The 72,089-nt window shown below is 31.2% G+C and overlaps 3 protein-coding genes and 1 pseudogene across 4 annotated transcripts; 3 read left to right on the top strand and 1 right to left on the bottom strand.

Annotated features, from left to right (window-relative positions):
- Positions 1 to 650: 650 nt before the first annotated feature.
- LOC112803762 (heat stress transcription factor A-8-like) lies at positions 651 to 1,376 on the bottom strand (annotated as a pseudogene).
- Positions 1,377 to 28,490: 27,114 nt separating this feature from the next.
- LOC112801968 (serine/threonine-protein kinase BLUS1) lies at positions 28,491 to 40,697 on the top strand. 2 transcript variants are annotated; one of them, XM_025844936.3, is made up of 22 exons: positions 28,494 to 28,824; positions 29,142 to 29,268; positions 33,387 to 33,949; positions 34,553 to 34,807; positions 35,114 to 35,238; positions 35,342 to 35,386; positions 35,550 to 35,631; positions 35,727 to 35,795; positions 35,881 to 36,051; positions 36,130 to 36,195; positions 36,398 to 36,466; positions 36,564 to 36,710; positions 36,882 to 36,955; positions 37,857 to 38,060; positions 38,476 to 38,567; positions 38,734 to 38,810; positions 39,051 to 39,176; positions 39,266 to 39,308; positions 39,396 to 39,436; positions 39,903 to 39,964; positions 40,051 to 40,102; positions 40,430 to 40,697. In XM_025844936.3, exons 3-22 carry the CDS (start codon positions 33,782 to 33,784, stop codon positions 40,472 to 40,474), a joined length of 2,013 nt encoding a protein of 670 aa, XP_025700721.1. In that variant the 5' UTR covers positions 28,494 to 28,824; positions 29,142 to 29,268; positions 33,387 to 33,781; the 3' UTR covers positions 40,475 to 40,697. The 2 variants fall into 2 exon arrangements, with proteins under 2 accessions (XP_025700720.1, XP_025700721.1); XM_025844935.3 differs by lacking the exon at positions 29,142 to 29,268 and having other exon boundaries at positions 28,491 to 28,824.
- Positions 40,698 to 43,175: 2,478 nt separating this feature from the next.
- Positions 43,176 to 45,489, top strand: LOC112803761 (protein FAR1-RELATED SEQUENCE 5-like). The gene is made up of 5 exons (XM_025847232.2): positions 43,176 to 43,352; positions 43,579 to 44,315; positions 44,399 to 44,749; positions 44,943 to 45,025; positions 45,137 to 45,489. Exons 1-5 carry the CDS (start codon positions 43,176 to 43,178, stop codon positions 45,487 to 45,489), a joined length of 1,701 nt encoding a protein of 566 aa, XP_025703017.2.
- Positions 45,179 to 46,695, top strand: LOC112799767 (uncharacterized). Its single transcript, XM_025841798.2, has 4 exons — positions 45,179 to 45,906; positions 46,004 to 46,081; positions 46,164 to 46,316; positions 46,403 to 46,695. The coding sequence occupies exons 1-4, from the start codon at positions 45,601 to 45,603 to the stop codon at positions 46,427 to 46,429; spliced, it is 564 nt and encodes a 187-aa protein (XP_025697583.1). The 5' UTR covers positions 45,179 to 45,600; the 3' UTR covers positions 46,430 to 46,695.
- Positions 46,696 to 72,089: the final 25,394 nt, after the last annotated feature.

Below are 72,089 nucleotides of genomic sequence, written 5' to 3'. Positions count from 1 at the left end.
AGTGTCAAAATTCTCGTTTTAATGAGCTCTATTATAATTTAATGTAATATTTATATTTTTATTTTTTTATTAAAATTTAATTTATTGACTAATTATTTACTAATTTAAAGGGGTTTACATTTATAATAGGAGAATGAATTCTCTTCTTTTTTTTAATTAGAAATTTCTTTATAATAGATTTATTTTGTAAATTAGTGGAATACATTTTTTCATTATATTACTCACACACTTATACATTCATATTTTGAAAATTTTTAAATTTCATCTCAGTCTTAATTTAAATTTAAACCTAGTGCAACTTATTTAAAAGATAATCTTATTTGTCACTTAATTTATATCTTTGCTGCACGATTTTAATTTTTTATGCATAATTTTTGCTAGGTGATGGTGTGACCCTAGCCTATATAATAAAAGTCGACTAGATTCGATCCGTACACTAATTTAATCATTGAAATTCTAATTACACTAATTTGAACCTTGAGATTAAACTCCGAGTCACACACTAGTCCCTCAGCCTATTTTCGACGTGAGTTAAAAGTCGGACTATTGATGTGGCACCATTACTGCCACGTGGCATCATCACTCACCCCACATCATTATGATCTTCTTTCTCATCCCTATCTCCATCCCTCTTCTTCTCCCACCCTCCGTCACATCTCCCTTTCCTTCTCCTTTCTTTCTCCTTCCCACCCTCCACCACCTCCTGCTGTAAGTCTTTCTGCCACCATCCTATCTCCTCCAATCTCCTCATCTCTTTTTCCACTTCTACTGCTACAACACCTACCGCCACTCCCATTCCTTCCAACAATGTTTTCGTTAGGCTGAAGGAGTTGAACCATGAAGCCAGGACTTTGAGCAACCATGACCAAAAATGATAACATCTGCTGTTGATGCTTCTCCATTCCTTAAAGACGATCGGTGAGGAGTAGTAGCTTATTCTCGATAAATTTTTTATGCTGCTTGAGTTTAATCAACTCCTGCATGAGGACATTTTTGTTAGATTTTAGATTCTCTACTTCCTTCCAAAGGCCATCATTTGCTGGTGCTTCATCATAATTGTCTTTTATGATCAGTGGCTTTTGATGATCTACATTGTGCGGATGTTTCTTTCTCTGAATATTGACGAACAAATATTTTTTATCCTTGACAAAGTTATCATTGGCAAATTTCTAACGGTCCATATCAATTTTTCTAAACCCCTGATACATATTTGATAGTTATCAATTATCGACTAAAATGGAAAAGACAAATGTAAATTGAAAGCAAATTATAGAGATACATACATAGATGTTGAGCTGACGAATGAAGCTGGAGAAGTTGTTGTACTTGAAGTAATTAGGGAGAAGAGTGTCGAAGAAATAGGTGATATCGGAGATCAGATGAAGAAGGTGTGGCCATGTGGGATATAAGAGACGATGGAGTCAGTGGAAGGTGAGGAGATTGGAGAGGATAGTATGATGGCAGAGAGACTTGCAACAGGAGGTGGTGGAGGTAAGAAGGAGAAAGAAAAGGAAGGAGAGGGAGAAGTAATGGAGGGTGGGGGAAGAAGAGGGAGAGAGGGATGCAGATGGAAATGAGAAAGAGGATGATGGTGATGTGGGGTGAATGATGATGCCATGTGGTAGTAGTGGTGTCACATTAGCAGTCTGGCTGTTGACTCATGTTGAAAATAGACTGAGAGACTAGTATGTCGTCTGGAATTCAATCTTGAGGTTTAAATTAGTGCAATTGAAATTTCAGGGGGTTAAATTGGTGCATAAGCCGAATCTAAGGTAGCGTTTGGTTTGAGGTATTGGGACGAAGACTGAGAGATTGAGACTCAGTATCATGTTTGTTGAATTGTTGGTCCAGAGATTTATACTAAAATTTCAATCTCTATCTCCAAAATTTCAATATTTTAGTACTTCAAAAAAGTGGAGACATAGGGAACTGAAATTTTTGAGGACGGAGATTGAAACTTTAATAACATTTTATACCTAAAATACCATCATTTCAATCAATTAATTCTAAATTTACTCGTTGTGCAAATTAAATTGGAATTTCATTCTTATTTCGGTCTTTGTCTTTCACTTTATACTAAACACAATACTGAGACTTATTTCAATCTCAATCTATCAGTCTCTATCTCTCTTCCAAACGCTACCTAAGAAACCACTTTAAGAATTTGGTCAATAAAAATTTCTCCTTTTTAGTTATTTAATTAAACTGAAAAATTTTATTGGATTTTAACTATAATATTAACTATATAAGATCTAATAGTCTTTTTTATTGTTGTAATCTTACATATTATTACTTTGTTATAAAATATATCAACTTCAACAACAATAATAAGGTTTAATTACTTTATCCATTTCTATAATTTTATCAAATTTTTAAATAGATCTTTATATATATATTTTTTAAATAGATTCATATACTATATCAAATTCTCTATCCTAGCAAAAATATTAGATTTAACAAAATATTTTAATAAATAAAATAAAATATTCAATCAATTTAGTATATTTATTTTATTTATTTGAATATTCAATTAATTCTAATATTTTTGTCATAGTAAAAATTTAATTACAAAATATAATGTAATATAAAAATTTAATTAACAAAAAATATAAAAACTTAACTGAAATTTTAGTAAAATTAACGACCGATATTATAATTAAACTTAATAATAAACTCATCAAACCGATTAGATGAAATATGTTTATTAGTTATTACATACATAATCGATGGGTGATGATGTTGGAAAAGGAATGTGGATATGCAGGGTGGGTATAAGAGGGAAGTTCGTTTAGGTTTGGATGGAATCAAACATTAGACTTAGAAAAGTCACTTTCATAGTGGTGCTTCTAACTCTTCCCACATTCATTGCTGGTAGATATCTTTTGCTCTTATTGTCCACACTGTCGCCTTCATCACTTCTCTAATTTCTCTAATTTCTTCAATCAAAAGCACCTTTTCTTTTCTTAGGGCATACTTAGGGCCCCTTTGAGTTGCATCTAAATAAATGACAATTATCTCTAAATGTGAAAACGTGTGGTCATCAACATTTGCTACGGAAATTAATGAATGGATCACAGGCCATAACAATATTATTAGTTAACTACTCAGTGCATTAGTGTATTTTAAAATTTGAAAATAAATCACACATTTAAAATCTATGTTTTTTATATTTATTTAAAAACAAATTAACAACATTAAATAATGTACGTAGTATTTAAAAACATTGCACTTAGATTACTAACTAAAGAGTAGTAGTAGTGTAAATTCAATCAGAGAAATGAAATGTAAGACACTAGTATTTATGCTATATTTATCCATTAAATAAGGTATAGATAGTGTAGTCCATAGTACTATGGTGGATATATGATGAGATGATGTTATTGATTGCTAAGAAACAATACAGTAACATTTTTTGGTTATTGGTTGGAGCCATGGAATTCATCATTCAATGACGATGATGGTACAATACAACGTACAGTGTGGTCCAAGTGGAGCCACGTGTCGCTGTGGGTCCCAATGCAGATGGGCCACGTCAGCATAGGAAAAACACAACATGTGTCCAAGCGGCGACGTTTACTAGAGACATTGACGCGCACTAACAATATAGTGGTCAAGTCACGCGCCTTTTCTATCAACCTATAGAGTATAGACTACGCTTTGATCGGATTGAATATAACCTATAATTTTATTCAAACTGTATTATATTTATTGAGTTAGATCGGATATAATATTTGTATTTTTTTAAGTTAGATTCGATTCAATTCGGGTATATTCACATAATTTAAAAAAATTGTTTTAAGGTCCTTTCGTGTTTTAGAAAATTTATATTTTCACGTGTTTAAGTCTATTTATTTCTAAAATTGTATTAATAAAAGTTCTTTTGAATAACAAAAGAAAAATAATAACAGAAGATCTAAATTTAATTATTTTAAATTAATGTACAATATTCACCAAAAAAAAAATTTAAAGTACAATATAAAAAATTAAAAATAAGATATCATAAAATTCATAAAATAACTCACTAAAATTTATATCACATTAAAATTTACTTTCTTAAACTATGCTATTTATATGAGATGTGCGGATATACGGATCTGCAGATCGGATCCGCAGAAATTATTGCTAAATCCACAATCCGATCTTACTATATATAGTGTGGATTGGATCTGCAGATTGGATAATATCCTTAAAATTCGAATCGCATACGAATAATTATCGCGGATATGCGAGTATTATCCGATCCATGTGCAGTCCTATAAACCTATTCTTTTTTATTTTTTTAATAATTAAAAATTATATTATTTGATAATTAAAATTATTAAATTATAATTTAATCAAATCTATTAAATTATTTAATAATTTTAATAATTAACTTTATATAAAAATAATTATACATAAATTTTTATTTACTTTTTTATATTTAATTACTTTTCTCATATATATATATATATATATATATATATATATATATATGTATATGTATGTATATATATATAATATACAAGTGAATTTTCTCTGAGTACTGATGACGCGAAGGAATGGAATAATGGTCGTAATAATTATATTTAGTTTTGGTATAGTTTTTTTATAACGAAAATTATAAATATATTAAATTGAGTAATATTATACATTTAAACTTTTTATAAATTAAATTAAATTAAATTAAATAATAAAATTTAAAATATATTAGGTATAATTAATTTTTATTATTATAAATTAATTTAATTAAATTTGATTAATAAAAAAATTTAAATATATAATATTATTTTATTAAATTATATATTATATAAATAAAAATAATTATTTTTTATATTTATAATTATATAAAAAATAAAAATATAATTAAATTATTGTGTAAAATATCTTACATTCAGTAATGGCAGATTTATAGGGGCAGGTGCCTATAATTTTCTCTAATTTTTTAAAACAATTTAGTAGTAGACTAGTAGTAGTAGTATTATATATAATGTGTATTTTGGATTATATATATATGTCAGTAACTTAGTATATTAGACAAAAAGAAAATTATTTGCGAATAACTTAATGTGTATTATAATATAAAACCAACATAAATAAAAGAGTATAAATATATGAATAATTGAATATGTACTAAATTTTAATTTATATGGGTTGGACTAAATAAAAATAGAAAATTTTTTTTGTGAGATGTTAAAATGACTTTTTTATTTATAAAATGTATATTTCTTGTTTTTTATAATTTTTTAGAAAATCTCTTTTTTAATCTATTTTAAATTTTTGTGTTACCTAATGTTAACTTTATCTATTTTTCAAAAAAAATTATTTTTTACAAAAATACTTTTTAACAAAAATTTTACTTTTTTATCATTAAATTTTGCTTACCAAAATACCATTTAATAAATTATTTTTTATTGATTAAATTGTATTTTTATCAAAATATTTTTTAAAAAAATTAATAATTAAATTATTCTTTTCTAAAATACTTTTCAATAATTTTTTAATTATTAAATTATGATTTTACCAAAATTTTTGTTAATAATTTTTTTTATATTTTGCTATTAATTTTTCGATATCAATATATATTATTTTAACATTAAATAAAAAAATCTTACCATTATTAATATGTATAACAATTAATATATATTGATATTAAAAATAATTTTACTAAGAGGTTTTTTAATATTAAAAAAAATATATATTAAAAAATAATTTTACTAAGAGTTTTTCTTACTTGGAAGAGGTTGAACTTACATTCGTTCAACCAAAAGAAAAAAAATAAAGAAAAAAAAGAAGAAGAAAAAAATGCAACATTAAAGAAAATATTTTTCTGCATTTACAGCAAATTTGGGTGTAACACAAATATATTTGGACGTATTATTCATAGTAAATCGAATTAGGTAGTTTCGATTTACACAATGCTAAATCTAACCAACCTAATTTGATTTATATTTTCAAATTTAAGATTTAGAATTTAATTTTTAGAGTATATACCTATTTTGATCCTCAAAAAATTTTAAACTGGATACTTTAGTCTCCAACTAAAATTAATTACTCGATTGGTCTTTAACAATTAACTCCGTCAGTCACTTAGGTCCTTTACTCCGTTAATTCTAACGGAGGACAAAATAGTCCCTGACAACTCTAACAAGGGACAAAATGGTCCCTGATCTCCTCTGTTTGGAAACGACAATGTTCTCTTCCAATTTCCATCATACCTCGCATTACACTAACAGTCTAACACGGTAATTTCAAACTACACAATGCACGCACACTCTATAAATTTTAATGTTCACAAGAAAAAAATCCTCAACTTGTTCTCAACCAATTTATAATTAGGAAACTAATGCCTATATCTCTCAACTAATTATCGTCTTCGATGGATCCCATGAATCTAGACAGCAAGTCTTATTTGTTAAGACTCATCGTTGTTGTTGCCATCTGCCTCCTCCTCTACCCTAACATCTCCATAACCACATTGTTCACCACTCCGATCGCTTCCTTCAGCTTCTTCTCCGAACCAATGTTCAGTAATCGTTTCAGTTTTCATATAAGCGGCAACGACGACATTGCTCGTTGTAATAGCTTGGATGCGAGGTCGAAACTATCTACCAACTTGGACTCCAGAAAAGAAGGAATGAAGCACTCAGTGTCTATTTCAAATGAGAATTTACATATGATGTCGAAGGAGAATCTTCTCATGATGTCCTAATGTCCAACAATCTATATTGCTTATCAGAAAATGGAGAAAGGCGTGCCCTTGGAGTAGTTGTAGAACTTGGTCTTGAGAATGTCGTGGACGTTGTCAGGGTTGGAGGTGATGTTATCAAAGACGTGGAAGTGGATGCTTTTGGTGGGTAAAGTGCAGAGGAGGTGGATGTACCAGTCACAAGGATTTAGGAAGTGTGTGATCCATGACATGTTGAGGTAGGTGCGATATCTGTGACAATTACACCATGGCTTAATCTTGAAGCTAAAGAGGAGGAAGGAAAAGATGGAAAAGAAGACTGTGAAGGTAAAGAATGAGAGTATGAATGTTAGGGTTATGTGAGATATGATAAAAATCGGGAAAGAATAGTATCGTTTTCGAATAAAGGGGTCAATGATCATTTTGTCCCTTGTTAGAGTTGTCAGGGATCATTTTGTCCCATGTTAGAGTTTTCAGTGATCATTTTGTCTTCCGTTAGAGTTAACGGAGTCAAAGACCTAAGTGACTGATGGAATTAATTGTTAGAAACCAATCAAGTAATTAATTTTAGTTAAAAACTAAAATGTCTGGTTTAAAATTATTTGAGGACCAAAATGGATATATACTCTAATTTTTAATATTTAAAATTGATAAAATATTTGAAAAAAATATTATATCTGTTGGTCAATTAGCATTAAATTTAAATCTATTGACCACGATAATATCCAAATCATTGATTGATTTTTATATAAAAATATTCTTATTCTATTCGGTATTTAATTTTGGTAAAACATCAATTAATTTTGAATTTAGTTATTATGTATTCTAACTTCTAAAAATATATACTAAGATTGTTATTAATAAAAATTTAAAATTTTTTATTTTAATAAATGTTCAACAAATTATTAAAAATTCAACCTTATAACTTTATAAAAAAACTTTTTTAAATTAGTTAATAAATATTTTATTTACTATAAAGATAAAAATATATTTTGATTAAATTAGTTTATAAATAATTATAAACTAATTTAATCAAAATATATTTTTATCTTTATAGTAAATAAAATATAAGTAATTAATTATTAACTAATCTTAGCAATGTATTTTTTATAAATAACACACATATAATTTATATAAATTTTGTATATAGATTATGTAATTATTTTTATATTGTGCCTTTTATTTTATAGTAATAATATTTGAAAGACAAATAAAATTAGTTAAAATTCAAATTTATTTTATTTAATATTTATTAAATATGGTTACAATTAATAAATATTAAATTTGGTAAAGTTAAAATTTTTAATTAAAAAGTTTTTTTTGGTAAAGTTACAAGGTTGAATTTTTAATAATTTGTTGAGTTTTTATTAAAATAAAAAATTTAAAAAATTTTATTAATAATAATCTTAGCATATATTTTTAAAAATTAGGACACATAATAACTAAATTTAAAATTAACTGATGTTTTATTAAAATTAAATACTGAATAGAATAAAAATATTTTTATATGAAAATCAATCAATGACTTAATATTATCGTGGTCAATAAATTCAATGCTAATTGACCAATAAAATATAATATTTTTGGCAAATATTTCACTTATTTTAAATATCAAAGACTAAATTCTAAATCTTTTAAAATATAAATTGAAACCTCCTAATTCGAAATACTATGGACAATTTTAAACAAATGTATACTTTACTAAATCTGTTCATCTTGATTCGATTTACATGGGGCAATGTAAATCTAAATTGCCAAATTTGATTTAGTTAAAATCAAAATCTCTCCTAATAAATTTGTGCAGCCTAATTCAAATTACTATTAGAATTTATAATAAATTACTCTAATTCGATTTACATAAAAAAAATTTTTGAGACATACACGTATCAATTTTTAATTTGGATGATACAGATAATATTTGGCTACATTTGATTTATCCAAATACTTTATCCTTTATTTTATGTTTTTATTTTTGATATTTTTTATTTTTTAAAATTTATAAAAGAAAAAATGAAAATAATAATTTTTTTTATTTTTATCTCTTTTATTTTCAATTTTTTTCACAAAATTTAAAAAAATACTAAAAATAAAATAAAAAATAAAAATACAAACAAAATGTTAAATAATACTTTCATGTCTCTTGATTTATACAAGTATTAACACAAACATTAAATTTTATTGAAAATATAATTAATAAAAGAGACAAAACAAAAATATTTCTATTATTTTCTCTTTTCATCAATTATTTAATCTTCTAACTTTTTTTATATTTAGTAATAGAAGGAACAATAAAAAATTAATTAATAACTTTTTAAAATTAAAAAAATACTTAATTTGTAATAAAAATAAAAATAAAAATAAATACTTAATATGAAATAGAATGATTAGTAAGAATCTTTTGCTAGCAAGCTTCGTGCTACTATATTGTTGTTATTATTATTAGCTATGATAAATAATATTAATGTTCTAATAAAGATCAGAGGTATTTTTGTGTCCTTAGGTTAAAGCTAAGAACAAGAGTATGAGTTAATATTAATATAATATGTATCAAATAGACTTCGAATTTCAAAGTCCTTTCCTCCTTTTAACATATGTCCTTAACTATGTGGATGGTATTGAAGTGCACAAATAAAAAAATAATCAAATTTGGGCACGGAAATATATACTATACATAAACAATTTTTAAAAAGATAAGATTTGTGGTACAACCAAACGTGGCAGATTCAGTGAGAGTAGTAGGAAAATGCAAACTTTATCCTTTGCAAAAACCTCGTTATTGTCACACCTAAGATTGACAAATGCGTACGACTCTTCAATAGCCTTTAAATTTATCAAATACCATAAATCACTTTTTTTAGGAAAATAAATTATTTATTCTAATAAAGTTGTCCAAAATATTTTTTATAAAAATGTTTATTTATTTTAGTCCCACTTTAAATAAAAATAATATTTTTATAATTTATTAAAATCAAATTTTATAATTTATTATCTAATAACTAAAAATTAAAGAAGTATCCTCACACATAAAAATAGTATATAATTTTTATTAGAGTATCCACTTCACTATATAGTAGGGAAAAAATAGAATAATAAGAAGGTGAATATAAATAATATACATATTATTGAAATTAATATAAATAGAAAAGGGATGTTATAATACTAAGAAGGTGAATATTTTAATGTAAAAGTAGGTCTTAAGATATCTCTATTCTAACTGATGGATTTTTTTTCTTCTATTTCTAATTCTCCAATTTTAGTAAATCTTTTTTCTATACTATATATTACGGTGTATATTGAACTTTTCTTTTGGTGACTATGGCATATGGAATTACTCCATCATGAACAATAATAAAGAGAGTAATATTTAAATTATCTCTCTTACGCTTTTATTTTATATGTTTTTATAATATGACTTGCGATAAAATTTATTTAATTGGTGTTCAAATTTTTATTTTAAAGTACTATTTATTATATATATTTGTAAAAGATATTTTTAAAATATTAAGATTTGAATTTAAGACTTTTGAATTAGAATGTTAGGTATTTACTATTTTAACTAATCATATATTTTTACATATTCAACAACAACAACAACAACAACAACAATAATAATAATAATAATAATAATAATAATAATAATGTATGACAAAATATAAAATGAAGTATGATGATGACAGATGAGTTTAGAAATTAAATTTAATGTTCGACATTATTTCTTATTCTTTAAAAATTAGATTTCGTATTTAACAATTACCAAAGAAGCTAAGGTATATATGTATGATTATTGATTAAGAAACTTAATGTTATATAAAATACATTACCAAAGGCCCCTCTGCTTCCAATGCAATTGCAACTAGCCAACTACCATTGAATTTGAATAACACACATAATAATTGCATTTAAAATAAAATGTCAAATTATTGAGAATGTCATTATTACACTAGAAAAAAAAATTTTCCACGTTGAAAGACTACTATCCACTTTAATTGATTGTGACAAAATGAAACGAGTTTTGGATGCATTCTAAAACGTGTAACACACTCATTATATGGACTCTATTTTAGTCTTTGATGGAAAATTAAAGCCTTGAAAAGTGGCTTTCTAGTTTCTACTGTTTGAACCTCCATATGCATTTGTTTCATTCTTATGGAACGGAATATTCATTATATACCTATGACATTGTATTTTTTCATGCTACCATGTGTATTATTAAGGCCTACGCATATTTATATAAAACACTTGAATAAATTACTATTTATACCATAAAAGATATAGATACTGACAAATGTATTTATATAAAATAAAATGATAATTATAATTATGGAGTATGGCTTCCGTGTGTTAAGAGTACCCGAATTTTGATTACACAATTAATTCGATAGGATATTCTTAGCACACAAAAACTATCTTCCGTAAGTATAATTGTCATTTTATTCGTATATGAATACATTTATAAGTGTTTATATCTTTTGTGAATGTAAATGATAATTTATTCAAAATACTTTGTATAACATACTTAAAAAAATAAAAAATATATATAAAAAGTTGTTAAAATTACATTTTTAACGATGGTTTTTACTAATTTAAGATGGTGTTTAACACTTTATATAATACAATATAAGATAAGATGATGACAAATATTAATATGCTTCGCGTAAAGTAACGAATGCAATATTTTTTTTTAAATAATATATTATTAGAGATAATAAATAGAGTGGTATGTTAAACATTTTAGCTTTTTTTTTGTAAAATAATATGTACAGTCCATTTAAAAATTTTTAAAAATATACACCTCATCTTATTAGCAGGTTACTATTTCAATTTCAACCGATCATATAAAAATAATAAAAAACTAAACTTTATTTAGTTAATAAAAAATGTTAAAAAACGAACCTAAAAGAAGTGATGATAATTTATTTTACTATCCAAATCGTTTGAATTATAAATAATAATGTACTCAACTAAATAAGGTAACAATTTATATAATTCTATGTGAATGACACATTTTGTTCAAGTCTAGAATGTTGTATTTTTTTAGTTCAATTCTCGTTATCCTCTCCACAAATATGCCTTAGGAATAAAATATAAAAATACACAATATATATGTGTTTAATTTTAGTTTATTAATAATATAAAATATTTTATATATTTGTCTAATCATATTTTTTTTAGATAATTATTTATACGATAAAAAATAATTACTTTTTACTATCATGATATTACGTAATTGAATATATATATATACTATCGGTATGTCAAAATTAAATTTTATATAAATCAAAATGATGTATAAAAGATTTTGATATCGCCAAAATAATTCCCTGAAAAATAAATTGTGACCCTTAAAAGAAGATGAAAGTTTAATCAAAATACACTAAAATTTAGTTTGGGTAAATAACTTAAATAAATTCTTTTGAAAAAAGAGTTTAAAACATAAGGATTTTTATTAATAGCAGCTTATAAATAAGTTATTTTGTATTTGGATTTTTAGTTATAAAGTACTTATTTTAAAGTTGTAGCGTTTGGATAAATAACTCAAAAGATAATTTTTTTTTTACAAAAGAGAATGAATATTAAAATAACCATGATAACAAATACTTTTCAATATTGAATGTTGATTTTACATAACCTAATCACTAATATTGTGTATGATATGGTAGGTGAAAATAAAAAATAAATATAAAATGTGTGTCAATGTATATTTTATTACTGTTTTTTTTTTTTTATTCCTATTAGAACTCTCTTCTCCTTTATTAAGGTCAAGAACTTGTTATAATTAATTATGAAAATAATAATAAGTTATAAAATTACATATGAAAAAAATAAAATTAAAACTGAAATTTCATACCACACTTGAATACAAATTTAATAATAAAAAATAGTGATAAAATGATAAAAAAAATATTTAGAAGGAATATATGCAGTAAGTTGTTCAGATATAATATTGTCTGAAAATGTGGTGGAGGATCAATTCTTCCATAAGATGTTTCATTACGTAAAAATTGTGAGACTTAGAACATTGCGTGAGAATGATGGTGGAAGGCTAGTGCTTCTAGCAGACCTTGTGTGAAAATAGTGATGAAAAGTCAGTATTTTTCATAGAGTCAAGAAGGAAAGTAAATTTTTTTATTTTAAAATTAATTTTTTTTAAGTAAGTGGTAGAATGACTTCTCGAGAAGTAAGAAGTCATATATTTTTACTTTTTTAAAAAGTTGCGAATTAACTTTTTTGGGAAGTTAAAAGTTTTTTTAAAATAGTGCCAAACACATAGATTATGATTTTTCATAATCCAAAAGTTAAAAAAAGTAGCTTCTGCTACTTCCCAAATGGGCTCTAATTCATTGAGATCATGCCACATCCTAACCATCTACTTTAGCATTACATTGAAAAATGGAGATAACTTCACAATTATATATATATTGGTCATGGCCTCATGGGACAATTAGATATTTGTCAAACGTCTAAAATTTTTAACGGGCCCGGGGGACTTTATTTCTTTTGGAATTCTTTTTGGTCTTGCTATTCAGTTGTTTTTATTATTTGTTTTTTGGGCTTGCCCTTTACTTGTTTGTTCATCCTTTAAATTAATTTTGGAAGAGTTTGAGGAAAGTGCAACTTTTGGCCTGCGGGCTTTCTTAAACTCTTGTGGTTTTTGAAGTGTTTTTAGTCAATAAATGCGACAGTTTGTTGGTATAAATATTTTTGCCTATCCCCAATTAGGTTCATTGAGGCCCACTATTTGTGATGGTACAAAGGAACCCAAGAAATCCCATACATATGAATGGGCAATTGCTGAGCTCTGCTGTTTTGATTAAGAAAGCCCATACACCAGACCAAAAATAAAAAATAAAGCCCAAACACATGATCCAAAAAGTGATGGTTGTGAAAGGTTGGAAATGGGGTGGAGTAAGATTTGAGGTTAGTTAACAAACTTGGCTGGTTCTAGTAGTTAGCTAATAGCTTACTAGTCAGATGGTGACTTAGTCCTTAATCTGTCGAGTTGAAAAATATTATAGAAAAAATAAGATTTGAGGTTAGTAACTAGTAATATTAGAATAATTTTAAATAATTTTTTAAAGTTTGGATATTTTTATCAACCAAAATTCATCTTTTATAAGTTTAGCATTCGTTTTTTTTTCATAAATAAATTTATTAACGGTATGAATATTCATAAGTAAAAATGATAATTTATTTAATTAATAATAATTTTTATTGTTGGAAAATTAATTATGTTTGAATTATATTAAGTAAAACAATAATCCTTTGTCTAAATAAAAGGAAAAAAAAAGAAATCTTGAATCTTGATTCATGCACTCAAAATAAAAGGTAGTGAATTAATTTATGAATGTAAATGCATTATGGAAGGAGATTTTTTAATGATTTTGTTTGTAATTTTACTATAAAATATATTACTCAAAAAAAATATAAAATAGATTATTATATCATATAAAGTAAACATAATAATTGAATTGAATCTCTAAATTATTTTTATAATCAAGATAATAATTGTGGGTCAACTTCAAGTTAATGCTAAGCATTTTACTTAAAAATTTAATCTGATGTATTTTTTTTTAAAGACGTTAGTTATTCAGTATAAAATATCATAAAAATATTCACAAAACAAAAGTGAAAGTAGTAGATATTATCACTTTTATTTTAATAACGTTACAAAAATTATGGAATCTAATTTCAACAAATTAACTTAATTAATCATACATAGGTGATTTAAAAAATATTTAAATTGTCACTAGTTTGTCACATTAATGTTTATAATTGGGCAAATCACGAAATTTCATTTTGTATGTAGAATGTAATGAGTCTTATAAAAAAATTATAATATTTTTGGATTTAACTACACACCATTAAAGTTGTCATTAATATAAATTTTAAAGTTTAATTTTTTTATTTTAATAAATATATTAGAAACTTAAATTCTTATTACTTTTTTTATAAAATCTTTTAAAATTGATAAATTTAATATGTGCGACTAAACCCATATTTTTTTTTAATGTGAATTTCAATGAACAATAATTTATCCAAAATCATCATGTAAATAATTGTTGAAATAAAAAAGGTCAAGTATATATCAAATCCTATTGTTTCTTTGTTTGCTAGGATTGGATCCAAACATGAGAGGGTATCCACAACCTTTCACATGTGATCCTTGTTCCTTGCCATTGCCATTTGTTTGCATTATTAGTTATTAATATTATTGGTGACAAAATAATAATAATAATAATAACACGAAAAATTGCCGACAAAATCAAGAAAAACCTCCGATAAATTCAACTACTTAGTTCACGGGCCCCACTAATGCACATATGTTTTTATTTTTTTTGCATAATTCACCATTAACGAAAAACTATTTTGGATTAGTCATCAGGCTGACGTATTAAAAAATATTATATGAAAAAACTATTTTAGGATAAATATAGTAGATTAATTAAAATGGTTTTATTAAATACTTAAATTCAGATGAGTTAGGAATATTGTCACATTATACAATCTGTGTAGCAATTATTTTAAAAGTCATGTAAGTATATTATTAAATAATTAAATAATAGTGTAAAAAATTTATATACTCTTAATATATATATAGTAGTGGAGCCGCGTTACACATGACTAGTAGTGTTTATTAAAAGAAAAAAAAAACATGATAGCTAAGTGTTAAAATGAGGAAGAAGTATATTCCAAGTTGTTTTTTTGGAGGAGTTTGCTGAGATGAACATGAAGAATAAAGTGGAGGGAGAGAAAGCAAAGGAAAAACACTGCAACACCAGCAATTATCTTGTCTCGAACTCACGAGGAGAGGCCTAAAAAAACATGAAAATTATTGTCATCTCCTAAGACTAATAAAAAACATATCTTCAAAGTAATTCTAAGCAGTGTCTGAAGATTGAAAAAAGCAAAAAATGGAAGTCTAACCAAATAAAGACCATACTCGACAAAAGTACAATAAAAAACAAAGAGGAGATCGAAGAATAAGGAGATGAATAAGTCTCCAAAAATTGCCAGATTAAAAGAGGAATAGTTAACAGATTTTAATGGTGAAGGGTGCGAGTCTTCAAATGACACTCAAAGTGTCATGAAATTTTTTGTTGGAGTTTAGGAAGATCTTTGACAATCCAGAATTTTAAATGAATATGCAAGTTCTACTCCTCTAGATTATTTTCATTATTCAGACAAAGAATCAATCTCGACAGATGAAAGTAAAGTTACGTTCGTGTGGCTATGGGAGTTGGTATATTGTGGACTTAATGAGGGTGGTTGGTTGGTTTAGTTTTGGGATGGAAAAATACTATCAATATTCACACACGGAGTAGTGATGACTACTTTATTACAGAAGAGGTTCATGCTACAAGCAAAAATGAGGTTTGAAAATTCATTGTAGTTCACTTAAATTGCTCTGACACTATGTGAAACTCTCAGTATAATGAGCTCTTTTTTATTATTCAGCAATTCCAGTGTAGAGTGGTGATTATGGATGATTTTAATGCTATATCTAGACAAACAGAGAAAGAGGGTGGTGGCAAAAAATTAGCAACCTCCATCTTATTATTCAATAATTTCATCAATGTTAATAAGTTATTGGATATTGAAATGGTGGATCGACCTTTCACGTGGACAAATCGGAGACAAGACTCAGAGTTGGTGAAAGAAAGACTAAACTGTGAGTTAGTGGGGGCTGAGTTGGATAACACCGTACTCGTATGCAGTAATAAACATGCTTTTAGAATCAGGCTAAAATCATGCCCCTCTTATCTTACTGACCCGCAAAATTGGTGCAATAAGAAAATGTTTAAATTTCAAGAATGTTAGTGTTGCAAAAGAGAAGTTAGGCAAATTGTGATGGAAATCTGGACTTCTGAAGTAGAAGGGTCAGCAATATACTCTTTGGCTAAAAGGCTAAAAAGATGTAGACATAGGTTAGTTTAATGGCAAATTAATCACAAAACTAATTTTAGAAGAAAACTTGAAGAGCTACAGTCAGTCATAGAGGATCTTTAAAAAGGTGGAGTAAATGGAAGTGGCGAGCTGAATGGCCTAGAGAAGAAGCTAGAAATAGCGTTTATTAAGGAAGAGAGCTACTAGAGAGAAATCTCATGTTAAATGGCTCAAAGAGAGTGATCATAATACACGATTCTTTCATCAGAAGTTCCAATCCAAAATGAAGAAGAATTGAATATGGAGGTTGATTGGTCGAAATGATTAAGTTGCCTCTAGCCTAAAAAAAATAGCAATAGTGGCAGATGAGTATTTTGACTATTTTCAGAATATTTTTACTTCCAATAGTGTTGCTGATCCAAGCTGGTTTCTTAATAGTTTAGAACCTAAGATTACAACTTCCATGAACCGGAGGCTCCAAAAACCAATTTCTATGGAAGAGATCAAACGAACTACCTTCAGTGTTCATCCTCAAAGTGTTCCGGATGATGATGAATACACTGCAAAATTTTTTCATTTCTTTTGGGATATTGTAGAGGCCGATGCTGATGTGTTTAAAGTTGTATGTCAAGAGTTTCTTTCAGAATGGTCGAATCCTAAGAAGTTTTAACCACACTCATATCTATCTGATTCCTAAAATTCCTTATGCCAGTACTGTTAACTAGATGATATCTATTAGTTTATCCTCTGTTATATACAAAATTATCTCTAAGGTTATGGTGCATAGACTGCAAAGCATTATGAATAAGATCATCAGTCCTAATCATAGTGCATTTTTAAAGGGAGGTTTATTTCAGACAATACTCTTATCGCACATGAATGCATGCATTATTTAAAAAATAAAAGGAGTAGTCTAGACTCTGAAATAATTATTAAACTTGATATGAGCAAGGCATATAACAAGATCGAATGACAATTCGTTGGTTTATTATAAAAAAAAAACTGGGCTTTGAATTAAGATGGACTAATTGGACAAGAGAATTAGTGACAACTGTTTCTTACTTCATTGTTATGGAAGGGCAACATTTTGGTTTTTTAGACCAAATAGGAGGTATCCGTCAAAGTGATCCTCCATCTCCATATCTTTTTTTTTTCTGTGCAAAAGGACCATCATTCTTGCTGCACAAAGCACAACAAAATAAGAAAATTCAAGGTGTTTAGGTTAATCGACGATGTTCAACTGTTAATCATTTGCTTTTCGTAGATAATTCCATTCTATTTTGTAAGAGTTCAGCTGAGATAACTCAGCGGATATTGAAAATCCTGAATACTATGAGAGTTTTAGTAGTCAAAAGGTGAATTTGAAAAAGCCTACAATTTTCTTTAGCCATAACACCCTTCAGTCAACTAGACTTAGCATTGTTCAGAATCTTAATATTGATCATATAGGAGTCCAAAATTAATATCTGGGACTCCCCTCTACTGTTTAGAAATCTAAGAAAGCCATGTTTAGAGATATTAAACAAAATATTCAAAAGAAATTATAGTGTTGGAAAAAAGCTTGTTATCATATAGAGGGAGGCATACTCTCTTGAGAGTAGTCGGTGAAGTAATTCCAATTTACTCTTTGTTTTGTTTTAGACTCTCGGATACCTTACTAGATGATATTCACAAAATGCTGCTAGCGAAGCATGGAAAGAAAAGTTGTATGGATTAAATGGGATATTGTGACAAGATTTTAAAAAGATAGTGGGTTAGGAATCAAAGATTTGAGGATATAGAACCTAGCTCTACTCGAAAAACAGCACTGGCGAATTGCTAAATATCCCAATTCAACTCTATATAGAATACTCAGAGGTAAATACTTTAGATACAATGATATATTGAGAGCTGAGATAGGTAATGGCATAGTATTCTGGAAGGGCGAAAAGTGATTGAAAAGGCTTATCATGGAGAATTGGCTTTGGAACATCAGTCAAAATCACCAAAAACCCTTGGCTGCCTCCATTGTTGTCCATCATTGTTCCCCTATCAGCATTCCTGCATCAACCGAACCATACTCTTTTCTATGTCACTAATTTGATGACTCCAGAACGAAGCTGGATCCAAGTATTGTTTGAGTCCACCTTCATTGCTGATGTTAGCTCAAGAATTCAGTCAATAAGGTCAGCAAGTGGATGATGAAATTAGTTGGATTTTGTCCAAATTAAAACATATGAGGTTAGTTTAGGCTATAAAATTGCCTACTCCTTCTATCATCCATTGTTTTCTTAATGCCTTTAGTCTTTTCAGAATCATAAAATTTAGGAAAGTGTATGAAAAATAAAAATACCTCACAAAATAAAGATTTTTTTGAAATACTTACACGAAAAGCTCCCAATGATGAGTTTATTGCACAACAGATTCTTAGCCACACTTGCCGTTTGCCCTCGTTGCCAAATTAAAAAAGAAACCATATGCCATGACCTCTTCCAATGTCCTCTCTCTGCCTCTATTTAGGGATTAAGCTTGATTAATGAAGATGTGTGGAGAGACAATTCATATTCCTTCCTTTAATGGTGGTAGAAAGCTCACGCGACATTGGATTCGACTCTAATGGTCGTCGATTAAATACCATCCTGCCCGTGCTTTGTTGGCATTGCTAGAAAGCAAAAAATCGCTATGTATTTGAGAATAAAATGAGTTCTATAGATTAAGTTGCTCAAAGATTCCCACAAGCTAATGAATGAGATTTTCGAAGCTAACTTTGCTCGAGTTTTTTTGGTCAATTCACTATCTTCTTTTCTTGTCTATTGTACTCTTTTCTCTTTAGTTTTTTATCTGTTTCTGTCACCTGTGTTTGTGACCACTTGGGAGGCTCCCACTTTTTTCCGTTGTATCTAACTTTGGAACTATTATGACGAATACAAAAAGCTCCTATGCATTAGGCGAAAGCCAGCCACCATTAAGAGCCTCCAATGCAGCCTTTATCCTGTTGTGACTATTTGATATGACTAAACTACCCGGTTGTAGCGTTATATGCTGCTGAAAGTGAGATAAAAAGAATGACCTCGACTCTGCATTCTCACCCTCTACAAATGCGAATGCAATAGGAATGATATTGGAGTTGCCGTCCTGAGCAATCGCGACAAGTAGTGTACCACTGTATTTGCCATACAGATGGGTTCCGTTGACACTAACAAATGGCTTGTAATGACGGAAAGATTCAATACACAGTGGGAATGTCCAGAAAAGCCGATGGAAATAAGCTGATGATTTATCTACTTGCCCACCAACTCGCACAGGACTCATCCTCAACACAGCGACACTACTTGCATCGTGATCTGCACACCCAGTATCCATCGCGACAAATCATTATATGACTCTTTCCAATCTTCGTAAATATGTGCCACGGCCTTCTGTTTAGCCATCTAAACCCTCTTGTAAATCAGTATAAATCCAAAATATGCCTCTGTTGTATTCTGTAGTACCTTGATCGAGACAGCAGCATCAGCTCTAATCCTGGGCAGTATAAAGGTCGATATCACATGATAATAAAGCATCATGTGATCACTAGATATCGATGTGGCCAGCAAGTAAGATGACTATTGTACCGTTTTACCTCCCAAATACCTTTGCGCTGGCAGAGGCTGACCCGAATGAGTCATGTGCACCCGTTGCTGAACTCTTTGCACTTGCCATAGTATTTGCGATGATCATATTCCAACATTTTGTACTCAACCCCACGGCGGATGCTATAAGTCTTCACGCTTAACACAACCTCCACTTTATCTTGAAACTACCGACCAACTTGGAATTCAAATAGAGCTCTTGTATTCTGTGTATCTCTGGCCCCGAAACCAATAGGTACTCCCAGATTCCCCTGCTGTGCCATGGCATCCAATTCCAAAGTTGAAAAGTGCGATGGTACTGATGAGTTTCTGAACTAGATACTCCACCACCCATAACTGGAGTAATCCTTGCTATGTCATCATCACTATCATCAGCTATCGTGGTGGGATCCACATCATCATCATCAACATCATCATGCAGTGCATCCTCAACGTCATCCGGTACTCCACCATCTCCGAAATCTGGGACCATAACAGGAGTACTGGGCATCGCAGTAGCAACCTCACCCATGGTCCAATATCGTATATTCCTCCATCACGACTGTGGCTTAGATTAGCTGCAAAGGACGGAGATGCAACTAAAACTGCCTCAGGTACAATCACCAGCACAACTGACGAGGCACCAACAAGCATGGAACTAGAGCAGGCTGGCATTGCTGAGGATCGAGGATTCCGGTTCAAACTTTTAGAACTACACACCACATCCACAAGCTTCGCCAATAGCTCAAGGGTCCTCACCTCGAAAAACTGACGACGATAATGGAACAGAACTTGCAAATCTTCATCATTGCCTAGGACGAATGAATCGTATATCACATCATCTCGCAGCACGAAAATCAGAATAACTTATCCACCCGGTTCACGCCATGCAGTCTCAGTTTCTGGAGTATAGTAGTTTGAAACTTGGTGAAACTCATCAAAGGTTTGAAGAAAACACTCAGCGGATCCTTATTAGTAAATTTAGTTTCCGATCGCATTTTCTTCTTAATCAACCCTCTATAGTGCACCAGAACTAAAAACTCTCATCACTAACCATTGTGAGTCCCACTATGACAAAAAATTCACATTCAACTCGTATTTATATACGTTAGAAATATTCTAATCGAATTAACTCCTTTCGAATTATACATAATAAAAGATTTCGTAATAAGTCGAATCTAATGGCTTCGATTTATCATTACCCACTACTGACTTTAAATTGACTTCACTGTATTCGATTTATTAAGGGAGACTAAATCAAACTTGATTGATTCGATTTAGTATTTGCCATATAAATTGAAACTTATTGATTCGATTTACTGTAAGTTACCATAATTCGAATTTTTTGAATTCGATTTACGTTTGAACCACAAAATCAAGTAATAATTCGAATAAAATAGATTCGATTTATTACTAACAATCCTAATTTAAATTTGATGAATTCGATTTATATAAAAATATGCAATGAGACAATCACGTAATGTTTTTAAATTTAAGGGATACACGTAAAATTAGAGTTGCTTTGATTTGTAAAAGTGAATTACCCTTATTTTTAAGTTTTAATAAATAACATTTATCTATAAAAAAAAGAGTTAAAATGAAAAAAAAATCGGATAATTTACTTTTTTTTCTTCCAAATTCTTAGCAGATATAGTAGATAATAAAATAATAATTTTATTAAAAAGAATTGGACATAACACTCGTTCGACGTACATTTTTTATATTTAAACATATTTTAACAAAAATAAATTTTTTTAAATATGTTTGGACTTTTTTAAATACTATTATGTATAGACTTGTTCAATATTATTCCTAATCTATATTATTTAAATGGATTTAGAACTAATATGTATTCTTAATTATTAAAAAAATATTTTAAATACTTTATATAATTAAAAAAAAATTAAAAATATAAAAACGTTACTTTTTAGTTTAATATAAAAATATCAAGATATTATTATAAACAATATAAAAAATTTTAATTTTTGTCAAAACTGAAGTTAGTATATCTACATTTTACGTATTATGTCATGTTTTATGTTCGTATCAATATTAATATTTTACAATTTATGTCAATTACGCATATATTTTATCTATATTTTATCACAAAATAATACTACTGTTTTTTTTTTCTGAGAAAAAAAGAGGAATAACAATTCGTTCTACTCCAATTTTTGATAACGTCACTTCATATTAAATTTTTTATATTATATAATGTATAAATTTTATAGAAAAATGAATGGTATTATTAAAATTAGAATGACAATGGGTTTATTTGGGTGAGTTTTTAAAAAAATATTTTTTTTAAAAGATTTTTTAAAAAAATAAAAATAATTTTATGTTTGAATATCTCATACAAAATTTTTTTATCTATCAATTATGTTTAAGTACAACAATACAAAAGTATTTTTTATTTATTATTTGCAGAATATCTTTCTATAAGAAAAAAATATATTTTATTTTTTAGTACTTTTATTTTTACTATTAGAAATTCACTAAACACGTTAAAAAATAAATAAAAAATATTTTTTATCAACTTAATGACACTCAAACAAACATAATATCTATTTCAAAAAGTATTAGTTAAAAGAATTAATTTAAGGATTTATTTATTTTGTATCCTAAGAGCACATGTTAAATTTATAAATTAAAAAGATTCTTATTAAAAATATAAAAAATTTAAGTTTTTAATACATTTGTTTTGTATTCATTAAATAAAAATATTTAAAAATTTTTACTAATGATAAGTTTATCATAACTAAAAGTAATACTATACATTTAAATTTTTTTATAAACTAAATTTAATCAAATTAAATAATAAAATTTAGAATAATATTAGTCATAACTTATTTTTATTATGTTAAACTAATTTAATTAAATTTAATTAATAAAAAAAATTAAATATGTAGTATTATTTCATTAACTAAATCCCAAATTTAATTACACTTAAAAGAAATGTCATTTACCCATTAAAGAAAAAGAAATGTCATTTAATAGCAAGGAGCAAGTTTGACTACATTTAAGATGATATTTGTTTCCTCGTTAATAGTAGAGAGATGATTACGTGATATATTTGATCGTTAAAGTACGAAAATTTTGTTGAGTTGTTCGTATAGCAAATATATTTTAGATACAATATTTGTTAATATTTATCTGATATGTGTGTCTGTTGTGTCTTATGAAGTATAGACACTTCACTGAATTACTGTGTTTGTATGTCGAATACATTTCGAACATAATATTCATAGACATTCAGCCAATATGTGTCTGCTGTATCTAACCGTGTCTTAATAAAAAACAAAAAAGTTTTTCTTCAAACATGCCTGAACATATCTAAATACCATCACGTATCAGTGTGTCTAGCCTTATTCTTAACATATATTCTTAAAATTAATTTAGATATAGTATATATTATTATTTATTAAAACAAACAATATTTTAAATACGTGATATAATTAAAATGAGACATTAAAAATAATTAAAAAAATTATTTTATATTTTAATATCAATAAAATATCACAATATAATTACGATTTATCTAAAAAATACTTTATATTTTATATTTATGCAGTCACCAAAAAAAAAAAAAAATATTTATGCGTGTCCCGTGGCATGTAAGATTTAAAATTTGCGTTGGCGTGTCCCGTGTCCCATGTCGTGTCGTGTCCCTACAGTGTCCGTGCATCATAGGTTGTGACCAACCGTGTCTTAATAAAAATAAAATTTTTTTCTAAACATATTTAGATATACCTAAATACCAAAACGTATTAGTGTGTCCAACTTTATTTTTAACATGTATTATTTTTAAAATAAATTTAAAAATATTTTTAAATATTTTATATAATTAAAATAAAATATTAAGAATAATAAAAAAAATTAATTTATATTTTAATATTAATAAAAGATTAAAATATTATTACGATTTATCTAAAAAATACTTTATATATATATATATATATATATATATATATATATATATACGTGTTTCCTATTTTATAAAATTTTAAAATAACTATTGAGAATTTCAAATTAATAATATTGTTCGCATTTGAGAGATTTTATTCAAAGTGCATTTACGAAATTTCTTAAAGGAAAAATTATTACTCTTTAATTGATGATGTCTTTTTTTATTGTATGTTATTTTCAAAATTACTTATGTAGTGAAATTTTTTCTTTTCATTATGAAAAGTAAAAACAAAAAGATAATTAAAAGATGTAACAATGTATATACGTTTGTTCTGACTTTACTAATTCGATTTTCATTATAATATGAATGTTTACTGAAGATAAATAAAAAAATATAGAAATATGAAATAAAGACAAAAGAGAATGAGAATTTTGTAGGAAAAGAAAGAAAGAATAAAATAAGGACAAAATTTAAAAAAAAAATATTGATTTTAAGAAATTTTGACCGAATAATACAATTGAAATATTTGACACCGTTAAAAGTAAAATTAAAAAAAAATGAATAAAATTAAAATATTGAAATATCTCATGATTTGACCTTGACTTTAATAACTAGTCAATGTCAATTCTATCAAAATTTTTTTTAATTTTTTTTTTACTAAAAATAGAAGATTTCAACCCGCAACCTCTTAATTAAATATGAAAAAATTATGCTATTTAAATTATTATTCATTAACTTCTTCAATTGTTATTTGGAATAAATAATAGGAATAATATTAATTTTGTTAATTGTTTTTTTAATCTATAGATGTTACTACTCTCATTAATAACATTCTTACGTAATTGTTTAATATATTCATTTAAAAATATAATAAAAGGCAAGTATTTGAATGATAGTATTACAATAAGAGTAATAATATCTATTTTAGGTTTAACCAATTTGAATTGATTAAGTAGTCAACTTACTTATTTAAATAAGTATTAGAGATTTAAATTTTATATTATGTATGTATTAACTTATTGACCAATAAAAAACTTTTAAATAAAATTTAGATTCACAGATTAATTCATTGTATAAACAAAATAAATAAATAATTAATAAAAAATCAAAACTTAAAAAATATAAAAAATGTCAATATAAAAAAAGGTAAATTCTATATTATCTATAATTTAGTACTTAATTTTTGTCTAATTTATTTTTTGGATAAACTTTAAATATCTACAAATTATTATTTTTATATTTTTATTTTTAACTTTGTTTTTAATAAGTTAGGCAACACTTTTAGATACTATAGCAATCATCTAAAAAAATATTTGCCTGTAAAATATGTTTAGTCAGAAAACAAATAAATACAAAAATTTTCCAGTGTTCTTATTACACATGAGAATGAAAAATAAAATTGATAAAAAAATAATAATTTAATTATTTTATTGGTCCTTATAACATCACCAAATTTATAATTAGATTTTTATATATTTTTTTTCAATTGGATTCCTACATTACTTTTAATTTTGTAATTAGGTCATTTTCTTGTAAAAAACGTTAAAATTAACGAAATATTTATTCCATAAAACATATGGTAAAAAATCTAATTAAGTTCTTAATTGTGGATGCTTTTTATTTGCGGATAAATATTTAGTTAATTCTAATATTTTTTACACTAGAAAAGACCTAATTATAAAATTAAAAGTAGTATAGGAACTCAATTAAAAAGAAAAAATTATAAGAACCTAATTACAAATTTGGTGAAACTATAAAAATTAATAAAATAATTAAACCAAATAATTTTTTTAATTATTTCTTTCAGACCTAAGAATTGAATGCAAAAGCTGCAATTTGTTATTTGTAGTGAATAAGAGTTTGATATAGAATCAAATTTACCTTCCAGAGAGAAAAACATTATCAAACTAAAAATTGAAGTGTTCAAGAAGATTGAACGTGATTTTTTAGATTTAAACGTTAAATCAAATACATCTCAAGTGAACGCAAAAACTAAAACTTATTAATTCATAAAACAAGTAATTGAATAAAAAATTAAAATATTCTAGAAACTTGAGCATACTTTTCATATTCTAGAAACTTGAACATACTTTTCATATTCTAAACGTTAAACCAAAAGTCACAAAAAAAAAACGTTAAATAAAAAATAGCTTATAATTATAATAACTCAAATTTTTAGTAACGGACTTTTTGGATTTCATACATTAAAAATTTGCAAAATTTGAATGACAAGTTAGACTTCATTTAATGAGCTGATTTTGAATATATAAAAAATAAACAAATAATAATATTTTATTATAATAGTATTTTATTATAATGATATATGATAAAAAGATTGTGATATGATTATTAAGATTAATTTACTGAACCGATGAATGAATGAATGACTGAAAATTAAAAACTAAATGATTAAATGTTCGTCTGATAAAGACAAAGGTTTTGTCCCATTTATTCATTACTGTTAATGATTGAATTCGGAGAATATCCATGTACCGTTGATAATCAAAATTGGAGAAATCACGTACAGTTTGATCATCGAATTCGAAAAAATTTACGTACTATTGATGATTGATCTCGGAGACACTTACGTAATGGCCATTATATGTATATTATATGCTCAAGTTTTGTGACGATTGTCGCGGTTATCACGTGCTAATGGTATTAACCATATCAACACGTATACACGGATTGATACAATTGGAAAATCATATCTATGACAATTAAGTTCTTAGGTAATGTCGGATTGTGGGGTGTAAATCGACACATGAACTCATGACCTGTATAGAACAGACATGCATTATACTTGTTTGCAGTATAATTTCTGTGATCTTGTGTTGTGTTTAATTCTCTATTAATTGTGTTGAGTGAATTGTTTGTATTTATGTATGTGGTTGATCTACAATTGTTTGCTATCATTTACTAGTTAAAAGATTAATTTGACATATTAAATATAAAGAACAAATTTTTAAGAAATTATAAGAGGCAATAAAAGTCAAAGAAAAAAGAATTTATGATTGAAATAACTAATTAGAGACTGAAATAGTCATGAAATGAATGAAGTTAAGGTCGTATAACCTATGTCAGAAAAGATAATGCGTACAATTATTCCTATACTAGGACTTTGCTTTAGGATCGATAGCACCCTACTAAGAGCCATAAGTTCTTATTTTCTCTCCTTCACTGTTCCTATAGGCAGAGTTGATGGAAATGTCTGCTGAAAAAATGGTATTATCCTTTTGCCACATTCTAAACTTGGAATACGTGTACGTTTAGGCTGCGTTAGAAGGGAGATTAAAACTGAAAGACTGAAATTGAAAGAGACTGAGATTAAATTAAGTCTTTGTATTATATTTAATGTAAAATATACTAAACTGAGTTATATCTTAATATTATGTTTAATTTAAAATAAATATGAAGATCGAGAAATAGATTTAAAATTTAAAAAATTAAATGAAAATATTTTTGATAAAAATATTATTCAAATATCAATTTCCATCTCTAAAATTTTAGTCTTTTAATCACCAAACACAATATTAAATCTCAATCCTCCTAATCTCAATCTTCTTAACCAAACACGGGCTTAAAGACGTGCGACATTATAAAAAGCTAAGGAGCTTATAGTATTTTTTTTTTTCTCTATTTGTTAATCTTTGAGGGGTAAAATTTATCTAGCCTGAATTTTAGAGTAAAAGGTTTTTAAATGAGTCAAGATTCACGGTGCCACGGATATATATATTTGTTATATAATTTATTGTGTATGGTTGATATTTTTAGTAAAACGTTTTAAAAAATTTATTGCGTTATATATTAAATAATTTTTATAATTTAAGAGAAATAAATTAAACTGTATTTGTTTTCAGGGACAAGATACTAAAATAAAGATATAGAGATATAAAATTGTATTTGACAGATGAGATATAGATAGAAATATTGTATCCAAAAATATTGAATTAGTGTATTTTGTATCTATCTTGGCAGGAAAGACACAGAAACACTAACAAACAATACAATCACACAACTTATTTTTTATTTTTTCTTTTATCATTCTTGTTAATTTTTTATAATTATATTATTTTATTATTATATTTGTCTTCTTAAATTTTTTAAATAAAAAAAATCAGAATAAATTAAATTTTCATAATTTATTCTAATTTATCATCAAACAAAATATAAAAACACAAAATTTTATATTTCTATTTTTTGTGTTTTATTCTTCGTGTTTATCTTATCCTCTTTTTAAAAATAAATACAATTTTAATGATATTTAACTACTAATATGATCATGACATACTAAAAATTAGATTCTTACCTTAATAGTTTGAAAAGAGTAAAAGACCATAATAAATTGTTGTTGAAAAAAATAATAATGACTAACAAACAGAGAGTAATTAAGTCTTTATTTTATAATATTTTGTTATATATAAATACTTGTATGTATTATAATTGAGAGAGGGAAAAAAAAAAAACCGTGACAGATTCAATCAAGGTTGAATGAACTGTTTGGCACAGAAACACAAGCTCAGCCTCAGAGAGAGAGAGAGAGAGAGTTTTTTTTCCCTTTCCGAAGGAAAGGAATTTGATTTGAGGAGCAAAATCAGGAAAATCCATACTCTTGAAGAACTGCAATTCGACCCTTTTCCTACGCAAAGGGCACCGCCTTCGTTTCTGAGTATCTATATATTTTTCGTGGCTGCTTTTATCTGACTAGGTCGTTTCAGATTCACTTGTTCTTCAACTCCACTGAAAAAAAATTCAACCTTCTTCACTACAAACCCTAGGTTCGTTCTTCTATTGTCTTAGCTTGCGATTTTTTAAGCTACTTTTCGATTCAGTTTACGCTTTTCTGTGATCAACTTTATCGAATTCACGTGTTGCCCATTTCATGTTTGGATCATTTAACGGCTTGAAAAATGGTTAAAAATTAAATTTTTATATGTATATTTATTTTAGCTGCTGATTGGAGTGTTGTTGCTTTGAAAATTCATTGACTTTGTTGGTTTTTTTTGTTGATCAAATGAACTTATTGATCATCTGGTGGCCAATTTTGTGTTTTTTTTTTAATTATTTATTTTTGTAATGGAATATTTGAATGTAGATTTTTTATGCTGAAGCAAAGAGATGAGCTGACGCAGTTAAAAAGCAGAGAGTGAAATGGAGTTTTTTGAAAAATTAAATCATGCGAATTTTGTTGAGGGGATCTTTGGCAAACTTCAATTTATTTGGTTCGTAGATTACATATAATTGAATTCTGAATCTAACTTGCATCCATATCTACAATTGCCATTTCTTGAATAATTTGGTGGATTGAGTTTATAATATTTTTTAATGAATTTTTTGTGGTACAATTTATTGCATCTTATTGGTTACAACAAAAAACTTGTCAAGTTCACAGTGGAAAAGCAATTAAAGAGGCTCTTTGTTTTTTTGTGTGTGTGGGTTGGTGGGTTTTTTTTTTTTTTTTTTTGGGGGGGGGGGGGGGGTGGGGGGATCCTGCTAAAGGTCTGCTTGTTCCCTGCAGATATTAAGTGAAGGTTATTCTTGTCATAAAATCTCTTGTAGATTTTGGGGATTCAAAAGAGTTATCTTTCTCAAGGATTGGGGCCTAAACATGATTATATACTAGGAAGAAGTATGCTGCCTATGCTGTGATGCAATTTGTTTTGGATGGGTGGGGCCTGGAGTTTAGGGATTAGTGGCTTGGTGTGGACTTGGTATTTGAATTTGAGATGCATCACGTAAATCCATTGCAGCACTAAAATTTATCTAAGAAATCTATACTTATATTTGGATTTCATATATTTCATTGGGAAATGGAAAGGCTTTTTGGATTCTCATATTATAAGTTGGGAATTGCCTATGAAATCTTTGACTTAGGTGGAGTTTCTAATTGGAGACGTAATTTAGGAATTCGGAATAACACCTATTATTGAAGAGATGATGAAATCTCAACCTAGGTTGTTTGGTCATGTTGGGGAAAGTCTAGAAGAGCATCCGGTTAGGATGGTGAAACAGATGGGAAAAAGTTCACCGGCTAGGATAGAGGGAGACCTCAGAAGACTCTGAATGAGTTGGCCACAAGAGATTTAAGCATAAATGAGCTGAGTTTAGACATTATTCTTGTTGTTTGAAGTAGAAGTAGTTTAGGAACTATTGTATTGGAATGTTTAGTAACTACTTTGTTTTGTTGCCAAAGAGTGATGAATGGACAACTAGGTTATTTTAACTAGGTTATTTTGCTTTGCTTACTGTATGCTAAGGAGATTTAATGAATCTTAGAATATCTTCTCAATCATGGGGAAAAAGAAATGCATAGGTGAGGGCTCTCTAGTTTAAAGGAGAATTTCTCTAAGGTGGATGATAAAAATACAAGGAATTTGGAGCATAATTACTATATAATGTAAGAGAAAAATAGACGAAGCAATATAAAAAGAGGAAAGATCAATCGAGAAAAGTTGTCCACCACTCAGTTGGGGAAGCCCCTTAAGGTGGTTAGGTGCTTTACACCAAATAGAAGCTAAAATTCCTGACTTGTCCTTGATATAATTGAACAATGTTGACAATTGATTTTACTCAAGCTATTCTGTTTGGCTTTTTCAAAAAAGCGGAACACTGCGATTTTTGAAATTTTTGTTATAAATTTATACAAATATGTTGTTGTTGATTTTTGGTCAAAGTTTTTGTTAAAATAAGTTGAACCAAGTGCACCCATAAATCCATTGAAACTCATAATTCGGGAGTTATTCTTCAAACAGAAAGTGCCTGGCCCTCTTTACTTCTTCCAGAGCCATGAAAGGTAGTCATGGAAAACTAGTCCAACGACATGGGTCACATCCACTGTTCCAAGGAATAATTCCTTGGAAGAATGTTTGGAGACCAATGTGAGAGTAATATTGGAACTGGTTTTATGCGAGCTCCTAAACAACGCACATATACAACACACATAGTATGCACCAATAGTCCTAATATAAGGACTTGACCTTAGTGGAGGTTTTGGATTTCTTGAGGGGTTTATAAAAGAGCAAGTAGATCTATTCAACTGCAAGGAGTAGACAATGATTTCATGATCATACCTCAGAAGAGTAGAAGGATCACTTCTCTTTTATGTGGGTTAGAAGACCAATAGAGTCCAGGAGACCAAATAGAAACCTGAATGCAGAAAATTTCCTCTCCCATTAAGCTTACATTTGGAATTTTATTAAAAAGAGAATCTCAAAATGTAGGGTTTTTCTTTTTTTTCGCTTTTTTTTTTGTCGCTGTTTTTTTTTCTTCTTCTTCTTCGGATAACTCAATTATATAAGGGAAAAAGATAAGGAAGACATAGAAAGGCGTATCTAAAGTGCAAATCTCCTAGACCATGGTTCTCCCAAAAGTGGACATGAGATCCATAATCCACCTCCAAGAACACTGAGGGCTTGAACATATGGCAGGCTCATGGGAGATAAATTTGCATGGACTACCTATTCAAATGTTGTTTCTGTGCCAGCTTAGCTTTTTAAATTATGTAGAATCTCATCTTCGTTATTTTTGGGGGGTAAATGACATTCAAGTTTTAGGAATTTTTCTATATATACATCAAATTCAGGTGTTGTTATTCCTAACTTTGCCATTAATTTACACCCGATTTCAAATTTGTGTAAGTGTTCATTGATGAGTTACTTGGAATGTGATAACTTAAATGAATTTTATTGAGCTTTGAACGACTAGCTTGAATTTCCTTCCATTATCTGATTGTGAATCAAATTAGTAAAGAAGGAAGAATTATACCTGATCGAAAACTGTTTGCCTTTGGTTTAGAAACCGTTTTCAACTTTCCATTTCTATAATTTTCTACACTTAATTTTGTTTCTCTTAAAACCATTACAGAATGTGTTAGGGTTTTTAAATGTTGAAATTTCTTTTCTTTCCTTACGTGTTCATTTGTATCAGTACGCAACTAGTTCAACCAACAGTTCAATTTCATGCACATAGAATATAACAAATTAAATTCTTCACATACAATTTTTCTCTTCAAGATACCTCTGCACAGTTGGGAGCAACCAAAGTAGTTTGTATGAATGTTTGATGGAAGAGGGAAAAAATTTAATTGTGTCTGTGTTTCTTGAAGTGCGGAACGTATTTATTACATTTATTTGCTTATTTATAAAAGAGTCAAATTTTCAGCAAACTATGTAGTGAGTTACTTACCAAACTCATTTTCTGATTCGATGACATTATTATCCTGACAAGGAAAGCACAAAGTAGGAAGTAAAGCATGTCCTTAGGATTTGCAATATATAGATGATAGTTTATAACCTCTTTGGGTATTTGTTTTGATGCTCCTGGATGGATGACAATATGGAAGCTCTATTTATGGGCATTGTTGACAACATCCTTGATATTGCACAATGGTGTTATTCATCCATCTTTGTTTTTTGTTGTTATTGTTGAATGTTGACAACTCGCTTCTACAGTCTAAAATGTGTTTATCCTCTATGTTGCATCACTTTTGGGGAAAAAAAAGGGTAGTATATTTGTAAGAAGGCAGTTTTCATTTTATATGGGGAATGGAGTAATGAGTTACTTACCAAACTCGTTTTCTGATATGAGTACTTTTCTTGTGCTGACAAGGAAAACATAAAATAGGAAAATCAACCATGTTCAATGGGCTGTATTTTTATAGGTTTTGGAATATACAGATGATAGTTTATACTTTTATTGGGGATTTTTGTGTTGACGGTTGGTCAAAGGATGGAACTATAGGGGTATTGGCATTGTTGATAAGTTGCTTTAAAGTGAAGTATTTCTTTTTTTGATAAAAGAAGAATATCATTCAGACGAAAAACAGAGCAAAAAACAAACAAAAGGAATAATGGCATAAATTGAGTTAGATTGTGGATTTGGTATACGTTATGGTTAGTTAGTCCTAGCCACAGGCCACATAGTTCAGAATTGTGTGAAAAATGGGAATAAGATAATTAGATAGTCCAAAAAGGAAGGAATGATTCTCTTTGTAAGTTCTTTCAGCTTTAAAGCTGCATATGCTGGCTGTCAACTTCCATTTGTTCTAATTATATGACAAACTGAAGAAACATATATCCTTTTCTTTTGGTATATGGTGTCCTACAAGAAACTCTCCTCTGAATGCATATAACTTTCAAATATATAGTACTTCTTAGTTCATAACAAAAAGAGCTCGTGCGCTCTATTTTACAGAACATTAGTTTTGTATATGTGCATGTATCTCTACCCCTCTCTCAAATAATATTCTCTTGTAATTCTGTTCAGTATCAATTTTTCACCCGTAAGGATAATTGTTCAATTTTCTTGACTAGTAGGTCTGTTTTTGCCATCTATGCTGCAGATATTGGAGATTGACTTGATGCAGTTCAGCTACCATACTACTAATAAGTTATGTGCAGTTCTTGTCTCATGCTAGTTTAGTTCTGTGACACATGCCTATTCAATTTGTCTCACAAAGCTGGTCGACTAGCACATCAGTATGCTCAGATATTTGAGTTCGTAATATTAATTAGTTTTGAATGAGAACATTACCATGTTAAATATATCATTGAAGTTGAAAAGAAATACTGGGAAGGAAAAATAAAAAAGTGCATCTTCAGATGCATTTTATCCTTTGGTTTGTTCAAAGGAAAAGTGCTACCAACCTGAAAGTATTATAACATTGGTTTCACCTCTGCATTATGTATCTATTTTTGGTGAGTGGTACATTTTGATGTTATGATATAAGAAGAAAAAATGGAGCATATATCAGAAAAACGATTTCCTCTTAATGCCAAAGATTACAAGTTATATGAAGAAGTTGGTGAAGGTGTTAGTGCCTCAGTATACAGGGCTCTCTGCATTCCACTCAATGAAATAGTTGCCATCAAGGTTCTTGATCTCGAGAAGTGCAACAATGATTTGGTATGTAAGCTAGATTCTTATGAAATTTGAAATTTTTTGGTTTTCAGATTTATGTGTGACAAATTTTATTGCATATTTGGTTATTTGTCATACCATTGAGTATTTCTATTTTCTGTGCAACAAAAATTTGTTTGTAGTAAATGCGCATTGCTTGGCTTGCTAAGCTGCCATTGAATTAGGTTATTTGTGTGGCTCCTTACAATCCCAGTATTCCATTTAATCTATGTATAAAGAGTTGCTATGTTGTTTTCAGATTTTACTGTATTTATCTTTTTATATAATTTTTTAATGCATCTTTTGGTTCAATGTGGCTTGTAGAAATAGGGAAAAAAAAGATTCCAGTCATCATTACACTGCTTGGTGATAAATTATGCATTTCCAGTCCAATTAGTTGTTAAACTTATTGAATTCAAATGTCTTGTTACGTGTGGTGTCATTTGCTTTAATACAAGGATAGAAATTTTTTTATATTAATAATACAAGGATAATTTCCTTTATTAGTTCAATTATTAGATACTAGATTGTTTGCTGATACTTGCAAGTGTGTATTCCATAGCTGTCAGATTGAATACATTCTCAATGATATCTATGCAAATTATGCAGGATGGAATTAGGAGGGAGGTACAGACCATGAGCTTGATTGACCATCCGAATCTTCTACGAGCACATTGCTCTTTTACTGCTGGACACAATCTTTGGGTTGTGATGCCGTACATGGCTGGGGGTTCTTGCCTTCATATAATGAAATCTGCCTTTCCCGAGGGTTTTGAAGAGCCTGTTATTGCTACTTTACTTCGTGAAGTTCTCAAAGCACTAGTCTATCTTCATGACCATGGTCACATACACAGAGATGTTAAGGTATTGGGCTGCATCTTGACAAACATCCATTCTTACCAATTTTGAAACATGCAACCATTTGATATGAATATTCGGAATCTGAGAGTTAGGATTGTAGTCAAAATCCTAGGTGAAATGTGTGATTGAGTCTCAGTTTTTGCAGAACTTGCACCTGTTTCTTTGGTGCTTGTAAAGCCTATTTGAATCTACCAATTCATTCCTTTTGTTTGCATGAATTCTCTCTCCATTTTCTTTACAAGCCTACATATGTCTTATTTTCTTTCTTTGCTTCTTTCCCCTTTCTTTTAAACATACTTAACTATGCAGGCTGGGAATATTTTGATTGATTCTAATGGTGCAGTCAAACTAGCTGACTTTGGAGTGTCAGCATGTATGTTTGATACTGGAGATAGGCAACGATCAAGAAATACTTTTGTTGGAACACCCTGCTGGTACCATTTAGTTGCTATAATCCTTTATTGTAGTTTCATATTAAATCTGGCTAGTCATGTGAATATGATCGCTGAAGCTGTGAGTTGTGTTTATTTTCATCAGGATGGCTCCTGAGGTTATGCAGCAATTACATGGATATGATTTTAAGTGAGTGTCTTCCCTTCTACCTATCCCTGTTGGGCTTCTTTTTGTCCCTTTAAATAAATATTTGTTGTTTTTGATGAACTTAGGAATTTTTATTCTTAATCTGATATTGCAATATTTGATGAGTTCTTTTTATTTTCTCTTATATTTTGGTATCTATTAACAGAGCAGATATATGGTCATTTGGCATAACAGCACTTGAACTTGCTCATGGTCATGCCCCATTTTCCAAATATCCACCAATGAAAGTAATTCATTTATCTTAAAATTTACTTGTTAGTACCACTTCTCTGCTTTAGTCCATGAACTTAGTTGAATATTTACCTTATTTTTCTGGATGTAGGTTTTGCTTATGACTTTGCAAAATGCCCCCCCTGGTCTTGATTATGAAAGAGATAAGAGATTTTCAAAGGTTTGTGGTGTTTTAACAAAAATTTTGTTGTGTCTGTCACTTGTGAAGGTTATTCATATATTAATTGTTCCTCCTCCCTACTCAGTCTTTCAAAGAGTTGGTTGCCACCTGCTTAGTGAAAGACCCTAAGAAACGTCCAAGTTCAGATAAGCTTTTAAAGCACCACTTCTTCAAACATGCACGCCCTGTTGACTATCTTGCTCGCACAATTTTAGATGGCCTTGCTCCATTGGGAGACCGCTTTAGAATGTTGAAGGTATGCTTCTTATTTTCAAATTGTTGTATTATGTTTATAAATCACTTCTGCTATCATTACTCTGACCTCGTGTTCCAGGCAAAAGAGGCAGATTTACTGGTTCAGAACAAGGCTCTTTATGAAGATAAGGAGCAATTGTCTCAGGTTGGTTCATGTTAAATTCTGAAGTATACAATCATTTTGGTTATAGTGTATGCAAGGTGGTGATTTTCATGACTGCTATGTATTATTCAATGTTAAGTACATGTTTACTGGATGCCTGTATCAATTTTGTATCTATGTTTTATTACTTGTCCTTGATGATTTAAGAATAATTATATGTGATTTTTAATTGTTGTGTTTACAGAAAGAATATATTCGAGGAATTAGTGCCTGGAATTTTAACCTGGAGGATTTAAAAAGTCAAGCTGCTCTCGTAAGTAGTACCTTCCCACTTTTTCTCCTTTATTTACTTTAGCTAGGTGGAAAGTTGCGCATTACTGGTTATTATTTTCTTTGTCCTTTGCATACAGATTCAAGATGATGGAGTGCCAAATGCAGAAGATCCAGATATAGACAAGAAGCAAAAAGATAGATCTGATGACGAAAGGGTCCCAGCAGATGGTCTATCTTCTGTATCAGCTAATCATTCAGATGTTGCACCCACACTGGACAAAGAGGTACTGATATTGCCCAAAAAATTCTTTATTTATTTCTTGAAATCTTCACTTCAGTTTATGTTCTTTTTGATCTCTTAACCTTTCTATTATTTATTTATTAATTATTATTATTATTATTATTATTATTATCTACAAATGTATTTTATCATCTGGGGTGCATCTTGTTCTCAGGATGGCTTTAACAATCTTCAGGATTTGGAGAGTTCACTTCCTTCATTTCCTAGTAAACCTCTTCAAGCACTTAAGTATGGCCATTTCTTCCATTTATGTTCTTCTGCGTTTATTTATTTATATCTTTTTGTGTGGTGGTATTATTTTTTTAAGTAATGTTGTGTCATCTCTTTCCAGTTATATGGAATGTTATGTTTCAAGCTGGGCAGTTTTATCTCCCGCCATATTTTTTTCATCTTTATTTAGTTACTGTTGTTATTTACGATCTTTCCCATAATGGTTACTCTTTTAGGTAAAAATACAAATGGTTTACATTTTACTCTCCTAAAACAACACATGAGCGTCTTTAGGGTTTGTCATAAACCACTTTTCCTAAAAGTTTAAGTTGTTAGGTAGAGGCATGTGAATGGTTTATATTATATCTATTAGGTTTGAAGCATGTAATATGTATATGTCTAGCCTATTTTATTCTAAAATTTAACATTTATGTAGAATACTGTGGCAAATGGAGATTTCACTCTAGACCACTTGGTTATAGAAGTTTTGATAACATGCCATGAAAACATCTCATCCAATAGCTTGATATCAATACTACATTAAATCTGTGTACATAAAAATAATGTGCATACTTTTTCTTTCAAATTTTATATAATTTCATTTTAGATACATTCTTCATTCAGATATGGAATTATAATATGCTGTACGTTTTATTTCCCCTTTTGCATGCTTAGACTCTGGTGGTTTGAATGTAAACATGATTTACAAATTATGTTGTAATTGTTAGTAGTAATTGTTATCTATGAAGAATTTAAGACAAATTCTTAATGTGACTAAATGATGTCTTCATTTGAATTGGCAATTGATTTTTTTTGTGCAAATACTTAAAAATTTTTCCTTATATTTTCTAAAATCATTTGCTAGTTTAGTATATGATTTTCCATTAGATTGTTTTATCTTGATATGCAATCTATGCAGAGGTTGCTTTGATGTCGGTGAGGAAGATGTCAATAATACCAGTCCAAGAGATTTGGATACTGATTATGGAAGAAGTAACAACGAATCTTCTGGGCCAAGTGGTTCATTACCGCAAAATGCTATAGCTCAACAAAAAAAGTTTTTGAGTGGTTCTTTGTTGCCTGATAATTATCCTTCTTCCAAAAAGGTTTTCGATGGTGACAGGTATTTTTTTTCTCTTTTTTCTTTCCTGTCTTTTAGACTTCTTACAATTAGTGCAGCACTTATCCCTAGATACACTCTTGGAAATCAAATTCTGTTACAAGGGTTTTTGCTGGCTGAAAAAATTTAAGTCTAAAATTGGTTACTTGCATGCAATGCTGTGCCTGTGACATTTCTTTTGTATGTCATTTTTATCTTTCTTTTTTTTTTTTTTGGAAACAATCATTAAAAGATTGTGCTTCATTTGCTAGCTTTATGTTATAAATTGAAGCATGGTTTTTGAGAAATTTTGAAAATTCTCTGTTGAATAATTGATTTGTTTTATGATGTGATTCTTAGAATGGGATAATTTCTTCGTAGATTTTCTTGTTGATCTACTATTGGTGTGTATTCTAAGATGTTTTGTGCATTTTAAAAGGGATTATCTACAAACAAGATATTCTTCTGAGCGGAATCATAGCGGTCCATTGTTATATCGGCAGAAGAGGGATAACACCAACCTTCCTCTGGGTGTGTATTTTTCTTGTTAATGTGATTGGCATTCTGAAATCTGATGATCTGAACATTTTCATCATTTTCATTTTCTTGTCAGTAATTAGATGTTAACTTGTTTCATTCCAATATAAACTCGCTCAGAAATTGTTCTTACATACTTCAATGCTTTATCTATAAGCAGTTGATGACACATCAGAAGGAGCTGTTGTTCAGCGTAAGGGGCGCTTTAAGGTCACATCAGCAGATCTCAGTCCAATGGTATGTGTAGCATGCTATTTTGTTTTTTTAGGTCTGTCTCTTCTAAATGCATCCAGGTGTACATTCTTATTCCCGATCTATGGTTAGGCTATGCTATTTGTTAAAATTTGTAGCTTTTTCTGTTTCCTTGAGATTATATGATGACCTATGGTTGGATCTATGCAATTATGTTTGCTCCCATCGGTGTTAATGATATTGGGGATTGAATTTATTATGTTTTTGTTTCTTCTACTTATTCAGGGTCAGCCAAACTGCATTTGTGTCCCAGTTAGTGGAGCTCCTGCTAGTCCGCCAAATCAGAACTCCGTGGCTGCTGCTATTCTTCCATCATTGCAGTGCATATTACAACAGAACAGTTTGCAGAGGGTATGCTTCTGTTGCAATTCTTAGTTTCTTATTTATTTTTAATTGACAATTCTAAGGCGGATATTTTACTTTCCAATGAAATTTGACAGGAAGAACTTATTAAACTAATAAAGTATGCAGAGCAATCTTATGGTAAGGGCTCATCTTTTTTTTTTTGTGTGAATTTTGTTTCTTAAAACTGCCAACTCTGGTTATTCATTCTGATTTTATTTGTTGTAGGCAAGAATGCAGAATCAGCGGAGGCAGTTGATTCTTTGCAGGTACATTACCACCCTTTGTGTAATATTAATAGCTCTTAAAAGTTCCAATGACATGCTCAGGACTAGGTTTTTGCGGTTGTATCAGAAATCTAGAAGCAATAGAAACATTGAAGGAATTTGATATTTATAAACACTGATTACAACAACTTAGGGAAGAAAATCTAAATTTAAGCCAAATCTTAAGGACAGAAACTGTCCCTGGATGGGGGTGTTAAGAATACTCATTATATAAAGGGTAGCTCAGTACATAGGCATCCCACGGTTATCTGGGTCCGGGATAGGACCGCACCCAAAGAGTGTAATGTAGGCAGCCTAACCTGATAAATGCATCAGTGGCTGATTTTAAGGTTTAAACTTGTGGCCTTGAGGTTATAGATAGACAACTCAACTGTTTCTCTTAGACAGCTCACATGAATACTCATTACATGAGTGTTGCTTAATGGCCTCACATTTGCGCAACTTGCAGGCACCACCGGTGACAAATAGGGAGCGAGAGCTGTATTTTCAGGTTGTTCAACTCCAACAGAGGTATAATGAATTTAACTAAGTTTCTGTTTGTTGATCAACCTAAATTTAGCATATATCTTATTTTCATTTTTCAACTCTTATGTCAGTCTTGGCACCCTTGTTGAGGAATTGCAGAGACAAAAGATGAAAAATCTTCAGGTATGTCAGAATGTCTTGCTTTAATTAATTATTTAAAAAAAGAAAAGAAAAATTGAAAACCCCATAAGGAAGGCTTTGATTGTAAGTTGACCTGGATACAAAATAAGCTACTCTGAGCAAGTGCTTGGATCCTATCCAAAAAGAATTAATCTTTTCATATTCTTATTTGTGCTTTTTTCTTTTATATATTCATTTTGAATGCATTAACTGTGTTCCTTCATGAAAGTAGAGTCTAGATATACCATTTTGAATGCTGATTTCATCATTTGGAATTCCCCTTGAACTATCATTCATTTATGGTATGTGGCCTTGTGCTTTGGTTTGCAGTTAGAGAAACAGTTGAGCTCAATGGCCAACAAAGTTGAAAAGTGAAGAACAATACAAGAAAGAAAGCTTATAACTGAGCAATGTCTGGCGTCCAGTGATAACATTGGAATTGGATGATGATGATGTTTTGCAAACACACCTGAGGGATGAGGCCACATCTCAGTTTGTATCTTGCTGTATACCAGTGTAAACTTTGTGTTTAAGGCAGACACCAATTTTTGAGATGCTATCCTTGAGTCTCTTTATAAAATGTAATTTATTGACTTTAGATATTATTATTATTATTATTATTATTATTATTATTATTATTATTATTATTATTATTATTATTATTAAATTTAATACCCCCTTACCATTTGTCTGCCTCATTCCCCCCATCCTCTCTACCCACCAAAACATACCCTTAAGAATTCAAGTAAATGCATATATATTATTTAGCTGAGCAATGTTGCTATTGCTATGTGCCTTATTTTAAGTGTGAATGTGGTTTATTCAAATATCAGATACCCTACCTCTGGGGTAAGTTTTATACTTGCTTCCTCTTTTAGGACAACCATTCTATGATTTCTTAGTACAAGTCATTGTAAATTGTTTGAATTGTTGCTTGATTTGTGGAAACAATTATCACATATAAAGTTATTTATGTGATTTTACTTAAATACTTGGACTTTTGAGATGGTTTATGAATAAAAAGTCTCAAGTTTTATTTGTTCAAGTATTTCTAAGATAAACATGTATCAGAAAAGTCACAAATCATGCACAAAGATTAAGATGGTCAGATTTTAGGAAACATGAAGTTTGAATAATGAATAATGGATAATAAGTCATAGCTGCCTCATTGGCTGGTCTAAAATATCTGCTCCTTCATGATCAATCTGTGGGAGCTGCAATTTGTGTCTCAAATTTGATGGCCTCTAGTAAACAGTGATAGCCCAGAAAATTTTACCATGGGAGGTAAAAATATAGAAAGCATTCAAGTGTATCATAGTTTCAAATATTTCAGTGTTTTTAGTCATTAATTTTAATCATAAAATATATACATCTTTCATATTAATGACTAAGAATACTGAAACACAGGAAATACTTGAAATGTTTCTAAAAATATACAGGAAAGTATATTTTTTTATGGATATGTTTACTATTTGAAATTAGAATTATATACATATATTAGAAAGAATTATAACTATTAAAGTTAATCTAAAATAATAGCAAGTTAGTTTATAACTGTTTTACCTTCTATATTTCAATATGGTTAAATGTATATATTTTTAGGAAAATACTAGTTGTACAATACTAATAAGCCTTTAATCAAATTTAAATAATATTTAATTATTTTTTTATTGTAACATGTTCCTATTTTGTAGATACATATCTATAATTAGATTTTAAATTAAATTTTAAAACCCACCCACTTCTATGGGTGGTTACGGTGACTGCGTGCTTAATTTTCGTAACTTCAGTTTTTGAAATTCCTTATTGTACTGGAGATTCACAAGCATTAGTGAAGCTGAAATAAAAAAGGACGCTGCCACCTGCCAGTTGAATTCTTCTTCTCCATCTCGTTTTTATTGAAGACTATCACCACTTTCCAGCTGAAGCACTCTCTCATTTTGCATTGGTGAAAGGTATTACTATTTTCCACACATGTGTTTATGTAATTTGTTAAGAAATATCATGTTTAATATTTTTAATTATATTTTAATTTAAACATAAAAATATTCTGCTGATTTAATTGGAACAAGGTTGATCTTATTTAATTTTATTAATAAAGTTGTTGCAAATAAAGTACTTTTTATGTAAGTAGTTTGAGCAAAGAAGCCAAAAAAAATATCTGAAGTTTAAGAAAGAAGATGTAATTGGTATAGTCATAAAAATTATGTTGTTATTTATCAATTATAACACATATGATAGCATGATATTTTATTCAAAATATTTTTAAAACGCATCCAAAATCAGGCTAACTTTTAAAATTTAAATTTAAACGTCAATAATACAATTAATCTTTTATTTTTTATTCGATCAAATGAATATAATATTTATTATTTAAATTATTAGTTGAATTTTTTTCGATACTTATTAGTTTTCAAAATTATTATAATCAACAATTATTTTAAAATTGTGTTGTTATTTTTTGATTATAACACATCTGATAGTATGATATTTTATACAAAATATTTTTAAAACACATCCAAAATCAACCAACTTTAATAATACAATATAAACGTTAATAATACAATTAATATATTTATTTTTTATTCGATAAAATGCATATAATATTATTATTTTAATTATTAGTTGGATTTTTTTCGATACTTATTTGAACATTAAATTTTTCAAAATTATTATAATCAACAATTAATTTGAGTTGTTTATTATTTATAAAAAATATCTAAAATATATTATCATGGTATTAGTTGGAATTTTTATTACTTGGTTGGGCATTAATATTTATTCATCTTATTTTTTTTATTGATGTTATTGGTTGGTATTTTAGATAATGGTTGGAAATAGTTTATTTCGTAAGTTATTACACATTCAAAATAATACAATCGAACTTACAATATTGCTAGAACACATCCAAAAATCTATCAAATAGCACAAAATTTTTTTTGGGGTCTTACTGATCCAAAATGTTTAACCAAATGGACACTTAGCTATTAATTTGCATATAGTTTAATTAATTAAAATTTTTTCTTTTTCTACTATTATAATGACCATTATTTTATTTATAATCTTAGACATCAACATGGCATTTGTGATAGACTTGAACACGCAGCCATCGTTAGAAGAAATTCACTCATTTGATACCCATATTGATATGGACGATACAAATATTTGCAATAGTTCAAGCAATGATATGGACGATACAAATATTTGTAATAGTTCAAGCAATTCTGCTACAGAAACTGAGTGCACGACTGAGGTAGTTGCCATTTTTTATTTTAGAATTTTTTATAATGTAACAATCTATTCTTCTTATATTTATGGCCAACTTTTTTACTTGCATTCTAGTTATAGTTTATATTTTAATACATATATTCCTGTCAACATATCCAAATATCCGAGTAATGACACTATAAATATATATATGCACGTATTATTTTGTCATTCTTGTGCCACAATCCTTGTTAGTATGTATTTTTTTTTAGGTCATAATTCATCCCACCATTTCTGATGAGGAGATTCCAAAAGTGGGGATGCTATTTGGAACCCTCGAAGAAGCACGCCAATTTTACTACAACTATGCCAATAAAGTGGGATTCGAGCCTCATATAAGAAACACTAACTTCGACAAGAATGGAAGGACACCCATTAACCAATCCATACAGTGCAATAGAGATGGATACCGAACAAAGAAGAATCTGGTAACCCAAAGGTCAAACACAGTCTCATCTGTACACTGTAAAGCTCGCATCTATGTGAAACTTGACAAAGAGCTTGGAAAATGGAGACTGTCGAAAGTAGAATTGGCTCACACGCATCGGTGTGATCCTAGTTTGTCATGGATGTTCAAGAAAAATAGAGAACTCTCCATGCACGTTAAGGATGTCATTGAGCGCAACGACCAGGCTGGTATACGACCTTCGAAGACTTTTCAGGCGCTTGCTGATGAAGCTGGTGGTCGTTCTAATCTGAAATTTCTTGAGAAAGATGTTAGAAATTATATATCTGGTAAACTCCAAATCAATGGAGATAATACTGATGCGCAAGAGATGCTGGACTATTTTACCAGGATGAAAGAGCAGAACCCGAATTTCTTTTACGACATTTGTGTCTATAGTGATAATAGTCTCAAGCATGCATTTTGGGCGGATGCTCGATCAAGAGCTGCTTACGAGTATTTTGGTGACGTGGTGTCATTTGACACCACATACAAGCTCAACAAGTAACTTTTTTTCTTGGTCTTTTTTTTTAAAGACTCATTAATTTACAAACTCACTGATTGCCCCAGACGTTGATTTTTTATAGGTATGAGATGCCAGTTGCAGCATTTGTGGGTGTCAATCACCATGGAAGGTCATGTCTTTTCGGGTGTGCTTTATTGGGCAATGAAGAGACTGAGTCTTTTGAATGGCTCATGCAAACATTTATAAAATGTATGGGAAAAACATCAGATGGAATCTTAACTGACCAATGCGGGGCCATGGCAACAGCCATTCGAAATGTCATGCCAAACACCAGGCATAGATTGTGCATTTGGCACATCACGAGGAAGATACCCCATAAACTTGGAAAGTTGAGCCGATATGAAGAAATTAAAGCCACAATGCGTGGAATTATTTGGGAGTCTCATTCGCAAGAATCATTTGAAAGTTCTTGGTATGACTTCATTGAAGAGTACACCCTTCATGACAACAACTAGCTTACTGGTATGAATACACATCTAAAAATCTTGTTTGGTCTGTTTATTTGTCGTATTAAGTATTGACTAGATTTTGTAAAAGAAATGAACTTATGCTAAATATTCTTTCATGCATGTTTAGTGACACAACATAGGTGACTATTTTAACAGCAAATATGTCTTTCAAAGTGCAGATATCTATAATATTCGCAATATATGGGTCCCTGTTTTTCTAGAGCACGAATTTTGGGCTGGTATGAGGAGTACACAACGGAGTGAGAGCATGCATGCTTTCTTTGATAAGTACCTAACGTGTAGGAGCAGTTTAATTCAATTTGTGCACCAGTATGACAATTGTCTTGCAGATAAGGAACAACAGGAGTTGGAATGCGATGCAGCAGATAATAGGGGCCTGATCCCATGTGCCTCGAACTCTCCTATTGAGAAGCAGTTCCAATATGAGTACACGAACTGCATATTTCGCGATTTTCAAGCCGAATTTGTCAAAAAGTGCGACTACAACCTGTCTCCAAGGGTAGTGAAGGACAACCAATACTTCTATGAAGTGACTCAACAGAAGATAGTTAAATGGATGTCTATTTACAGCGAGTATGAGGTTGTGTTTTGTCCTATCTCGCACCAAGTTAGGTGCAACTGCTTCAGGTTTGAGTCATATGGTATCCTCTGTTGCCACATCCTATCGGTTTTATCCCATTGAAGGGTTGACAAGGTGAACTCGTCGTATATACTTTCTCGGTGGAGCAAGAATGTTTATCGTAAGCACACCCATATTAGAAGTAGTCACGACTCACGGCGCTTTGATGAAAGCATGAATATATTTAGGGGACTGTGTGTTGACTTCTACAATGTGGCCCAGGACTTTGTGCATGATAAGGAGGAGGCTGATATATTGCGGTCCGCTTTTGCAAGTGCCAAAGTGGCACTTAGCAAACATCGGGCAAAACATTCAGAAAGCATGCGCACAAGTGAGTGTCTTGATGGATTAAATGTTTTGCAGAGCCCTCCTCATGTGGTACCTAGGGGGCGTCCAAGCTTCAAGAGACTGGAGGCAGATGTGGACCGGAAAATTAAGAATGGTACTAAGAAACGTCGAGCTAGTTGTAAACATACAAAGGTTAGTTATGACGGCCAGGGTTTGGACAATTCTCCTGCGTTGGATATATTTTTCATGTGTGGAGCCTGTTGAATTTAAGATATTTTCATATGTACAGGAAGTTGCAGCTGTTGAAGGAGACAAACATTCAAACAAGGCCACCGAGAGACGCATTACTGCTAGCAAACACCCTAAGGTTTATTTTACTGTTTATTGCTAGAGAGTATGCTATGAGTTTTGTATGTTGTAATTTAAATATCGTTCATGTATGGATGTAGGATTTTGCTCCTCTTGAAGAAGATTGTTTCACCGACAACACCGTTTCTTGTATCCATGAACATTTTCCTAATGCAACAAATACGCAAATGGATTCCTTAAGCTCGGTGGGATTTACAACATTGTTGAATTCGTTCCAGAACCGTTGTATTCATGTAAGATTATTGCATCAGAGAACTTTTTATTTAAAGTTGCATTCATCCATTCTTCGTTGACATTAGTGTATTGTATTTGTTTGTAGGCACATTCTTATAGTAATATTGACTAAAGGATAACACATGCAATAGCAGCTCCAGCATCTACATATTCCAAATCCCAATTTCATATTAGGGTGCATCCTGTTTTTTTTTTTTTTTGACAATTTCAGTTCTATTTATGAATTTTCGATGTGTTCTATTTCGTTTGTGTAGAACAAGAATATCATTTTTGATGTGTCATAAAAGGGTAGGTATGTTTCTCATTTTTGGAGTGGCAATTTCTTTAATTAATATAGAGGACCGTACTTGTGCTATATTACTTAGCAGTTGCAAAGGCAATGTTCATTGGTTCAAATGAATGAATTTTAGATGTGTTCAGGAATCCATTTATCATATGGGATATGATTTTGGATGTGTTGCAAGTCAGTCTAGTTCGTGATTAGAAAAAAATTTACTCGCCATAACCAAGTGTAACGTACGACCAGCGAATGAACAATTACAAAAAAGATGAACATAGCAAAATAATTAAGGCTAATTGAGTCACCGAACAACATCAAAAATGACATCCGAGATTAAAGAGCAAAATATATCCATTTTAATAACTAATTACATCTTAACGGAACTGCAAAAATACTTGAAGAGTGGTGGACGAAATCGTGATAAAAGAGTTCCAGGCACTGTTAGAGAAGCTCACAACTCCGTTCAACTTAACCAGCAAGTGTACTGGGTCATCCAAGTAATACCTTACGTGAGTAAGGGTCGATCCCACAGAGATTGTTGGTATGAAGCAAGCTATAGTCATCTTGTAAATCTCAGTTAAGCAGATTAAATGGTTATGGGTTTCGAAAATTAATAATAAATAGAAAATAAAATAAGATAGAAATACTTATGTAAATCAATAGTGGGAATTTCAGATAGGCGTGTGGAGATGCTAGAATCCTTTCGAATCTCTACTTTCTTATTGCCCTCATCCAATCTTTCTTACTCCTTTCCATGGCAAGCTGTATGTAGGGCATCACCATCATCAATGGCTACTTTTAATCCTCTCGGGAAAATGGTCCTATGCGCTGTCACTGCACGGCTAATCGTCTGGAGGCATCACCCTTGTTGATAGCTACATCCCATCCTCTCAGTGAAAATGGTCCAAATGCTCTGTCACAGCACGGCTAATCATCTGTCGGTTCTCAATCAGGTTGGAGTAGAATCCATTGATTCTTTTGCATTTGTCATCACGCCCAGCCTTCAGGAGTTTGAAGCTCGTCACAGTCATTCAATACTGGAATCCTACTCGGAATACCACAGACAAGGTTAGACTTTCCGGATTCCCGGGATCCTACTCGAAATACCACAGACAAGGTTAGACTTTCCGGATCCCCATGAATGCCGCCATCTATCTAGCTTATACCACGAAGATTCTATTGGGGAATCTAAGAGATATGCGCCCGGCCTAGAGTAGAACGGAAGTGGTTGTCAATCACGCGCTTTCATAGGTGAGAATGATGATAAGTGTCACGGATCATCACATTCATCAAAGTGTTGTGCAACGTATATCTTGGAATAAAAGTAAAAGAGAATTGAATAGAGAGTAATAGTAATTGTATTGAAACTTGAGGTACAGCAGAGCTCCACACCCTTAATCTATGGTGTGCAGAAACTCCACCGTTGAAAATACATAAATGAAAGGTTCAGGCATGGCCGAATGGCCAGCCCCCATGAAGGTGATCAAAAGACCGAATGGTCAAAAGATTACTAATACACTAGTAAAAAGTCTTATTTATACTAAACTAGCTACTAGGGTTTACATGAGTAAGTAATTGATGCATAAATCCACTTCCGGGGCCCACTTGGTGTATGTTTGGGCTGAGCTTGATCTATCCACGAGCTGAGGCCTTTCTTGGAGTTGAACGCCAAGTTATAACGTGTTTTGGGCGTTCAACTCCGGATCATGACGTGTTTCTGGCGTTTAACTCCAGACAGCAGCATGTACTTGGCGTTCAACGCCAAGTTACGTCGTCAATTTCCGAATAAAGTATAAACTATTATATATTGCTGGAAATCTGTGGATGTCTATTTTCTAACGCCATTGAGAGCGCGCCAATTGGAGTTCTGTAGCTCCAGAAAATCCATTTCGAGTGCAGGGAGGTCAGATTCCAACAGCATCAGCAGTCCTTTTGTCAGCCTTTTTCAGAGTTTTGCTCAAATCCCTCAATTTCAGCCAGAAATTACCTGAAATCACCGAAAAACACACAAACTCATAGTAAAGTCTAGAAATGTGAATTTAACATAAAAACTAATGAAAACATCCCTAAAAGTAGCTTGAACTTACTAAAAACTACCTAAAAACAATGCCAAAAAGCGTATAAATTATCCGCTCATCACAACACCAAACTTAAATTGTTGCTTGTCCCCAAGCAACTGAAAATCAATTAGGATAAAAAGAAGAGAATATACTATAAATTCCAAAATATCAATGAATATTAATTCTAATTAGATGAGTGGGACTTGTAGCTTTTTGCTTCTGAACAGTTTTGGCATCTGACTTTTTCCTTTGAAGTTTAGAATGATTGGCTTCTCTAGGAACTTAGAATTTCGGATAGTGTTATTGACTTTACTAGTTAAGCATGTTGATTCTTGAACACAGCTACTTATGAGTCTTGGCCATGGCCCTAAGCACTTTGTTTTCCAGTATTACCACCGGATACATCAATGCCACAGACACATGACTGGGTGAACCTTTTCAGATTGTGATTCAGCTTTGCTAGAGTCCCAAGTTAGAGGTGTCCAGAGCTCTTAAGCACACTCTTTTTGCCTTGGATCACGACTTTAACCAATCAGTCTCAAGCTTTTCACTTGGACCTTTATGACACAAGCACATGGTTAGGGACAGCTTGATTTAGCCGCTTAGGCCTGGATTTAATTTCCTTGGGCCCTCCTATCCATTGATGCTCAAAGCCTTGGATCCTTTTTACCCTTGCCTTTTGGTTTTAAGGGTTATTGGCTTTTTCTGCTTGCATTTTCTTTTTCTTTCTATTTTTTTCGCCATTTTTATTTTCGCAATCTTCTTCCTTTTCACTGCTTTTTCTTGCTTCAAGAATCAATTTCATGATTTTTCAGATCATCAATAACATTTCTCTTTGTTCATCATTCTTTCAAGAGCCAACAATTTTAACATTCATAAACAACAATATCAAAAGACATATGCACTGTTCAATCATTCATTCAGAAAACAAAAAGTATTGTCACCACATCAATATAATTAGACTAAATTCAAGGATGAATTCGAAATTCATGTACTTCTTGTTCTTTTGAATTAAAATATTTTTCATTTAAGAGAGGTGAAGGATTAATGGATTTTATTCATAGCCTTAAGACATGGTTACTACATACTAATGATCATGAAGTAGAGACACAAAATATAGATAAACATAACATAGAAACCGAAAAACACAAAGAAATAAGAACAAGGAATGAATCCACCTTTAGTGGCGTCTTCTTCTTGAAGGACCAACAATGTTCTTAAGCTCTTCTATATCCCTTCCTTGCCTTTGTTGCTCCTCCCTCATTGCTCTTTGATCTTCTCTTATTTCATGGAGAATGATGGAGTGCTCATGATGTTCCACCCTTAATTGTTCCACATTGTGGCTCAAATCTTCTAAGGAAGTGTTGAGTTGTTCCCAATAGTTGTTGGGAGGAAAGTGCATCCCTTGAGGCATCTCAGAGATTTCTTGATGATGAGCTTCCTCATGCATCTCTTGAGAACTGTGAAGGGTCTCTCTTGCTTGCTCCATCCTCTTCTTGGTGATGGGCTTATCCTCTTCAATAGAGATGTCTCCTTCTATGATAACTCCAACTGAGTAACATAGATGGCAAATAAGGTGAGGAAAAGCTAGCCTTGCCATGGTGGAGGGCTTGTCGGCTATTTTGTAGATTTCATTGGAGATGACCTCATGAACTTCTACTTCCTCTCCAATCATGATGCTATGAATCATGATGGCCCGATCCACAGTAACTTCAGATCGGTTGCTAGTGGGAATGATGGAGCGTTGAATGAACTCCAACCATCCTCTAGCCACAGGCTTGAGATCCAGTCTTCTTAGTTGGACTGGCTTGCCTTTGGAGTCTCTCTTCCATTGAGCTCCTTCCACACATATATCCGTAAGGACTTGGTCCAACCTTTGATTAAAGTTGACCCTTCTAGTGTAGGGGCGTTCATCTTCTTGCATCATGGGCAAGTGGAACGCCAACCTCACATTTTCCGGACTAAAATCTAAGTATTTCTCCCGAACCATTGTGAGATAATTCTTTGGACTCGGGTTCGTACTTTGATCATGGTTCCTAGTGATCCATGCATTGGCATAGAACTCTTGAACCATTAAGATTCCGACTTGTTACATGGGGTTGGTTAGGACTTCCCAACCTCTTCTTCGGATCTCATGTCGGATCTCCGGATGCTCATTTTTCTTGAGCTTGAAAGGGACCTCAGGGATCACCTTCTTCTTTGCCACAACATCATAGAAGTCGTCTTGATGGCTTTTGGAGATGAATCTTTCCATCTCTCATGACTCGGAGGTGGAAGCTTTTGTCTTCCCTTTTCCTTTTCTAGAGGATTCTTCGGCCTTAGGTGCCATTGATGGTAGTGGAAAATAAAAAAGATTGTGCTTTGACCACACCAAACTTAAAATATTGCTCATCCTCGAGCAAGAGAAGAAAGAAGAGAAGAAGAAGAAGAAGAGAATATGGAGGAGAGGGAAAGTGTACGTTCGGCCAAGGTATAGAAGAGGGGATTGTGTTGTGTGAAAATGAAGTAGAATGGAAGGGTATATATAGGGAGAGGGGAGAGTGAAGTTTCGGCCATATAGGGTGGGATTGGGTGGGAAAATGTTTTTGAATGTTGAAGGTAGGTGGGGTTTATGGGGAAAAGTGGATGGATGTGAGTGGTGAAGGGGGTAATTGGGAAGAGAGATTGAGGTGATTGTTGCAGGGTTTTGGGAAGGAGTGTTTATTGGGAAGAGAGATTCAGAGATTGAAGTTGTTGGGAAGTGTGACATGGGGAAGAGTAAAATAGGATTAGGAGGTAAGGTGGGAATATGTTAGGTGGGGATCCTGTGGGGTCCACAGATCCTGAGGTGATCCTGTGGGGTCCACAGATCCAGAGGTGTCAAGGAATTCCATCCCTGCACCAAATAGGCATGTAAAATGCCTTTGCACACCATTCTGGCATTTAAACGCCGAGTGGTGCACGTTCTGGGCGTTCAACGCCCATGTAAAGCATGTTTCTGGCGTTGAACGCCAGTTTCATGCTTGTTGCTGGCGTTCAGCGCCAGCTTTTCCTCTAGGCACATTCCTGGCGTTCAAACGCCAGAATGTTGCTTGTTTCTGGCGTTCAGCGCCAGATTCATGCTCTGTTCTGGCGTTGAACGCCAGCCAGATGCACTTTACTGGCGTTGAACGCCAGCCTGTGCTTCCTCCAGGGTGTGATTTTTCTTCTGCTGTTTTTGATTCTGTTTTTAATTTTTATATTTTTTTCCGTGACTCCACATGATCATGTACCTAATAAAACACAAAATAACAATAAAATAAAAATTAGATAAATAAAATTGGGTTGCCTCCCAACAAGTGCTTCTTTAATGTCAATAGCTTGACAGTGGCTCTCATGGAGCCACAAAGGTGATCAGGTCAATGTTGTATAGTCCCAACTCCAAACCTAGAGTTTGGATATGGGGTCTTAACACCAAACTTAGAGTTTGATTGTGGCCTCCCAACACCAAACTTAGAGTTTGACTGTGGGGGCTCTTCTTGACTCTGAACTGAGAGAAGCTCTTCATGCTTACTCTCTTTTGTCACAGATAGATGGCCATGTGCCTTAAACACAAGGTAGTCCCCATTCAATTGAAGGACTAATTCACCTCTGTTGACATCTATCACAGCTTCTGCTGTGGCTAGGAAAGGTCTTCCAAGGATGATACTCTCATCCTCTTCCTTCCTAGTGTCTAAGATTATGAAATCAGCAGGGATGTAAAGGCCTTCAACCTTTACTAACACGTCCTCTACTATTCCATAAGCTTATCTCAATGACTTGTCTGCCAATTGTAATGAGAACAAGGCAGGTTGTACCTCAATGATTCCCAGCTTCTCCATTACAGAGAGTGGCATAAGATTTATCCCCGACCCCAGATCACACAGAGCTTTTTCAAAGGTCATGGTGCCTATGGTACAAGGTATTAAGAACTTGCCAGGATCTTGTTTCTTTTGAGGTAGAGTTTGCTGAATCCAGGTATCTAGTTCACTAATGAGCAGGGCAGGTTCACTTTCCCAAGTCTCATTACCAAACAACTTGGCATTTAGCTTCATGATAGCTCCTAAATATTGAGCAACTTGCTCTTCAGTTACATCTTCATCCTCTTCAGAGGAAGAATAGTCTTCAGAGCTCATGAATGGCAGAAGAAGATTTAATGGAATCTCTATGGTCTCTATATGAGCCTCAGATTCCTTTGGATCCTTAATAGGAAACTTCTTCTTGCTTGAGAGACGTCCCAGGAGGTCCTCCTCACTAGGATTTTCGTCCTCCTCCTCCCTTGTGCATTTGGCCATATTGAGCACATCAATGGCCTTGCACTCTCCTTTTGGATTCTCTTCTGTATTGCTTGGGAGAATACTGGGAGGAGTTTCAATGAATTTCTTACTCAGCTAGCCCACTTGTGCCTCTAGATTTCTGATGGAGGATCTTGTTTCACTCATGAAACTGAAAGTGGCCTTTGACAGATCAGAGACTAGATTGGCTAAATTAGAAGTGTTTTGTTCAGAATTCTCTGTCTGTTGCTGAGAAGATGATGGAAAAGGCTTATTATTGCTCAGCCTATTACGTCCACCATTGTTAAAGCCTTGTTTAGGCTTTTGTTGATCCTTCCATGAGAAATTTGGATGATTTCTCCATGATGAATTATAGGTGTTTCCATAAGGTTCACCCATGTAATTAACCTCTGCCATGGCAGGGTTCTCAGGATCATAAGCTTCTTCAGAAGCTGCCTCTTTAGTACTGTTGGATGCATGTTGCCATCCATTCAGATTTTGAGAGATCATGTTGACCTGTTGAGTCAACACTTTGTTCTGAGCCAATATGGCATTCAGAGCATCAATTTCAAGAACTCCTTTCTTTTGAGGTATCCCATTATTCACGGAATTCCTCTCAGAAGTGTACATGAATTGGTTGTTTGCAACCATATCAATGAGTTCTTGAGCCTCTTCAGGCGTTTTCTTTAGGTGAATAGATCCACCTACAGAATGGTCCAATGACATTTTCGAAAATTCAGATAGACCATAATAGAATATATCTAATATGGTCCATTCTGAAAACATGTCAGATGGACATCTTTTGGTCAGCTGCTTGTATCTTTCCCAAGCTTCATAGAGGAATTCACCATCTTTTTGTTTGAAGGTTTGAACATCCACTCTCAGCTTGCTCAGCTTTTGAGGAGGAAAGAATTTATCCAAGAAGGCTGTGACCAGCTTATCCCAGGAGTCCAGGCTATCCTTGGGTTGTGAATCCAACCATATTCTAGCTCTGTCTCTTACAGCAAAAGAGAAAAGCATGAGTTTGTAGACTTCAGGATCAACTCCATTCGTCTTTACAGTCTCACAGATCTGCAAGAACTCAGTTAAAAACTGATAAGGATCTTCAGATGGAAGTCCATAAAACTTGCAGTTTTGTTGCATTAAGGCAACTAGCTGAGGTTTCAGCTCAAAGTTATTGGCTCCAATGGCAGGAATGGAGATGCTTCTTCCATCAAATTTGGACGTTGGCTCTGTGAAGTCACCAAGCATTCTCCTTGCATTATTATTATTTTCGGCTGCCATCTCCTTCTCTTGTTCGAAATTTTCTGAAAGGTTGTTTCTGGATTGTTGTAATTTAGTTTCTCTTAGTTTCCTTTTCAGAGTCCTTTCAGGTTCAGGATTAATTTCAACAAGAGTGCCTTTTTTCCTGTTCCTGCTCATATGAAAGAGAAGAAAACAAGAAAAGAAGAGGAATTCTCTATGTCACAGTATAGAGATTCCTTTATGTTAGTAGAAGAAGAAAGGGGATAAGAATGAAGAAGAATGAATAGTCTGTATAAAGAGTAAGGATAGGGGAGGTGAGAAGAGATGAAGAGAAGTGTAAGAGATGAAGAGAAGTGTTAGTAAATAAATAAAAAGAGATGAGAGAGGGAGAAATTCGAAAATAAGTTTGAAAAGGAGTTAGTGATTTTCGAAAATTAAAGATAAGATATAAGATTAAATTAAAATTTAAAACAATTAAAAAGAATTTTTGAAAAAGAGAGAAGTATTTTCGAAAATTAGAGAGGGATAGGTAGTTAGTTGGTTTTGAAAAAGATAGGAAACAAACAAAAAGTTAGTTAGTTGATTGAAAAAGATATTAAAATCAAATTTGAAAAAGATAAGAAGATAAGAAGTTAGAAAAGATATTTTAAAATCAAATTTTTAAAAAAGATAAAGATATGATAAAAAAGATAAGATAAGATATGTTTGAAAAAGTTTTAATTTTTAAAATTACTTAACTAACAAGAAACTAAAAGATAAGATTCTAGAATTTAAAGATTGAACTTTTCTTAACAAGAAAGTAACAAACTTCAAATTTTTGAATCAATCACATTAATTGTTAGCTAATTTTCGAAAATATGATATAAAGGTAAGAAAAAGATTTTGAAAATATTTTGAAAAAGATTTTTGAAATTTTCGAAAAATAGAAAAAAAATGAAAAGGATATAATATTTGAAAAAGATTTTGAAAAGATAAGATTTTTAAAATTGAAAATTTGACTTGACTTGTAAGAAACAATTAATTTAAAAATTTTTTGACTAAGTCAACTCAAATTTTCGAAAATTATGAGAAAATAAGGAAAAGATATTTTTTTGATTTTTGAATTTTTAATTATGAGAGAGAAAAACACAAACATGACCAAAAACATGAAAATTTTGGATCAATACACAAGATGCATGCAAGAACACTATAAATGTCAAGATGAACACCAAGAACACTTTGAAGATCATGATGAACATCAAGAACATAATTTTGAAAAAATTTTTGATGTAAAGAAAACATGCAAGACACCAAACTTAGAAATTTGTAATGCATGGACTCTAATAAACAAAAAATGCATATGAAAAACAACAAACAACACAAAACAAGAAAACATCAAGATCAAACAAGAAGACTTACCAAGAACAACTTGAAGATCATGAAGAACACTATGAATGCATGGAATTTTCGAAAATTTAATGCATAAAATTTAAAAACATGCAATTGACACCAAACTTAAAAGTTGACTCAAGACACAAACAAGAAATACAAGATATTTTTTATTTTTATGATTTTATGAATTTTTTTGTATTTTTATTAATTTTTTCGAAAATAAAGTTTGGAAAAAAACAAAAAATAAAAGAAAAATTTTGAAAAAGATTTTTGAAAAGAAAATTACCTAATCTGAGCAACAAGATGGACCGTCAGTTGTCCATACTCGAACAATCCCCGGCAACGGTGCCAAAAACTTGGTGGACGAAATTGTGATAAAAGAGTTCCAGGCACTGTTAGAGAAGCTCACAACTCCGTTCAACTTAACCAGCAAGTGTACTGGGTCATCCAAGTAATATCTTACGTGAGTAAGGGTCGATCCCACAGAGATTGTTGGTATGAAGCAAGCTATGGTCACCTTGTAAATCTCAGTTAAGCAGATTAAATGGTTATGGGTTTCGAAAATTAATAATAAATAGAAAATAAAATAAGATAGAAATACTTATGTAAATCAATAGTGGGAATTTCAGATAGGCGTGTGGAGATGCTAGAATCCTTTCGAATCTCTACTTTCTTATTGCCCTCATCTAATCCTTCTTACTCCTTTCCATGGCAAGCTGTATGTAGGGCATCACCATCATCAATGGCTACTTTTAATCCTCTCGGGAAAATTGTCCTATGCGCTGTCACTGCACGGCTAATCGTCTGGAGGCATCACCCTTGTTGATAGCTACATCCCATCCTCTCAGTGAAAATGGTCCAAATGCTCTGTCACAGCACGGCTAATCATCTGTCGGTTCTCAATCAGGTTGGAGTAGAATCCATTGATTCTTTTGCGTTTGTCATCACGCCCAGCCTTCAGGAGTTTGAAGCTCGTCACAGTCATTCAATACCGGAATCCTACTCGGAATACCACAGACAAGGCTAGACTTTCCGGATTCCCAGGATCCTACTCGAAATACCACAGACAAGGTTAGACTTTTCGGATCCCCATGAATGCCGCCATCTATCTAGCTTATACCACGAAGATTCTGTTGGGGAATCTAAGAGATATGCGCCCGGCCTAGAGTAGAACGGAAGTGGTTGTCAATCACGCGCGTTCATAGGTGAGAATGATGATGAGTGTCACGGATCATCACATTCATCAAAGTGTTGTGCAACGTATATCTTGGAATAAAAATAAAAGAGAATTGAATAGAGAGTAATAGTAATTGTATTGAAACTTGAGGTACAGCAGAGCTCCACACCCTTAATCTATGGTGTGCAGAAACTCCACCGTTGAAAATACATAAATGAAAGGTTCAGGCATGGCCGAATGGCCAGCCCCCATGAAGGTGATCAAAAGACCGAATGGTCAAAAGATTACTAATACACTAGTAAAAAGTCTTATTTATACTAAACTAGCTACTAGGGTTTACATGAGTAAGTAATTGATGCATAAATCCACTTCCGGAGCCCACTTGGTGTATGTTTGGGCTGAGCTTGATCTATCCACGAGCTGAGGCCTTTCTTGGAGTTGAACGCCAAGTTATAACGTGTTTTGGGCGTTCAACTCCGGATCATGACGTGTTTCTGGCATTTAACTCCAGACAGCAGCATGTACTTGGCGTTCAATGCCAAGTTACATCGTCAATTTCCGAATAAAGTATGGACTATTATATATTGCTGGAAAGCTCTGGATGTCTACTTTTCAACGCCGTTGAGAGCGCGCCAATTGGAGTTCTGTAGCTCTATAAAATCCATTTCGAGTGCAGGGAGGTCAGATTCCAACAGCATCAGCAGTCCTTTTGTCAGCCTTTTTCAGAGTTTTGCTCAAATCCCTCAATTTCAGCCAGAAATTACCTGAAATCACAGAAAAACACACAAAATTATAGTAAAGTCCAGAAATGTGAATTTAACATAAAAACTAATGAAAACATCCTTAAAAGTAGCTTGAACTTACTAAAAGCTACCTAAAAATAATGCCAAAAAGCGTATAAATTATCCGCTCATCAAAGAGTCCTTTAGAGGACAACAGGAATCAAGGTTTTTGCTTATATTTAATTTCTAAGGTTATTATGTTAGTAAAAAGAAATAAAATAGGTAAATTGAATCGTACCAGTATCACATTGGATCCAGTTTACTTTTATACTCATCTCAGATCACATAAATTGAATTCTACCCATTTTAGTTACCAAACATCTACTAAATTATGAACATGACGTTTTGTGAAAATGAAGTTCATACACGCTACTCAAATTCTATACACAATTCCTTATAGTATGCAAGAGATGAAGATGGAGAATTGTTTTAGATGTGTTGTAACTCAATCTAGTTGTCGTTTGGAAAAGAGTCTACCTGTTTTAATTTACCCACAATGCATGAACAATTAACAAAAAAGTTAAACATAGCAAACTAACTAAGGCTATGTGAGTCTCCGAACAATATAAAAAATAAAGAGATGATATCTTAGATTAATGAGCAAAAAATATCCATCTTAATAGCTACTTATATTTGTCCAATGCTATGTTTTCCTGTTTCTCCTATTGGCCCTCCTGCATGCTGCCTCTTCTACTCTTCTTGTTAGCTCAGCAGTGTTAGGCGTAGTCCAAGGATCTCTCAACTCTTTTCTTTTATTTCTTTGAGACACACGGCGTAAAGGGGCATGCGCAACAGCCTCTACGGTGTTCAGATAACCATTCCACGGATCAAGCATAATGTCTAGTAGGTACTTCCTCCTCATTATAGCCATCTCTTCCTACATACATTAATGTTCAATGTCACCAAACAATAATATCATAAAAATATTAGATACATTATTCTAAATGGATCTATGGCATACCGTTGTCCAAACTGGCACAATATAATTATCCATGTCAAGAGTTTCTGGATCCCATGAGTCCATGAATTTAATGACAAAAACTCCGCAGTCATAACTATCAATCAAGAGAAAAGCAAATATGCTTCAAGTTAATTTGGTGTTTATACCCAATAAAATAAGACATCACATTGAACCATACCTATTTGGCTGAATCGGAACATCCACATAAAAGGGCTTTCCTATGCCCCTGTCCTGGACTTTGCACCATGGAAAAGTGAGTTGGGCCAACTCGTCAATAAGCTTGGCCTGTATATAAGAAGAGATACCAAAATTATTCAGATGCAATTGGTTATTGATCTTAACTGGACATGATTGGCATTTGTATCGGCCGTGTTTATACTCACCGCATATTCATCCACTTTGATCCTATGATCAGTAAGAGGGGGTCTAAATAGAGAGTCAAGAGCAAAGAATGTCGCACTTTTTGGATGAAAAGCATACAACCACCAGTGATTATCCAGGCAGATAGGTACAAACAACTGCATCATACTCAGATTTTATTTTTCGATACTCTTACAAAGATACAAAGGGATGCACAAAAAACTTTATACTTGTTGGATCTAATATTTTTGAACATTTACCGTATGTCTCTTGGCCGCCTCTACCTTGTTGAACAGACGGATCTCGTTCCCCCAACATTCTGCTAACCCCATATACTCTGAGTTGTGTTTGTCCTCAAAATTTTTAACATTCATAGGTGTCATAACACGCCCCTGTACATATTTAGTCTGTATTAGTTTATTATTAAGTGTATTGGTGTAAAAACAAGTAAAAAGTCACATTGATATGTGTTCATCATACCAATATCATTGGATTAATGCAGTAGAATTCTTCTTGAAACCTCTTGGCTGGAAGCTCATTAAAGAGTGCATACATGCACTCTATCACCTGCACATGCATAAAAGCATAAAGGGCAAAACGAAAAGAGATAATAAAAGTAGGTTAACATTCTATATACATGGCTATTATTTGTGTTAGACTTTTTACCCGACCGTCGACCCATTCCCTCCTTTTTAATGTTTTCAGATCTCTTCGTGTTAGGTCCAACGTATAATGTGTCCGGTACCACACGATAACTTCATCCGACGGATTTCTGTCATCCATTACCCATCTGTACACCTTCTCCTTTGCATCTTCATCAAAATCCGGTGGGATTATAACTTGAGCAGGCGTTGGTGGAGTGTTATTGACAAATGTTGGTTTCGCTGAAAGCCTAATGCACTCTTCAGCTTCATTTTGGGGTATTCCACGATCAACCTCGCCGCTTTCCATGTTATCCACACTTTCGTGGGGTCCGGAATACACAACCATATCTAAACACTTTGATGTCCTGCACTCCCCAAATAAAAGATGGTCAGCCAATCCAAAAAAATCCACATTACAACATCAAAAATACTAGTGTACATATTGTATCCCTAGATTGAAACAACAATAATTGGTACATGTACTTACGTTACACTCGATTCGTTGACAACATGGTGCTCTTCGTTGCTCACGGGGCTAGGTGCGCCAAAATCAGCAACAACTTCTTCTTGGAGCTCATGACTGCACACACTATGTACTTTATGTTAATATAATATAACAGAAACGGAGCTAATTAAACACATCTAAATTTACAAAATGGCGAACAAATAATTGTTGAAACACATCCGTATTGATACAAATAACATCTAGTCATTTCAATACTATTATACATATCGCATAGGTAAAGTATAAGAGGGATAAATAGTAAACGTGCTTACTTTTCAATACTAGCAATGATAGCATGGTGTTTTCCGTTGCTCACGGGACTAGGTGCTCCACACTCAGCAACAACTTTTTCTTGGAGCTCATGTCTAAATCATTTAACTCATTAGAATAGGACTTACTTAAACACATCTAAAATTACACAACGTTACACAGGTAATTGCTGAAACACATCCAAAATGATAGGAATAAGACATTCATTCCAATGCTAGTGTACATATCGGCAAGGTGAATTCTAACATCAATTATTAGTAAATGCACTTACTTTTCAATGCTAACATCGAAAACTTCTTGGAGATCAAGATTATACACACCAATTCATTCAAGTATTATATAATATAATGAATAAGTGCACGCATACAAATCTAACCACAAAAGGAAGGAATATAAAATTAAATATAAAGTAAAATGTCATTTAAACTTGCCTTTCCTTCCGGTTTTTGGTGCCATTCAACACTCGACCTCGAGACAAGGGGACATTAGCTTTATCTGAGGATGTTGAGCTTGGGTTCTCTCTATGACATAATTCTTTATCGCTAATGTCAGTCTCGGTGAAAAATTCTCCCTCATCTGAGTCAACAACAATTTTTTTCGACCTTTTTCTTGTTCGCTCCTTAGTCCGAGGTCTAACTTGTGCACCCCGTCGATTATCACGTGTTCTCTTTTGTGGTTCATCGGCGTTGCCCTTTTCCCTCTCGAATTTTCGTAACTCATCAATCTTTTGAATTAGACCCTATTACATCTATTAGTTAATTCTCAAGCATAGGTTCACAGTAAAAAGATTAAATACATGTACATATGTATCTATACCGATTCCCGAACTTGTTCTTCCTTTACTGCTTTTCTAAGCTCAGCAACAGTCCATTCCTTAGTCCATGGTTCAACGCCACCAGAATATCCCCTAAGGTCTCCGTGTTTGTTTGTATGCAAGTAAAGTATCTGCCACAAAAACACATCAGCAAATTAGCACTACACGTCAAGCAAATCTAGGTATAACAAGTCATATGGCTCAACTTACCAAGAGAGCGAACATGCACCCATCAATAGTCCTTATTCCATCTTCCTTAAATTTCCTTAAGCCCTCCTTAACACAGTCATAGATGTGTCTACCCCAAAAAAATCTCATTAGATTACTCACATCTATCACGCCCGGGATGAATGAAGTGGTAATATACTTATTACTGGAAGCAAACAAAAAGGCCTTCATGACAAACATTATGAAGTAGCGCCGGAACTCCTCATTTTCTACTTCTGTTGTAACCGAGCAACTAATAACATGGGTCTTCACCTCTTTTTGGGTTCTGCCTTCAAAGGTATCTATTAGCTGACGATGCTTCTTCAGATCTAATTTCGGGAAGCTATCACCTGTAACACGGAAACCACAATGTTGAGAGAAGTAGTACTATCCAAAAAACACTAACTAGCAATAGTCTTACTAGGCACCGTAAAATAGAACATATATGCACTTTACATTAAATATATATTTTATGTATTACCATTTGCAGGGAGTTCCAATGCTTGACTTAGCACTCGTGCATTCACCGGTATGTCTCTGGTTTCAACTTCCAAAAGCATTCGATCCTTGTTATATGATCGTGCCAGGGCGACAACCAAATCTTGGTTCATCGACCACTTAGAGATGTGCCTCAGGCATCCAAAACCTGTTTTCTCAACTTCTTGGTATTTGATCGGATATTTATCTTTTAAATGCTCCATCATATCCGCAATGGCAGTTGGAGAGCAGCGGGTATCAAGTGTTTTCTAAAAAATTAAACCACTAGTTAGTATATGTGAAATTGTGTATCTCAATTCCAAACCTCAAAAATATCTAAAGTGAGAAACAAATTACCTTTTTAGGATCCTCTGGTTTCTTCGGCCTTCCAACTTTCTTTTTGACATTGTTAACATCAGATTCATCAAGTCTGCCATCGAAAGCCCTACTATCTGCTGATTTTTCTTTCTTTGTACCAGATGAAGTACATTTTTTAACTGGCATTATGATTCTACACTGCACATTGTTCATTTCATAATGTTAAACATAAAGTTTTCACCGAAAACACTTGTGCTATTTGATGGATTTTTGGATGTGTTCTAAATATATTGTTAGTTCCATTGTATTATTTTGTATGTGTAATAAACTTACGACATAAACTAATTTCAACCATTATTTAAAATACCAACCAATAATAATAAATGAAAAAATTAAGATGAATAATTACTAATGCTCAAACAAGTACTAAAAATATTAACTAACACTATAATAATATATGTTTGATATTTTTTATAATTAATAAAAAATTTAAATTAATTGTTGATTATAATAACTGAAAACGTTAATGTTCAAATAAGTAACGAAAAAATCCAACTAATAATTTAAATAATAAATATTAGATGCATTTTATCGAATCAAAAATAAAAAGATTAATTGTTTGATGTACGTTTTTATTTAAAAACTATAATTTAACGATTTTGAAAACGTTTATATTTAAAAACTAGATTTTTACGATTTTAGATGTGTTTTAAAATATTTTGTATATAATATCATACTATTAGATGTGTTATCATTGAAAAATAACGAAACAATCCAACCAATAATTTAAATAATAAATATTACATGCATTTTATCGAATCAAAAATCAAAAAATTAATTGTATTATGTACGTTTTTATTTAAGAACTAGAATTTAATGATTTTAAAAACGTTTATATTTAAAAACTAGATTTTTACAATTATAGATGTGTTTTAAGAATATTTTGTATATAATATTGTACTATTAGATGTGTTATAATTGGAAAATAAAAACACAATTTTAATGACTATACCAGCTACAACTTCTTTTGTAAACTCTAGATTTCGTTTTGCTTCTTTACTCAAACTAATTAAGTACACGCCCTGAATTGTAATAATCCACGCTAATTACTTGTACAAGTCATTATCTTTATTCTCATCCCAACAAATAGATGTATTTCATTTAATTTCAGTGTAACCAGCCCATGCTAATAACCCAGCAAGCTAATTGACTATAAAAGCTATGCAACAAAAATAACATGTTTCGATCATTAACACACTACAAAATAGAACTTAATCATAATTTTCTTGCACCGTCAGAGTTAATCCATTCTAAAAAATAAAAAACCCAAAATCAATAAAATTATTTATTATTGGGGGTAAAAAATAAAGCTTTCATGTAATGGTGTAACACTTAAACACACAAATGGGAATATTAGTGCTCAAGCCAATAATGGTTCAAGCCTACGATATGAAAGAAGAGTAAGGGGAGTATTATTAAATAAGGTCTAGAATTCTAAACCTTGTGAATGCAATTTTATAAACTAATATTAGAGAGATAATAACTAAAATTATATTTAATATCTATAATTATATATTTATTATTAAGAGTGTTTAGTGTTTATGGATTGAGTTAGTTTCGATTTGGGAGCAAATAAAAATTAAACCAATTAAATTTTAATAGATTCAAATTGGTTTAAATGAGTTTTTTTTTGTTTTTGTTTTTTATTTAAATAGATCTAACCCAATCCGAGTAAGTTGGGTTCGATCGGTTTGGATAATTCAACACTCAATTGACAATGACATTTCAAAAAATAATTGGAAAAATAGCAAAATGAAAAAAAGATTTATGTAACAATATGTAATAGTAAAAAACAAAAAAATAATACATTATTAAATTTATTTTTCAATAATATCATAATTTAGCAAACTAATACGAATTTGTATCAAGAATGGAGAGAATTAAAGATAATAAAAGAGATAAAATAAAAGAGAAATTTATAAGATTAAAATCAAAGAGAAAAAATAAAATTTTTATTACATCATACATATTTTATATTATTATATCATATTCTTATTTATAGTATAGTTCTTTAATTGGACTAGTCTAACACTAATGGTGTCACAAACTTTAAATTTTAAGTTTAACAAAATTGTATATATATACTATTATATTTTTAGAAAAATTAGTATTAATCTAATTGAGTAATCGAATTGCTTTGTAAAAATTAAAATCGGGTATGATCCAATTATACTCGATTAATTATTGAGTACAGAATTAATATAATCGGTTTGACTTAGATTTGGTCAAGTAATTGAATTATCTGTATTCATAAATTTTTTTATTTATTATATCTATAATTATAGTAATAACTAATTAATATTAAATAAGATAATTTTAAATTATTTGGGTTGATTTTTTATTGTCTTTCTATCATTATTGATTTTATATATAAATAATTACCTTATGTTACCGATGTTAAATGAAAAACACATTTCTTTCGTTAAATAAATGAAATAAACGAGTGATTACATTATTGGAAAAAAATGAAACGCAGTACTTGTGTTTTTTAGCAGGGGAATGAAACCCTTTTTTTTTTAAGATAAACGCGTTTAAAAATAAGTGTGCAAATTCACTACAATTGAATAGAGTATAGACAGAACCTGATTTTAATTTACCATATACACAACATAAAAAAAATGGTACTACAAAAAAATGGCACTGTTATTACAAAATTATAGATAACAATTGGTTTGATTTTTAAGTTTTCATCTGCTAATCAATTAATTTGGTCTCTGATTTTTATAATTATAAATTAATTGTCCCTCTTATAACATTTGTGAAATATTAATGTGAAGTGTTAAGTGGCATCTTGCAGGTTAATAATTTATATTGGCTCAAATATTCCAGACGTTTTAACAGTACTTGTTAAAAATAATGTTAGTATAAAGCTGTGTTAAAATATAAAAATTTATTTAAAATATTATTTTTATTTTACATTAAATAAGTAAATAACTTTAACAATTAAAGTCTTTCACTAAATAAACTAAAAAAATGTAAAACATGGTTTTTGTCCCTTAACATTTTCAAAAATTTATAGTTTAATTTAATTTAATTTTATCTTCAACTTTTTTAATTTCGATTTTATTTTTATCTCTTATTTTTTTTCTTTCACAAAAATTTAAAAGTAAAAAATACTAAAAAAAACAAATAAAAAAAATCCTAACAATTTTTTTCCAGTTTCTTGAAACTTGAAAGAGACATGCATAGCATGTATAGAAAGAAAGAAAAGTAGCTCTACGGTGGTAGCTGTACGGTGCAGTCTGCACGTGATTTTCATTTTCTTCTCTTCCATCTTCCACTCCGGTCAACTGTGCCCACCATGCATTCTTTATTAATTTTTTATTTTTTTATTTTTATTTTATGATCAATATTTGAATTAATTTGATCCAATTTAACTGAAATTTTATAGAAAAAACTTCATAATAGAATATATAGTTACTTCAACAAATATTCGGCAGATGCTGATTAAAAAAATTAAATAAGATTTTTCTAAATTTATAGTATATATTATTGTCTTGAAATAATATATATTACACACTTATATTTTTGACAAATAAAAAAATATTTTGATTCTTTTTACTATTATATCTTTAAGATATATAATGATTGAGAAAATGAGAAATAATAAACTATTCTTACTTTGGTCAGAGGCACTCACATTAGTCATATATATTAACCACCATTATTGAATATATGTGGACTTATAGGAATGACATTGGTTTAGATGTTGATAGCTATAATTTGAGGTTATCCTTTCTATTCCGAATTTATGTATGACTTTAATGTTAAGAAGATTTATTAAAATAAACGCGTTTAAAAATAATTATATTCAGTCATTTTATTAGTCTATAATTGATTTTTATGATTTAATAAAGATTTATATAGTATGAAAATTATGACGTTATATTATCCTATCGTATCATAAGATATTAAATTATTTTTTTATTTACAACGGAGTTTAAAATTTTAAAAAAATAAAATAAAAGACAATAATTTTTGAAAATAAAATGCCAATAGAATTAGTATGAAGAGACGAAAAGAGATATAAAAAAGTAAATTAAAGAACATATAACAGTTAAAAGGTAAACTATGATCATAATTAATCATTTTATTTGTACAAGAGGTTGCTTCTTAAATTTGATATTGTATTTTTTCGTTAATTAGTCAGTTGCACCTCTCTCTAATTACAAAAATAAGGGTTCGAGAAGAATGCAAGTCAATATTGTCATGAAAAACAAGTTTTATCGCAGCAACTGAGTCATCCAACTCCACAATCACATGATTATACCCTAACTTTACAGCAAAGTCCACACCCATTAAAATTTTTCAAAACTCTACCGAAATAACCGGAGTAAAAGATAAGCTTGCACTAAAAACAACTAGAAACCTTTCACCATGTCTCTAATAATCTCTCCACAAGCTGCTTTTTCATTATGTAGAAATAAACCATCTGTATTTAACTTAGCAAAAAGAGATTTTGGGGGGTGCCATTTAATCTGCCTATTAAATCATCATCCATTTTCTTCTAGAAATAACATTTGTTATCCTTATCTTTTTCTAAGTTTGTTATACTTATCTTTTTCTAACAGAATCATCTATATAATTTGGTTGTTTTAGCTATTTTAAATTTCATAATTAGTTTAGTATAAATAGGTAGCATTGTTCTTTATATCATACACAATAAAAATTCTTCATCTTTACTTTTCTTATTCTTTCATAGTTTTATTATAGTATCAGAGCTATGGTATCCTCTTTGAGGAGGATATATAAGCTATCATTTTTCTAGTGAGAAATCATCATGCTTCTTTTTATTGATAAAAATAATTTTGTTATTATTACTGATTTGATACTTTTTCACCTCACTAAATAATCCATTATTTTGTCTTATCCTTTCAAGTCCAATAGACTCAAAATTATCGTCGTTGGAGTTGCAATACGCCTCCTCCTTCCAATAGTTTCGTCTGCATTTTTCTCGATAGTTCCGTCTATCCTTCTTCTGACAGTTTCGTCTGCACTTCTTTTCAGCAGTTCTACCTGCATTTTGTTTCAGCAATTCCATTTGCACTTTTACCACGCTCTACATGCCATCTTCACTCTTACTACGCTCTACGCGCTCTCTGAAACTCGATGCTTGCTCTCTCTCCCTCAAGCACAGCATCTCCTTCTATGTTTCTGCCCCCGCAGCCCTAGTTTCGTCGCACGCATCTCCCCCTGTGTCACCACGCCAAACACGTCTTTCTCAACCATTTCATCAGAACTTATCAAAATTGTAGATTATTGACATCTTTCACCCACTAGCTTGCGGAGGTGTATTAAATCATCATCATTTTTCTTTTAAAAACAAAATTTGTAATACTTGTCTTTTTTTAAGTTTGTTATACTTATCTTTCTCTAACAGAATCATCTAGAAAATTTGGTTATTTTAGTTATTTTAAATTTCATAATCAGTTTAGTATAAATAGGTAGCGTTGTTCTCTATATCATACACAATAAAAATTGTTCATCTTTTTTTTATTCTTTCATAGTTCTATTACTTTCTGTCAATATAATTACTAACTACTCACTTTAACCTTCAGCCCGAGCATGCTAAAATTTCTTTGCTAGATAGACAGTAAGGGGAGCAGCCTTCTCCTCCTCAATGATATCATCAACATCAAAAATAAATTTATTCCGTTGATACCATAAAGAATTCATCGTAGTAACAAAAAGAATGGACTAAGATTGGTAGAGAGATTTGGTATTCTCTAACAACCAAGCCAAGAGAGGAGAGTTAAAGAAGTTACCTAAAACCAAACTATTATCACTGCTCATCCACGTGCCTCTCACTACCCTGCAGTCACGGAGCACATGGAGAAAATATTCAGGGGATACACCACAAATGGCACAACTGTCTTCCTCCGCCATATATCTTTTGGCGCGTTCTGCATTGGTCAAAAGGGCCTGATACACTACGAGCCGGTAGAAAGACTGCAGCCGTTGTAGAGCCTCTAGCTTTCATATTTTCGAGAATAAAAAAGCATTTGAGTCATTCGCATCTCCGAAAAAGATAAGTCAACTTTATCAAGAAGACACCACTCGATACCGAAAGTCAAGCCAAGCTATCAAATCCTAACTCAGGCCCACGAAGTTTAATAGAAGAAAAAATATAATACCAATCCTCTCCCAGCATAGCACCAATCCGGTCATAGTCCCATTGACCATTAATAACAAACTCGCAAATTATCTCTTCCAGCATCACGTCGACAACTTCTGGATGAGCAAAGTCACAAGTTTATGAATACCTGGAATTCATTGGTCGGTCCAAAAATTAATCTTAGTACTGGATCTGACCCTCCATATGAGATTATTCTGAAAATCCTTCCAAATCCTTTGGATGTCCTGCCAAGTATTTGAAGTTGTTTTGATCTTTTAACAATAGAAAGAGTAGCCTCACCGCATCCATATTTACTTCGAAGAACTTTAACCTAAAGATATTCTCTATTATGGACAAGTTTTCAGGCTAATTTCATCAAATTTGCATTATTAAGAATCCGTGCAAGTCTAAAGCCGAGACCTCCTTGTGCCTTAGGCGAACAAATAGTTTTCCATTTAAGAAGATGAGGCTTTCTAACCAAATAAGCTCCCTCTCAGACAAAATTGTGACATATGCTATCAATTCGATCACAAAACTCAAAGGAAGCTTCATGGTTTGTGTTACATAAGATGGGATAGTTGATATAGTCGATTGAGAAGAGTGACTCTACCTGCCAAAGAAAGGTTGCGGGCTTTCCAAGAGTTAAGTGTAACACCCTTGCCACTAAAATATCACGCTTCTAGCTGCGCCACTCTGATAGCTTGGATATTACGATGACTTTAAACATATTTAATATTAAGATAGGAGCATTTTAAAACTTAAAACCGTATAATCTTTTCAAAAGGGACTTTTTAGTTGAAAATGTAAATACGTACATACAGACTAGATACAATACTTACAAATCATCTATATACATAATATTAATTGACAAGCATTGCATATCACAATTCCTATCCCTCTTACAAAATTTGTAAAGATAAAGGCGAGGGAAACATAATATCTAATAATACAAAATATCGTATAAACAGAAAACGAAATAAACTCTTCATGACTTCTTCGTCCATATCCTGAAAAGATAAAGTTGTAGGGGGTGAGAACATCGTCCTTGCTGGTTCTCACTATAGGGTTAGAGAATTGCTATAATAAGATACGTAAAAGAAAACTGTGTTCAAAGTATAGTGATTGTTGCTCGTCTTATGTATCTTTTCAAAAACCAAAGGTCTACATTCAAAAATCTAAAATCCTTTTTAAAAGAGAAATCCTTTAATTCTTCAAAGTCCAAAACCTTTTCCTTTTGTATAAAATACTAAAAGTTTTCTAGACAGTATGAAAGACCAACTTGTTCCAAGCATAGGTTCATTAAGTCTATGCTGAACCAGTTTGATTTTTCATACTTTACTAAACCAAAAACACAAACCAATCACGGCCTCTGTCCCATCACAAAATCAATCACAGCCTCAGGTCCAAATAGCTCAATCAACATCCAATTCACCACAATCCAACCAATTTTAGTCACAAATACAAGTAATAAGATTCAAACACAATCAAAGTAGTTACATCAAGTATAGTAATTAGCAGTTAAATGTAATTATTCACATACGCAAAATAATGTCACATAGATGCATATGATGCATGCCTATCATATGACTGATGAGTCTCATCTGTCGGTTACAAAGCCAACCCGACATGTCCGGTAGCTAACCCGGACATCGTCCTCTTGATAATTGGTGAGCGGTATACTACCACGATCCTCATCTGGTGAGTGGTAAACCACCTCGATCCCCACCATCTGTGGGTGGTAAACCACCTCGATTCTCACAGACGTTTTCAATTGGAAAACAGCACACACGTGGGCGGTAAATAACCACAATCCCCACAAAACAATTCTCTTTAAAATCTGGTAGGCAGTAAATAACCACGATCCCCACCTTCTGCGAGCGGTAAACCACCACGATCCTCACAGACATTTTGACAATGAACAAGCGATAAACCACCACGATCCTTGCCAGGTCAAAGGCCAAAACAATTTTATTTTTAAATTCATTATAAATCATTCATTCATCATCATTTTCGCACTTCCTCAACAATCCATATCAAGTCAAATCATCATTCATGTCATATATCACTTTTCCTCAAATCACTTTACTTTGAAACCAAAATCAACCTCATTTTTGTCTCAATTTCAAAATCCTCGTCATATCTCAAGTTATTTCAAGCTCATAAGCCACTTTTTCCTCAAAATCAATTTTCTTTCAAAACAGAGCCACTTTATGTAACATTTTCCAAAAACTTCCAAACAATTTCAAAATCATATCAAATGGTAATTCTCATTGAAAAGACTCAAAATTCTTCACTTTTAAATCATCCATTTAACTACTTTAAATCAGAGTTATCAATTAACTATCTCGGCAAAGTCTCAAGACTTTAAGGGGAAATCCGCCAACTCTCAATTCTTTCAATTCATTCAAGATCCTTAAAAATCATTGTTTTCTTCAATTGAATCAATCAAATAAAGTTCCTAAACAAATTTCAAACCGAGTCACTTAGAACAAAACCAATCCATTCAAATCAAAACAATCTTCCTGTTCACTTTTAAAACCAATTTTCTGACTGCTTCCAAAACGCCACAAACGGAATTATTCAATTAAGGTCCAATTTCCTTTGAATCCATTAAAACTCCTCCGAATGTGATTCTTTAATCAAATTCAAAAATATAAACCCTTCTCACATTTAAAACAACCTCAAAACATAAGTCTTTTCTAAATAACTTGCACTCAAAATATAATATTTTTCTTAAGAAATAAAGCTCAATCATAATTCTTTTTTCAATAATTCAATTCACAACATAATTCATTATTTTCTTAAATAATTCAACTAAAACAATATAATTCTTAAATTCATAATTTTCTAAATAACATTTTAAATAAAGTCTTGATTTTATAGAAATTTTGGTAGCATCTCCCCTGAAACTTGGACTTTGCTACCCTTTTCGGGTCCCAACCGAACCATTTTACAACCCTTTTCAACGGGTTCAAAACCAAATCAGTTCAAAATCAAGCTGATTCCAAAAATTCATATCATTTTCATATCTCAAGAAAACCGATTCAAACTCAAATCATTTTCAACGGATCAAACTCATTTCCAAAACTCTAAAGAAACAATTCAGCAACCTTCCATTTACTAAAACCAAATTGAAGGTTGTAGTAGGCTTAGAGAATGGGGGTTGAATCTATGCCTTCCTTTAAAGTTGCTGTTATAACCTTTTTAAATCAAAACTTTTAATTCTGATTTTGTTTGTACTCAGTAGTGAAAATTTATGAGACAATTTGTTTTTGTCTCATGAATATCAGAAAATAGAACACAGCAGAGAAGAGAAAAGCTAACACCAGCATATATCCTGATTCGGTTGTGTTGTGCTATGCAACCTACGTCCAGTCTCCTCCATAATAATGGAAAAATTTCCACTATAGTTAAAAGTATTACATACACCAATTTCACACTCAAGTTCTAACCTAACTTGACATTGGCTTTGCTAACACCTAACTATTCACTTTTAGTGCTTACCCAACTAAGAAAGGGATACCTAACATGTACAAGATACAAGACACTTAACCAACCTAAAGAAATTAGAAAATAACTCTAGACTTTTCTCTCAAGTGTATCACTCAGCCTTTTTCCACTCATGGCTTTTACTTGAGCTTTCTCACAATGCCTTTTCTCACAAGAAATTACAGAAAGATAAACATAGAAAAATACATCACAATCTGTAAAACATGAAGGAGATTGACTTCATCAACAGCCTCTTAGCTATGTGTATAACCAGATTTGCAAACCCCAGATTGAGTTCTTCAGTATTGGCCGAATGCTTCCTTGAAAGAAAGCATTATCCAAGTAGAGGAACTTTTCTTCAGAACA

Source organism: Arachis hypogaea, chromosome 5 (assembly GCF_003086295.3).
Source record: "Arachis hypogaea cultivar Tifrunner chromosome 5, arahy.Tifrunner.gnm2.J5K5, whole genome shotgun sequence".
Taxonomy (NCBI): Eukaryota; Viridiplantae; Streptophyta; class Magnoliopsida; order Fabales; family Fabaceae; genus Arachis; species Arachis hypogaea.
This window is presented reverse-complemented; position numbering and strand designations above follow the sequence as displayed.

Bases quoted from the DNA above. Each gene is read 5' to 3' on its own strand.
- LOC112801968 (XM_025844935.3), top strand. From the start codon at position 33,782: ATGGAGCATATATCAGAAAAACGATTTCCTCTTAATGCCAAAGATTAC. The intron at 34,808-35,113 runs GTATTGGGCTGC...TTAACTATGCAG, and splicing joins ACATACACAGAGATGTTAAG to GCTGGGAATATTTTGATTGA. The intron at 38,811-39,050 runs GTATGTGTAGCA...CTACTTATTCAG, and splicing joins CAGCAGATCTCAGTCCAATG to GGTCAGCCAAACTGCATTTG.
- LOC112803761 (XM_025847232.2), top strand. From the start codon at position 43,176: ATGGCATTTGTGATAGACTTGAACACGCAGCCATCGTTAGAAGAAATT. The intron at 44,316-44,398 runs GTAACTTTTTTT...GATTTTTTATAG, and splicing joins ACCACATACAAGCTCAACAA to GTATGAGATGCCAGTTGCAG. The intron at 44,750-44,942 runs GTATGACTTCAT...CTATTTTAACAG, and splicing joins GAATCATTTGAAAGTTCTTG to CAAATATGTCTTTCAAAGTG.
- LOC112799767 (XM_025841798.2), top strand. From the start codon at position 45,601: ATGAATATATTTAGGGGACTGTGTGTTGACTTCTACAATGTGGCCCAG. The intron at 45,907-46,003 runs GTTAGTTATGAC...TCATATGTACAG, and splicing joins CTAGTTGTAAACATACAAAG to GAAGTTGCAGCTGTTGAAGG. The intron at 46,082-46,163 runs GTTTATTTTACT...GTATGGATGTAG, and splicing joins CTGCTAGCAAACACCCTAAG to GATTTTGCTCCTCTTGAAGA.